The sequence below is a fragment of the Panicum virgatum genome, chromosome 4K, assembly GCF_016808335.1.
Source record: "Panicum virgatum strain AP13 chromosome 4K, P.virgatum_v5, whole genome shotgun sequence".
Lineage (NCBI taxonomy): Eukaryota > Viridiplantae > Streptophyta > Magnoliopsida > Poales > Poaceae > Panicum > Panicum virgatum.
Genome location: NC_053139.1, coordinates 37,932,591 through 38,001,927, shown reverse-complemented (window position 1 = coordinate 38,001,927; position 69,337 = coordinate 37,932,591). Strand labels below are relative to the sequence as shown.

Below are 69,337 nucleotides of genomic sequence, written 5' to 3'. Positions count from 1 at the left end.
AATCGATTTTCGTCCATCTGAGAATTGATTTTCTTCCATTTGAGAATCAATTTTTCCCATCTACGATTGAGTGCGATTCTCCCACATCTGACAATTGATTCTCCCCATCTGAGATTCAGTTTGATTTTGTTGCATCTGTAAATCGAATTTCCTTTACGATTTCCCAAACCGAGAGATTAGGGAAGGCTTTCCTATATTGATATGCTATGATGCAATAACTTAGTCCGAGATGACCGTGATTGTCATAACAGTCAAAAAACTATCTAGTCCTACGTGCTATGTAATGATCCCACATCCGTCGTGCTATGCCATCTCGTTTTTGATTACCAACTTCTCTACAGTTATTGAATGCTTGTATATCATCATTATACATATGGTCTCCATCTGGCACATCAACAATCTGGTCTGGATCAATCTCCACATTTGAATTATTTGGCCAGAACATATCTCCATTCTGTAGGCGTATGAAGTTGTGTAGAACACAGCAAGCAACAGATATGTCAACTTGTTTGTTAACTGGGTAGTGTGAGCCAGTCTTGAGTATAGGAAATCTCATTTTTAATATGCCAATCGTCCTCTCAATATGGTTTCTGAGCTGTGCATGTCGAAGATTGAACAGCTCCTTGTAATCCCGTGGCCTTTGTTTAGCTCTTCCTTGTTCTTTTAGATGATATCTTGTCCCACGATATGGTGCAAGAAACTGCGGTGTGTTTGCATAACCAGCATCTACAAGAAAATATTTACCAGGAGGCACTTGAAAACCATGGTTAAGTGCATCATGTAGAACTCTTGCATCTGAAGCTGATCCCTCCCAGCCGGCATGCACATGTACAAATTTTAAATCAAAGTCACAAGCTAGCATGACATTCTGGGATATTGTTTGCTTTCTATTCCGATATGGTTCTTGTTGATCTAATGGAAGAAACATTGGTATGTGAGTGTCATCGATGCAGCCGACACAGTCCTAGATAAATTTTAAAAAAAAGACACAATCTTTATACAGTAGTTTAACTTGGGGAAATTGAAACAATCAAATCATTCATTTGTTCATACCTCAAAGAAGGGGTCGAATTTTGGTTTTCTCAAGATCTGATGTGGGTGTAGGGAAGGTGGCCGTATGTATATGCATGTAAGTTGTGTAACTGCATCAAGCACTGCTCCGAAGTGCCGACTTATTGTTTCACCACTGTGTTGAAACTCATCCTGCAATGTCTCATTACTTGCATTTTTTGCTAGTGCATATAAGAATATAGCAACTTGCTCTTCTACTGAGACAGCTCTTGTATCAGCAAGTAGTTGCTTGTCACGCAACTTCTGTATCAAAGCATGGAAAACATGAACTTCCATACGAAAGTTCCTTTTGCAGAGACTCTCATGACCTGTTAAGATTTCATTAACACGGCAAGCCCCTGATAGTTTTGATGTATGTATGGGCTTCTTAGTAGATGATGGTTGCGATGAACTACCCTCCAGGGTAGGAAGCACAAACAACATAAACTCATCGTCATTTTGTGATCGGCGTCGATAGTTTGGGTTCATGCCAATCAGAAACTGCAGTATAGATATGCAAGGGATAAGTCTGCTTTTAGTTTGTTGTACAGGTATCTACGACCTGATATGCAGGATAGACAAAGCAGGAAATAAATTATGAATGCATGAATATGTAATAGGAGATAAGGTCAAACTGCAGTAAATAGAGACTTATGACTTACCAAATGAAATGGTTGTCAGATCTCTTGCAATGTGTTGTGATGAGCTAAATGGCTCGCAGATATCTTGCAATATAGTTGTGACGAGCAGCTGGCTAGTTCTGAAGGCTGCAGTGCAAATGAAGGCTTGGTTCACCAGTACACATATATGTACGCAGTTCCACCAACGGCTAGCTTGTTGAATTGCGTACTCATGCCAACGGCTAGTTGCTTAAATTCAAAATATCCATCCAAATTCCTTTGTGTTTCCTGTAGTGCTGCCAAAGGACTTGTTGTTACTAATCCTATATTTTTTATTCCCATAGGATAGGAGAAACATGACACCCCAATTCCTACATTTTTTCTATCCCTATGTTTTTCCTACCCTCCAATCCAAAGGGCCCCTTAATTTTGCTCAATCACACACAAAAATCAGATTGACTTCCCTCAAATTTGAGCTAGATGACAAAATGGCGAATCAAATTGGGGAAAGCCAACATGCATGCACTGGTTTATGAGATTCAGTTGAGAGCAGGAACTTCGTATGGTAATAAATAAGACAAGTACATGAACAAGATGCAAAAGGAAGGACACCATCCAACAGAAGAACATGAAAAAAAATTAGTAATCGCAAATGTGTGCCTAAATTGGCCTGGCCAGTGTAGCACCTGCCGCAACGCTTGCATGCCCACCACTTCTCCAGGTGTTTGCGCAGATGTGCATCTTCTTCTTCAACCAGGTTGCCTGCTTCCAGGAGTACCTGCGGGTGCACTCCCGCCGTTCCCTCATGCCGGTTCCTGCGCCTCGCCGGCGAAGGAGACCTTCCTCTGGCGGGCACCATGGCCACAACACCCAACCGCCGGCGAAGTGGAGGGCGAACCGGCGCCGCCTTGCCGGCCACGAGCCCTCACCGAGCTTCTGTGTGCGGCCGAAGTTGGCGGTGGCCGGCGAGGACATGCGTGCCGGAGCCACGGCGAGGAGGCCCGGCTCCCCCATCGGATCTGTCGGCGCGTTCGCAGCCGCGGCTAATGGTGCTCCCCATCATCACGTTCATCTTCTACGACGTCTCGGGAGGGCCCTTCGGCATCGAGGACTCGGTCCGCGCGGGCGGCGCGCTGCCGCTGCTCCTGCTGCTGCTCTTCCTCCTCGTCGCCGAAGGCTTTCTCGTAGCGGCGGTGGCCGGCCAGGCCACCCGTGCCAGAGCTGCGGCGCGGGCTCGGCTGCGGGAGGGGAGCGGCGGCAGCGTGGAGGCTGCACAGGCGAGGAGGCTGCAGGTCCACATCCATCTCCCCAGAAGAGCCGGAGACGACCACGCCGGAGACGTTCTTTATCATTCAGTGGGACCGTATCCCACCCGTATTTTCCTTACCGAATAAATCGTAAATCAATTACACCTGAAAATTTTAGGTCGGTTCGCGGATCACGAGGCTCCGGTCCACCAGCGCGAAGCCATGCGCGCCGTTGGTATAACCGGCGCACCCGACGCCCGCGGCTCCTCTTAATTTCCTTAGAAATCATGGAGCGTGCTCCTATGTGACCTGTCGAAATACTTGCCTTTGTTTAGTTCCCAAAAAATTTTCTATAGTAGTCCTCACATCGAATGTTCCGACATATATATGAAATATTAAATACAGTTAAAAATAATTAATTATATAGTTTAACTGATTAGCACGAGATGAATCTTTTAATCCTAATTAGTTTATAATTGGACATTATTTGTCAAATAACAATGAAATATGCTACAATACCCAAATCAATCACTTTTCATCCAAATTTGCAGTTTTGGCAAAGATTTCGGAATCCGTCGTGGTCATGGATATCTCCGGATTTCGTTTCATCGAAGCCTTGCAAATCCCGGAAGAAAAACTGCAAATTCCTTGGGTTTGGCTCGATTCCGACAACACAGGCTTTAGTTCATGAAAAAGTTTGGGTTTTGACACTGTAGCACTTTCGTTGTTATTTGCCAATTAATATCCAATCATGGATTAATTAACGTCGTTAGATTCATTTCGTGAAAATCAGTCAGACTGTATAATTAGTTATTTTTCACCTATATTTAATGCTTCATGCATGTGTCGAAAGATTCGATGTGATGACTACTGTAGCAAAAATTTTGAGAACTAAGCGGGGCCACAATTTGGAATGGGAACTGCCCCTGGCGGGAGGGACTTTGCCCATGAGCAGGCGGCCTGTCAACAGGCGGGCCGTACTGCGTCCAGCGAGCGGGACACTTGTTGGGCGGAGCATTCCGGGACACGGACGGCGACGGCGACGGCGACGGCGACGGACGGGGGGGCCCGCGCCGCGGGCTGGAGCGGGGCCATGTGATCCCCGGCCGGTGGCGCACGCCTCCGGCCCCGTCCGCTCGACCCGCCGCCGCGTTTGTCGCCGCCCGAGCCGGACGCATCCGCGCACCACACCCACCGGCCAGCGGCCACCGCCGAGCGAGCGCCCACAGCCAGGAATCCCGGCGCCTCGCTCGCCTCCACGGAAACGGAGGGAAAGCCGTACCCGACAGCAACGCCTGATGATCGTACGGCAGCCGGCCGGGGAACCCAAATCCGGCGGGGCACCTGGTCCGGGGAGAAGATCTATGATCTATCGCCAAGCTGGCACCAGTCACCAAGAAAGCTGAAAAAATTCGAAAACACAATTTGTACCCGAGTACCCCGGTACAGGTTATCCTGACCGCAAGTCTTGTACCGAGATGTTTCATGTATAACTCTGTATTTCTTTTTTTTTATTTGCACATATCTGTCCTGCTACAGAATAGGCATGCATAAAGGTGTTTTGGTCTATATGCATGTCAGATGTTGTAAATGCTCTTCAGTCTTATCCCAACGGCAATGTTGCAGGGTGTAACATGACTACTTTACAGCCACACATTCAAATTTCAAATGTTTTGATATTTAACCTTTTTTCTTCATTCGACTGTACGAGACATACCAAGTGAGTTATTCAACGAATTGATATTTCAAATGGCTACCATATATATTTCCGAGCCATTGAGTCTGAACACCTAATAAGTATTGTGTTATATATTCTCACATGTATTATGAAGAGAATCATCTACAGAACCAATTTTTTTTAAAATGTTTTAATTAATATTTAAATTATACTACTTTGTACAAGCATAAAATTCGTTACATATTCTCGTTTGTGATATATATATATACATCCTTGTATAGACAAACTCTTTAAGAATCAAGTTTATAATACTTCAATTAATATCTAAATTATTTACTATATGCATTCCTCTTATACAACCTCCTACCCAGTACACCCCAGTACCCATTCATACAACCTTGCTAATACTCCATACAACCTTCATACAACCTTGCTACCTAGTACACCCTAGTACCCCCTTCATACAACCTTGCTAATACATTCCTCTCACATTCCTCCTCCACTCCTCCAGGACCTCCACATGCTAAGAGAAGCACAATACACAAATCAGCATATGGCATACGAGTACATATTAGCATATAAACACCGAGAAAGAGTGAAGACATAAAAGGAGATGAGGTTGCTCGTGGAAGTACCTATCGACTACTGCTTGCGGAGGAAGTCGCGGATGTGGTACCGATGACCACTGCGGCACGCGCATACCGCCCAACGCTACCCCCAATTGCCGGTTGCCCCGGTGTACCTACTATAATCCAGAAATGTTTTTAAAACTCAAGTGTAAAGATAAATATAGAAGAAAGTCAGTACATGTGCACCACTTTATTTAAACATAAAGATTAGCTTGTACTAACACATGAATACACAAATGAGATTGTATAAGAAGACAGCAATAATGCAATTATTGTCAAAATAAGCTTGTTTCAGGTATTTTCTCTTGAATGATTAAGCAAAAGCAAACAATGTGCATGTACCAATATGCACAAACATTGTGAGAATTAAAAATGGGATATTCATATCAAAACTCAACTACATTCTGACCAACCTAAGGACCAAAATATTGGTATAGTTGACGAACCTGAGCATGAAGATTGTAGCTGGCTTCGATGGTGAGCGTAGTTAGCACCAGGACGTTGCGTAGGCTCAGCTTCAAGGGAAAGAAAGCGATAGTGTGGTCTCTGGTAAGGTGTCACAGCAGCAGGCTGCTGGTTGTTATTCGGATAGCAAACCCTGGTAGTACTGCCTCATCCCTCATAGCACACTTGAGCATCGATATAAACATTGAATTACTAAAAACAGCAATAAAAATTCATCTCAAATGAGCAGATTAACTAGTTAAACAACATCATGCCTTAATCATGGTACCACGTGAAGCAATGCGCACATGAAAGAGATGTTGAGTAGTTAGAGAAGTGCATTTAGGCATTATACGCAGGAAGAGATGTTGAATAGGAAGCAAAAAAACTGAATTAGCAGCTACACTTATGCAGCCAATTAACCAACCATAAATGAAGCGCATACACCTTTCACCAAAGACGCTGATGGCAGTGGCAGCAGCAGCGCCCTAGCCACCACCACCAAACACCAACCGATAGTCCTATACATTCAGACAAATGGAGAGCACTTGAACCGGACTGAAAGCAAATGGAGAGCACCAACCGATGGCCAAGCAAATGGAGAGCACCTGAACAAGACTCTGAATAAGCATGTCAAACAGATTCAGAAAATTTTATGCCAGCTCCAATTTTTTTTATGTGCCAAACAGATTCATTTGAACTGATTCTCCCAAAAAAAAGAGGCCCATTCTACTACAACAATTACTAATCTACCATGTCTGAATTTTTTGGACTATGCCAGACAGCTTCATCTGAACTGAATTTAGGGACAACTAAAGCATGAACATGCAACCATATATATGACTGAATTGATATGTGACGGAAGCATGTAGTTTACTGAATTAACAACCACACCGAAGCATATATGTGACTGAATCTAGACAAAACCGAAGCACACAGCAGCACAATCAAGAATCCTTGGATCATATATTCAGAGTTTCAAGTACTGGTACAGGTAGTAAACTTGTAATAACTTCATGCTAGTAATACAATTGTAGCCTATATTTGCTAAATTGGATACCTAGGTACTGCATGGTAGTAATAAATAGCTACTTCATCCGTAGCATAAATTGTTGTGAACCAATGGAACAGAACAGTGCTGTGAATCTCAACTCACCAAAAAAAACGTTTCTCCTCTAAAATAGTTAAGGGGTGCATTTAGGCAATATACACAGCAAAAGATGTTGAATATGAAGCAAAAAAACTGAATGAGCAGGTACACTTATGCAGCCAATTAACCAACCAAAACAGTAGGACCGGCAAGCACAAACATCATCCATAAATGAAGTGCATACCTGCTACCACCAAGTACCTGCCGGTTAGTCGTGTTCTCGATGCCGGTCGGTGCAGGCTGCTCTTTCACCTTGGACAACCCGTAGCTCAAATCAGCCTAAACAGGAACCAGATCAACAAGCAGTCCAAGAAATAATATACACAACAAATTAGTGACCTGCTATAAGAAAACAAATAAAGAAATTCCTCAGAGAGAGAGAGAGAGAGATCGGACAACGACTCACCGTGGCTGGATGCGATGGTCATGAGGTCGCCATCGGAATGGGGCAAGCTCGCGCTTTGCCATTGTGGCGGAGCTCGTAGCTTGTCAGCGGCCAAGTCCACCTGCGGATCGACGACACCGCGAGCTCGTCGCTGAAGAAGCAGCAGCAGTAGCAGGCAGAAGCTGCTGCTCTCCATCTCCCTCTGATGCTGCTGATGCTGGTGGTGCTCCACCTGATGCTGGTGCTGCTATCCATCGCCGGATGGGTTGGGCTGCGGCGGCGCCGGAGGGTGGGTGTAGGTGGGTTTTGTCCTCATGCTGCTGGTACTGGTACTGGTATTGATGCTGGTAGGGGTAGGGATACGGATAGGGGTTCGTGGCGTGGTGTGTGGCGGGAGGAGGCGGCGGCAGTGTGCCGGCGCCGGCTGGGCCTGGGGGCTGTGGCTGTGGCGGAGGCTGGGCGGGCGCTAGGGAGCTGAGGAGGAGGTGGTCGGACGCGGTGGAGCTGGGCGGGGCCGAGACGAATGTAGGGTAGTAGCACGGTGCCGCGCAGCCGCATTCGCAGCAGCAGGCGAGCGGGGGGCGGCTCGTGGTGGCTGTGGCGAGGCATCCTCGCTCAATGCGGCGGGTTCGGCGGCTCGGTGGGGTGGACGGGCCGAGCGACGCCGGCCCGACGACAATGTGGACGACGGCGCCAAGGATGGCGAGAGAAGGCGGAGGTGGTGTCCCGCGTCGTAGCAGCGACGTACCCGTGTTGGATGAGGACGACGTCGGCCCGGCCGGTAGGCGGACGCGTCGGATGTGACGGTTCCCCCGTCGCCCGCTGCCGAGGCCACGGCAAAACGCAACGTCCACCTCACGGCGGCCGCGGTGGAGCACGAGCAGCGAGCCCGGGGGCAGTCCGCGGCCGCCCGCGTTGGTCCCTGCACCCGAGGCAGAGCGCCTCCTGGAGCGGGGGGTCCACCCGGCGTGGTTTTGCAGGGTGGGGTCCGCCCCCGCGACGGCGAGCACAGAGGCCATGGAGGGGAGCTGGAGCCGGACCGCGAGCTGGAGCGCGGTGTCCCCGTCGGGGACGTCGCGTCGGTCGAGTGCCGCGGCGACGGAGGACACGAGGCGGGCCTCTCGGGTTGCGTCGGCAGCGGTGAGGCCGCGGGACGGACGCCAAGGCCCGGTGTGCACGACCGCGCGGCCGGCGTCGTCGAGGGCGCGCGCTGCATCCACATCCTCGACGCCGCGCACGGCAGCCGCCTCAGCATCTTCGGCCGTTCCACTTCACGCCGCTCCTGCTCGCCTCCGCCGCCACCCACCAGCAGGTCCCCAGCAGGAGCACCTCGACCGCTGCTCCGAGCGAGGCCGGGTCTGGAGCTTAACCAGGACGAGGCCGCCGGTGCACCACTTGTTTCGCAGGGGGCGCCGCCGCTGGCTGTGGCTGTGCCTCCCGCCCTCCCCACATCCTGGTCGACGGCCGTGGCTGCGCAGGATGAACGACCCTCGACGGCAAGGCCACCATGGGTCCCCGTCCAGCACCGCCGGCGCCGAGAGGCTGCGGGCGCCGCGCCAGATCTGGTGCTAGCCCATCGAGATCCGGACGCGTCACGCCCAGATCCGCATGGAACTGGCGCCGGCATGTCGAAGGTCCGCGGGGTCGGAGACTGGCGGCGTCGGTGGCACGCGCATGCCCCAATTGAGCCCCGCGTGGATGGCGTGCGCGAAGGGGAGGGCTGGGTCGTTGGGGCGGTACGAGAGGCGGAGCGCCGGGCCCGACGCGAAGGCGGTTGAGAGGTCGAAGCGAAGGTCCCGCGGGTCCCCGCTCGCCACGAGGCCCGACTGGAACGGCAGCCCGAGCACGCCGCCTTGGCCCGCCGGCAGGTTCTGCCCCGCCGGCGCCGGCGGCCTGCGCGGGGGCGGCGAGCACCGGAACCACGCGTCGCTGCAGGCGTCCGGCTCCGCCGCCGCCGCGTACCACTAGGCGGAGTCCCCCGCCGCCGCGGCCCCGGAGTGCGGCAGCTTCGGCTCCTCCGGGGAGGACGAGGACGAGTAGTAGCTCCACTCCCCGAACACCGGCACGCGCCGCCGCCGCCGGATCCGGACTCGCCGGCCCTGGATCTGGGCCTCGCCGGTGCGGCCAATGAAGAGGATGGAATCCCCACCGACGAAGCTGTACCGTGAGGGAGAGGAGGGGAGGGGATGGGCGACACAAGAGAGTTCAAATGATTTTGAACCACAGTAGAAGTAGAAGGTACCCGATAAAGGGAAGCGTCTGGTATAGAATCAGAACCACAGTAGAAGTAGAAGGTACACGAGAGAGTTCAAATGATTGGCCTCACGTCAGACCGTATAAAAATACGTATCTGTTCTCTGCCAGACGCTCGTGCAGACGAAGGACAGAAAAAGCTGGTTAGCCCTTGATGGTGGCACAAATCTCAAAGATTCCTTCAACGGTACAGATAACCCCTACCTGGTACTGCGGTTCTAGAAATCTTCATTCGAAAAAATTTTGAATTGCACAAAAAAAAGGGGAAGAAAAGAAATTGGGGCGAAGGGGAGGGAGGAGAAGGAAGCGAAAGATCCAATCTTTGAGCTTGGAGCTGCGAAGAATCGTTCACTGATGATCACTCGGAATGCAGAGTAGTAGTACACAGTAATCTACAAGGAAGCAGCGAATACAACAGCACCAACACACGCACGCACGGATCATCATTAGCTCCCTCGCGGCGTACGGGACGGCCACTAATTACAAAACTTCCCAACAATGGGCGAGTGAGCGATCAATCCAATCGGGGGCAATTAGCAGCTAGCGCCGGCAACACACACAGGAGAAGCTAGATTAATGGAGCGGTTAACTAGGCTTGGTTGGTTGGGGTGCAGGCGGCGGCGGGGCTAGTAGGAGCAGGCGACCCTGAGCATGGAGCGGCCGCGGAGCATGCCGCGGTACAGCGCCTCCCGGTTCGCCGGCATGGCCGCCGCGGCGCACGACGGCTCGGCCTCCCGCGCCGCCGCCGCGCGGGGGGCGGCGCCATTAGTGTCGACGACGTCGTCCGCGAAGCGCACCCGCTTCTTGCCCCCGCGCCGCGCCTTGTCCCGCTTCTTCCGCTTCTCTGCGACGCGCCGGGAACGAGCGGGTCAGCTGTCAGCGGCCAAGAAACCGGCACGGTGGTTCGGCCGCCGGCCGGTCAAGGACTCAAGGCTTGTCGAGAGCCAAGGCGGAGCTGGGCTTACCGGACGAGGAGAGGCACGGCCGGAGGCGAGGAGACGGAGCGCCGGCGGCGTCGGCGTCGGCGGAGGGGACCAGCTGCGGCTGCTTGGCGCGGCAGAGGGAGTAGAGGACGAGCGTGCCGGACAGCGCCATGGCGGTGGCGGCGATGGCGAGGCCCGCGTGGGAGCCCGCCGAGGACGAGGACGAGGACGGCGCCATCCCCCGCGCCGCGAGATCCAGCTCGCAGCAGCAGCGTCCGCGCCGACGGGAGAGGAGCAGGAGCACAGGGGTCGGGGGGGGGGGGGGGGGGGGGCGGGGGGGGGGGGCGAGGGGCGTGAGGTCGTTGGGGCGGGTGGTTGGACCGTGTGGGCGCACGCTGCTCTGCTCTGATTTTATAAATAGCGGATAGGCCGGGGCCGACCGTCCTGACCTGACTCACCTGGCCTTTGGGTCTACGGGGTCAAGTGCCTTTGTTTTAGAGCATGTATTATAACCGGCCGTAAACCGGCTGGGAACTGACGTGGCCGAGGAGAGAGACGGAGGCGGGCGACTCGCTCCGCGCCCGCTCAGGCCGGCGGAGAGGCACTCCGTGCGTTGCTATTGGCTGAGCTGGCGGGGCCCGCCACCATCGCCGCCTCCCTCCCAGCCGGCGGTCGGCGCACTTATAAAACTTGCTCTTAGGCCCTCTTTGGTTTCGTTTTCTAAAAAATTTGAAAACGGAATCTTGATATTTAGAAATACTAAATAAAGTTTATTTATAAATTTTTTTTACATGCATGGATTCTAAACCGCGAGACGAATTTAACGAGCTTAATTAATCCATCATTAGAGATTATTTACTGTAGCACGACGTTGTCCAATCATGGCCTAATTAGGCTTAAAAGATTCATCTCGAAATTACACCCGGGGTTATGGAATGGATTTTGTCAGTTATCCACACTTAAGACTCTAATTAGTGGGCAAACGTTTGAAATTACTGTAGCGCTGGAATTTTTTTGGAATTTTAAGGGGAACTAAACACGGCCTTAGGCGAAATAGTCAAAACCATCCCTCAACTATCGCTCAAGGCTCAGTTTTGTTTCTAGACTTTAAAAATATCCACTTTGATCCCTGAACTATGTTAAACGGGTCAATTTCGTCCTCCTGACGACGTGACGTGCCACAGTGGACCGCCAAGTCAACGCCCCGTCATCATATGATGGGAAATACCGTTTCTATCCTCGAGCCAGCTAAACTCAGATTCGCTCACAGCCCCAGGCCCGAAAATCCCCATTGCAATACTACATCTGTGACCCATCAAGAAAAAAATCCCCATTGAAATGAAGTCTAATTGTCAATACCTCATCATCTCCAATTTCGCGGTCAAATTCCATCATATGATGATTGGGCGCTGACTTGGCGGTCCACGATGGCACGCCACATTGTCAGGAGGACGACATTGACCTGTTTAGTATAGTTCAGGGACTAAAGTGGACGTTTTCAAAGTCCAGGGACGAAACTGAGCTTTGAGCGATAGTTGAGGGATGATTTTAGTTATTTCGCCTTTGTTTTATCATGGATTTTGTGACTTTATATTTTTTTTATTGAGTAAATTGCACCCATCATACAACAACTTGTCAGGTGGGTGCAAATTAGTTCAACAACTTGTAAAAGGCTCAATTTAATGCAATAACTTGACATGTGGGTGTAAATCGGTCCAAAAACTTGTAAAATGCCCAATTTAATGCAATAACTTGATAAATATATGCATTCATAGTCCAAACATTACACAGCAATATAACTACGCAAAGTCTCGATAAAGAATATATTCACGTTAGGACAAATTATTAAGTATTATTGAACCATTGATTTTTGTGCTGCACCTGCATGGCAATATATTTGGCCAAGATAAGAACCCTCAGTGTTTAGAAATTAATATTATGTCTTTATATAATTATTTTTGTATAGTGATTTAATTTTGATTAAAACTATTTAATTTGATATTCAACTTTGAAAAAAAATCACTTTTCGATATGTTTGATTATATACACTGTTAAGCTAAAAATCAATATATTAATATAAACTATTGATACCTTTTATGAGCTTGGTATTTATATTCTTAAAGTCTCCTATATTCGTTAGAATGGAAAATGAGCTAAATAAATTAATAAACAGAAACAAACAAAAGCATAGTTGAATACATGAGCGCAGAAGTGCAGGAGAAACCTAAAGTTTCAGGGTCTCTCTTATCGACTTCAGTGTTTCAGTGATGCTAATGGTGTAATTCTAAAATTTGATTGAATTTGAACTAAGAAAAAAATTAGAATTACACCATCAATAATTTCCACTTATTAAATTTAAGAATTATTGACGTTCATCTACTGTGTTTAATATGTTGATGTTGTAATGCGGTTAAATAATATATTATATTTAATAAAACCATAATTAATTTATTCTGAGAATAAAATTATTGGTGTCCATTGCGACATGAAAATTTATGGTCAAATAATACATTCTCATGTGAATATACTGTTTACTGTTTATTGTGACCAGACGTTAGCAAACACATTGTCCTGTAAGGTTTGGACTGTGAATGCACCAATTTACCAAGTTATTGCACTAAATTAAGTATTTTCTATGTTATTGGATCAATCTGCACCCGGTTGTCAAGTTATTGTACTAAATTGAGCATTTTACAATGTCGCGGGATTTTTAGGGTACCCACAGCCGGGTGGCGGAACGCACCCGCCTATTCCCTAGTGAGGGAGAACTCTGGGAAGTATTAGGCGGTGAGGCTAATCTAGCACTGAGGCAAGCACGCAAGAACACAAGATCTAGAGTGGTTCGGGCCGCCGGAGCGTAATACCCTACATCCACTGGGAGAAGTATTGTTCTTGGTTGTGTATGACCCTATCCTCTGCCGGGCCTTGGCCTTTTTCCAGCCTGAGTTTTCTTCTAGCGGGCGCCCCCCTTTTATAGATCAAGGGGTGCGGATACATTGGTCGTTGAGGCCCCGACAAGTGGGCCCAACGTGACTGTGTAGCATACTGCGCAGAGTACTTAAATGGCTACAGTAGTTGTGAATCTTTTCTCCAATATGCTTTCATGCCCTGCTGTCCCCTGACTCAGGGAGGTCTTCTCTTGTCCCGTCAGCAAGGTACCCGTTGGGGAAACGTAGCTTGCGGTGTGGCCTGTTAAGGCTATTATGTAGGCGTCATAATGGGTGAAGCCGAGCCATCATGTCCATCTATCATGGCAGACTGACAGACGCGGCGTGGGCGGTGCCAGCAGCTCCACTATACGTCTTGGTAATATGCGATCAATAGTGTCCCCTGGTCAAAGAGTCGTCTCGGCTTCTGCTATATCAATGCGGACGTCCACCTACCGCAATGAATGCAGTGGTAGGTGAACCTTAGTATGGAGACCAAGCGGCCTTATATACGTGTATGTGCTTGCAGACACGTGGCAGCTCCGGACCACCTCAGGGCGGGGTGTCAATTCTTTCCCTTAGTGAGGGGTCCAGTTACTATACAGGGGTCCGGGACCCCATGGGGGTCCGGACCTCCACGGGAGGTCCGGAGCCCCCGGCTGTTCGGGCTGAGCGCCTGCTTCTTTCGGAACACGTGGTGCTCCCAGACCTTTCCTAGCCGGGGGACGGGTCCGGGACCGTTATCGGATGAACAGGGCTCCGGACCACAAGGGTCCGGCTGTTTGGACGTAGTTAAGGATAACCATAAGGCTCTTGCCTTGCCTAGACACAGCAAAAGGGGGTACCTCAGTCCTGGGGTACCGACATATAAGTTATTGGACTAATTTGCACCCACCTGCCAAATTGTTGTAGGGTGAGTGCAATTTACTCTTTTTTATTTATCTATAACTTATTAATTGTAGTTTTTAGGAATTATTAATTCTAAAATGAATAATATGTTGTAGTCCAAGACTTTGCCTCAAAACGAAACAAGTACTTATATATCCGTTCCAAAATACACAATATAGCTATTTTAGAATTGCTCTGATTCAAACCACCTCAGATTTGTCCACGTTGACAACAGAAAATACTTGTGTCTGCAGCGGTAAATTAAGCAGATTACTCGGAGTCATGACTGAGTGGTGGCAAAAATTGGAGCCCGGTTTTAACAGAAAATTTTAGCACCTCACACTCCAAGGAAAAATCAGCGGTGCAAAAAACACAGGAAAGCGATACCGGTTCGTCAGGATAAGTTCAGAGCGACCATGACAGTAGTACTAGTACACTACCGTAGTAGTAGGACTAGTACGATAAGCTGCTCGTCGCATCGATTTCTTCTCAGGCAGACACCCGGTTTGATTTAGGGTAATTTTGCTACTGGACATTCTACAATGTTGATTTTTGCCACAGAATATTACTCAATCTTCTATTTGCAGTTGGACACTATTTAAATTTGCATATTTGCTCATGGACACTTTAGATAATATAATATTCATTTTTAGAAAAGAGGAGGGAGAAAAAATTCAAAATGCCCAAAACATCCCTTCCTCCTAACCGTATCTGTTCAACACAGTACCGATTCTCATGCCGTAAAAAAAATTCCTCCCATCTCCTCCCACCCGTCCGCCTCGCCAAACCCATCCCCATGCCGCCGCCGGCGGCCCTCCTGCCCGGGCTCCCTCGCCGGCCGCGGCCCTCCTCCCTGGCCTTTCTCACCGGCCGCAGCAGAGATGGCTCGCGCACGGCGGCTTCAGCAGGTGGCGCCCCTCCTCCTCCCACGCGGCACGGCGGCCATGAGCTCTGGCCATATAGGCGGCCTTGAGCTCCGGTGAAGGCCGCGCGGGGCCATTGTGGAGCAGAGTCTGCGGCACCTATCCTCCTCCCTTGTCGGCCTCAGCCCTGGCCGGCGCGCCCCTCCTGCACCGGATTCGTGAGCGGCGGCGGCCAGATTCCCCTCCATCCTCCCTGTTCCTTCCCTCGTTGTCCATGGCGGCCGCAGCACGGGGTGGAGGCGCGGCCGTGGCGCCGGATCCCCCTCCTCCTCCCTCGATTTGCGATGGCGGCGGCCGGACCCCTCTCTCTTTCCCCGGCGGGCGGCCTCGGCGGCCAAGACGGCCCCGGAGGGCGGCGAGTTCGGCTCGGTTTCGATGCGCCCCGCACCTCAATCGTCCCTCTTCCCTCCTCCTGCCGTGGCGGCGAAGACCGCGGCTCGCAAGCGCCCTGAGCATACTCGCACGCGTGGCGTGCGGGTGCTGGGCGAGCGCTGGCATGCAGGGCGGAGGAGCGCGGCGTAGTTGGTCGGTGGCCGGTCGAGCGCCCTGACTAATCAGGCTTGTGGCGCAGTGCGATGCCTAGGTTGCCGGCGAGCTCTGCTCACGGGGAGAAAGAAACAGGGGAGAGACAACGGATAGAGAAAGAGAAAGGGAAGTCAAATAGCGTTTGTCTGTTGATTTTCTTGAGTTCTGTGAGCAACCTGGTATTGCAGGGTATTTTGGTCATGTTATTTGTTCTCTCTATCCTCTAAATCAGAAAATTATTATTTTAATTACTATAATGTTTTGTAGCAAAGATACATATTTAAAAAGTGTCCAGTAGCAAAGATAAAATTGAGTAATGTCTACTAGCAAAAATCAACATTATAAAGTGTCCCAGAGCAAAATTACCCTTTGACTTACCAACCGTTCCATTTCCCTTTCCCCAACTCTACACCGCTGGCCACCCAGCCCATTGCTGCCCTGTCTCGCACGCTAGCCCAAGCTTCTCGGTTCGGCACCAACTCCTGCTAGCTTCTGCTACCTGTGCCATTAGAACAGTGAGTAGCTATTAACTAGCATTATCCAGAACATTGTCGTTAGAGCAGGTATAATAGTTTTGCGTGGTAGATGAGAGAGAGGCCCTGTTTAGTTCCCAAAAATTTTCACCCAAAAATTTTCACCTCCCATTTGAACACATGTATGAAGCACTAAATGTAATTAAATAACAAAACTAATTACACAGTTTGGATGTACACGACAAGACGAATCTTTTGAGCCTAATTAGTGCATGATTAGCCATAAGTGCTACAGTAACCCCACATGTGCTAATGATGCGGTCAAAGACCTCAAAAGATTCGTCTCGCGGTTTCCAAGTGAGTTCTGAAATTAGTTTTTTAATTAGTGTTCGAAAAACCCTCCCGATATCTGGTCAAACATTGACGTGACACCCAAAAATTTTCACCAAACGCAACTAAACGCCCCCAGAGTGTAATGGGCGGGGAACAAAATGCCAACTGAGGCTGGCGGAGACGCGCTGCGCGTCTTGTCATTGACTGAGCAGCGAGCTAGCAGCGGGGCCTACCACCATCCTGCGCGAGTCCTAGCCAGCGGCCGGCGAAATCTATTAAACTTGCTCTTAGGTGCATGCACGATCGATCGGTAGCATATTATATATATTATTAAAAAAGAATATAGAGGTAGTATAGTAATTTTACCGATCGGTAGCATATTATATATATTATTAAAAAAGAATATAGAGGTAGTATAGTAATTTTACCGTTCTGCTAAGTTATTCACTTCTCTCCTAGACGTGCAGTTAAATTGGAATGGAGGGAGTATATAATAAGAACAATAAAAACAAGTATAGCACCAATGGTGGATCGTCCGGCACACTCACACCGGAGCGGCACGCTAGGCCTGCCGCCCGCAAGCGAGCAAGCAACACGCGGCGATCCACGCGAACAGCAAGCCTGCGCGGCCAGGATGACGAGGAGGCGGTAGCAGTCTTGCGTCCGGCACGCCGAGCCCCGTGGTTGGGCGCCGTCGCCATCCGCCACCTCACCGCACGCGCGCGCGCGCCGGGTGGCACGTACGTTTCCGCCGCCGTCCCGGCCGGCAGTAAGCAGTATCCTTGCCGGAGTCGCATTACTCGCGTATGATTTGATTGCCGAACCCCTGCTCCGTCTCTGGCTGGCCTAATTAACACCGGCCGCTCGCGTCACCCGGGATGATCTTATCCGTCTCCTGACCCCTGCTCCCGCATCGTCATCATCAAGATGTAGATCAAAACCGCTACTTCTTCCCTCCAGCGGTTTGGTTGCCGTGCACCCGTGTCGCTTGCTCGCCCAGATTACTGCAAGCCAATGCCATCGCAGGTCACATGAGAAGAGAGGTGACGGCTATCCGAAAGAGGCCCGCCCCACCGGCCGCCACTGTCGCCCGCCACGCCACCGTCTCCTGTCTCCATAGTTTATGCAAGATCTGCTGACGCCTCCGCTCCGGTCGGAATATCCTAAGATTCTTTCTCATGGTGGCGACGGCGTGTGACGTGTGGAGGAGCTGCCAGTGCGCGCGCAGCTGCTCCGACCCGATTAGTTGCGGACTGAGCTGCCGTCCAATCGAAGCGGGAGACCCCGGAACGGAAATCTGCAATGACGAAGACGAACCCCGCTTTGTTTTTTCACCACGATTTGTTTGGAGCAAATGGGCCAATTTGGCGTGTACTTTGTTGATGCTAGTGTACTCTTACTTTTGGAAGATGATGATGCTGTTTACACTAGCGAAGTTAAAACTCGGTGAGCGAGCTGGCAGCACCTGAACGCAATCCAATATAGAGGCATTATTAGATTTCCACGCTGGGAAAACATTTCAGGGCGAATCATAACATGGCAATAGAGAGAAGCAGCCGGGTGGATAATCCAAGCCAAGATGCTGCCTACTCCGTTGCCGGCGAATGCGTCCTCGGTGCTTATCCACTCCGAGATCCGCCGATCATTGGCGGCCGACCGGCGGCGGCGCCCCCCGCCGTCGTGTCCGGCGGATGGGGCCGGCGGCCAGACCGGAGGGGCCGGGCGCGGCGGCGGGGCCCGGTTGGTACGGTGGTGGCCGCTGAGCGAAGCAAAGCGCGCGGGGCCCGGCCGAGCGACGACGCGAGCAAGGAAACCGACAGCCGCCTCGTGACCGATCGCTTGCTTTCGCCCTCCCTCTCTGTGCTGTGCGGGGTCACAGGCAGTGACGTGACGCGAGACGCGCCGCCGCCCGCTCGGGTGTACCAAGAGGGAGGCGTCGCTGTTGGGACACTTGTCGCCGCCGCTGCGGTGGGAGAGGAGACTCTCTGGGGTGCAAGTGTAACTAACGTGTGGCCACAGGACACTGTTTCGACGCTTCGGTCGGGGCTGGAGCGATCGATCGATCTGGATGGTGCCTCGGCTCCCACCGGATTAATTTCACAATCTGTCTTAGGTAAGCATGAATCTTCCTTCTTTGCCGTTCTCATACAATGCATGTAACATGTTCAAAGGAACGCGTCCTGTGATATATCAATCGCATACTCCCTCCTTCTGTGAAAAATACAATCCTGAGTTTGAAAAAAAATCACAAAAAATACAATTCTAGAGATTAGATCACAATTACCTGCCTAATTAAGTGGTCAGATTTGAATTGCATACCAAAATTAATCATATGTGACAAATAATTGAAGGTATGAGAGTCTTTTCACACCACCACTACTCTGAAAAAAATCTACAATTGTACTCTTTATGGGACGGAAGGAGTAAAAAATTAGATATTGCATTTCTGTAAGTCATCTATTTGACTTACGAAACAAATATTTTAACAACACGAACAAACAATTATTTTCTACGAACAAAAAATCAAACATGAGGAACAAATAATAATGCAACGAACAAAATATTACACATCGCAAACAAAAAAAATCTTGATCCGGTGATCCATATTGGAGTTTCCATACGAATTGGAGTTTCCATACGAAGGTGATTTGCATAGCATACATTGTCTTTCTACAATAATATCTTTTAATAAATTTACCATAGTATCTATTAAGTAACCTGTCCACGTGAGGAAAACTAGTGTGCATGATGCAAAATCATTGGACCCCCTGATTCATGAAGAGTTCCTCGTATTGACGCTTAATATCCTCTACATATGTGGGCTTATCATTCATTAGTACCATCTTGACATGTTTTGATAGAAACTTCTCATATCGACACACAGATGTCTTTCCCACTCCAGAAATACCAAAGAGCTTAACTCCCTCCGTAATCCTAACGTTTGAAAAGAAATCTCAAGTACCTGTCAATTAAGTAGTCATATTTAATTTGCACATCAAAACTAACTGCATATAGTCAACAAATGAGGGTATAAGAGTCATTTCACGCCACTACTAATCTATCTGAAAAAAAAAAAAACTAGAATTGTATTCTTCATAGAATGGAGAGAGAGTACACAATAAATCCAACTACTCGCAAACAGTCCACACGTCACGCTAGTTAGCAGATCTTCTTGCGCTGCTTCATTAACAGACAAACTAGTCACCTAATCGAATCGGACTACAAGCTACTTTTACGACACAATCGGACATCTGCAATCGCCTTATCTCCTTGTCACAGAAAAAAACTAATCTTCGGACCTTGACCAAAGGAAGTCCAAGGAACAAAGACATGTAAATCTGAAATCTTTGTGGATAGTGGCGGGAACGGGCGGAGCGCAAGGGCAGCACCAGACGGCGCTAATACCATCACAGGAAGCTTCTCCCCGGTTTCCTGGCTGCCTTCCTTCGCAGCACCTTTCGGTTTTCCTTCACATCTCTGCTTTCCTGACCGATGTAGCTTTCGGGTGCTTAGAAGATCAGAGCAACCTAGAAGAGGCTGGCTACAAAAACACCACAGCCAGTGGTTCCCGCATTCCTGTTTTTTCTTGACCTCGAGAGAAAAACTCCAGGTTTATCTTCTTTTTCTAGAAGCTTCTTTTGGGGGAGCACCAAACTGGTATTCCTGTCCCTGGCAACGATATCTACATCATAACAGCGGGCACATCTGATAGCATACCTTCATTTCTCTGCATAAAACATAGGCTGCCCAAATACACCATGATCTCTGCTCACGGGCTTTCTTAACGGCTTAAGGACCGGTACGTATGTGGCAAGGCTACTAGACGCATGAGGCGTCGACATGCTGCACACACTGAACTTGCTTGTTCCAAGTCAATAAGCGACCGGTATGGAGCATAAACAAGCTTTTGCACCTTGCAGACACCTCCAAACAAAACATGCAAGCACATATACACAGACACCCCTTGCAAGTCTTTTGCCGTCTTTACATAACCCCAGCTTTTGCTGATGCAGATGTATGCAACAGGGTAAATTAGCAACAATATTTTTTTTTAAAAAAAAAGAATCCATCAAAAGAAAGCTCCCCCTGCCTTCCCTTAAGAGAGGAGTGCCGAACCTGACAGGAGGTAACCAAACACAAACAGCGTGTGACTTTCGAGGTTCCAATCCAAGTGGGTGTCTCTCAAGTCTCAACTGGAGGCTCTACCAACAGAGCAAATCATAAGGATTAAGGAAGCTATGTTGGCAATAAGGGCGGATTATTACATAAAGGCATTGACTTATGCCAAGTCGCCATGGAAAATACATACATGTATAACCAGCACCCTTTCTGCAGGGCAATTTCAAGGTCAGTGAAGGTCACAGCTCCAGAAAAGTTCAGGAGCACAAGGAATTGTAAATTAAGTTAGGAGAGTTTTCCCTGTGTGTTACAGTTTCTCTAACAAAACTCACCCCAGAAATGGGGCAAAATAAGCCTTCGGGAATTCGCAATGGGCAGCTAACTTGGTGCCATTTAACTGAAACGTGAGAAATGAAGAAAATGAGTCATGGGATTAAGTTCAAACGCTGAATTCATCAAAATCAAGTGAGACATCCAAGGAAATGAATGGCAAGAAAAGAAAACTGGAGAGTTTGTCCACCAGAACAAGTGCATTATCCTGCTCAAAGGGATTTCAGATAACTGATAATAGAAAGGACCAAGGTGCGATATTCTTGAACTTTAAGTATTGCCATATTTGAATCAATCAAGCCACATAATACCCCAGAAAAAGCGCTATATGTTACAGCTATTAATTATAATATACGAAAAATGGGAAATCCCTTAAGCCAAACTAGCCCATTGATCCTGAAGTTAGACATTTTTAGCCCATGAAATGTGAAGTTAGCTCAATTATGAGAGGTCCAGCACACTCGATATGATGTAGCACACGATGTCCCACATCTGGTTGATGGTTTGGTTGATCCGGAGGAAACATGTCCTGCTTGCAATCTTCATCCAAATACCGTGCTGCATCATTATGTGACGCCGCCAACAATTAATGAGGCCTTTGAAACTAGTTCTTTGATAGTTCCAGCAGTATAGGAGCAGTTTTGTTTAGGGGAATTGGTGTTTCTACCCCAACTCTGCAAGCTAATTGTGATTTTACCCTCCTTTTTCGTAACTTTGTGATTTTGCCCCTGTTTTACCAAAATGAAGCATCCGTCTGCCCCTTCTTTCAACTCCGTCAGTGGGATCTCGGATAAACAAATTAAAAGAAAAAGAAAACCCCTTGGAAATAGGGTGGAAAGACATTGGTACCCTTTATGTTGTTTACGTGCTCCACTAGAGCCTCTCCCGAGTCATAAAAATCTCGAGCCCTCTCTCCCAGTCTCGTGGCGGCGGCGGCTGAAGGCCGGTCCAGGCGGCGGCGACGGTGGGTCCAGGCGGCGGCGTTGGCGGCTCAGGCGGGTCCAGGTGGCTGCGGATCCAGGCGGAGGCGGTTAGGGCGGCTACAGCGGACGCAGGTCCTACGGATCGAGGCGGAGAAGGCGGCGACTCAGCGGATCAGGCGGAGAAGGCGGCGGCTCAGCGGATCCAGGGGCGCGGAGGCCTGGCGAGCGCGGGCGCGGGCGCGCTGCCCAGCTAGCGCCCCCGCGGAGCTCGCGACCCAGCCTAGGGCTCCTCGCGGTGGCCTGGGGCTCGCGGTGGCCTCGGGGTCGCGGCGTCGCGCGCTGGCCTGGCGAGCACCAGCACGGGCACGGGGCTAGCACACCCGCCGAGCTCGCGACCCGGCCTGGGGCTCGCGGTGGCCGGAGCCATGGATTCGTCCAGTCTCGGAGAAAACCCTAGGTAATTTCTCTTGTTCCTGTGGCTGTGGTACTGATGTTAGATTTTGGGGCAAATCGATTTGTAGATTTGTAGGACGAATTAACCTCGACATCTAGGATGATTTAGCTAACTGTGTATGCACCACTGTGATTTGTAGGTCAAATCATAGAGAGATAAATCTTGTTGTTAGAGTACGGTCGTTTTTCAGTTTGCCTGATGGTGGTCCAAAGTCATGGATGCAGGGCAAAACATTGCCAACTCAAATTGTTGACATACATGCCTATGGTCTGCAGCAATTAGTTGATTTCATTGCCGAGCATTACATGTGGGGATCAAAGCAGTACATAACTTTTTCGCGTGAGTTGGAGACCGATTCTATTGAGATAAAATCAGATGAGGATATGCTTGAGTGGTTTGAGTGCAATCTTAACAAGGGAGTAGCCCAAATCAATGCCCAGGTAAATGAGTTTGTAGGACCACTGCAATTTTCACCAACCAAACGTAGGTGTCACCCTTCTCTTAGAAATAAAGTACATGCAAATGAGAGAGGCACTAGTGAGTCACAGACCAATGAGAGATCCCAAAATGAGAGAGTGACATCCACCACCAAGAAAAAAAGAGCCACCAAAGCCAAAAGCAAAGGTGCACATGATGATGAATGTGTAGGAGTTGATGAGGAGGGCACGCATTCTGACACTGATTCTCTTGTGACACCGAGTGATAGCAGCTATGACAGTGATTTGGCTGCATCATCTGACTCTGCTGATGGTTGCTCTGACCCAGAATTTGACCCTGATGGTGAAGTATTTGATGATGATGATGAATATGATCCTCCCCCCTTTTCATATGATGTCGATGATCCAACTATTGATGTAGGTATTGTGTTCCCTGATGTGGATCAGTGCAAATCTGCAGTAACCCATCATGCTATCTTGAATGATCATGGTTATCATATTGTGAAAAAGGATAGACGAAGGTTTAGAGCCATATGCAAGAGGGCCAAAGAAGGTTGTAATTGGAAGTTTTTTGCATCTACGAGCAAGAAGTACCTTGGCTGCAAGGTAAATTCAACATTTTGGTTCAATTTGTAGCAAGTATGAAGTAGATTTTTGTATCATTTTCAGAAATTTATTGTGCTGGTTTTGTTGCAGGTTAAGATGAGTGGACCAAAGCATACATGTGGTTCATTCAATAATTGCGGTGAAACGATGGCCTCCAACAAATGGGTAGCCGAAAGAGTAGTTGACTTGTTGCGGGACGACCCTGAAATGGGACCAAAGGAGTTGCAAGATAGGCTAAAAAAGAAGTACTCCATTGAAATTCCATATGACAGAGTTGTGAGAGGCAAGATGAGAGCAATGGACACCATATATGGGAAGTGGGCTGACAGTTATGACTTGCTACCTACCTATCAAGCTGAGCTTTTGAGAGTGGTACCTGGCAGTATTGTTGAGATAGACACTGAAGAAGATGACAATGGCTATGTGTGTTTCAGCAGGTCCTTTGTTGCTCTTAAACCATGCATTGATGGGTTTTTGCAAGGATGTAGGCCTTATATTGCCATGGATGCCACACATTTGACAGGGAGATCTAGGGGTCAGTTAGCAGCAGCTGTTGCAGTGGATGGTGAGAATAGGCTATTTCCAGTTGCTTATGGAGTGATTGAGACTGAGTCCAAGGAAAGTTGGACTTGGTTTGTCAATAACTTGAAGAAGGCTATTGGTACTCCTTCAGGCTTGGTCATTAGTACAGATGCGGGGAAAGGAATAGAGGGGGCTGTAGATGATGTGTACCCTGGAGTTGAACATAGAGAGTGCATGAGGCATTTGTGGAAGAACATGAAGAAAAATGGTTATACTGGTGAGCTTTATGGTAAGAATATGTGGGCTGCAGCTAAGAGCTTCACAATTGACAAGTTCAATTACTTTATGGGAAAGATAGAGGAGAAGGATCCTAGTGCACTTGCTTGGTTGGATGACAATCATCCATATATGTGGAGTAGAAGCAAATTCTTTGAAAATTGCAAGGTAGATTACATCAACAACAACCTCTCTGAGTCCTTCAATAGCTGGGTGTCAAAAACAAAAGATTTTCAAATTGTGGATATGCATGATAAGATAAGACAGATGATCATTGAAAAATTTGTTTTGAGAGCCAAGATTGCTAGTAACATGACAGGAACAATCATCCCATCTATCATAGCAGCCCTAAATGCTAAAGTTAAGAGTATAAAGGACCATGAGGTACTAATATGTGGTGCTGGATGTGCTGAAGTGACCGTGAACAGATTTAGACATGCAATTAACTTGGAGCATCATACATGTACTTGTAGGGCTTGGCAAGTGACTGGAAAGCCTTGCACCCATGCTTTAGCTTTCATTGCTAAGCTGAGTAGGCAGGTACAAATGGATGACTTTGTCCATGAGTACTTCTCTGTGGATAGGCTCAAAAAGACATATGAATGCACTTTCAACCCAATGACATCCAAGGATAGATGGACACATGTCAACTTAGACTACAAAATCCATAAGCCTATACTGAGAAGGAAACCAGGGAGGCCAAGAAACTCTAGAATCAAGTCCTATGATGAAGCAAGCACAAGTAAGAAAAAGAGGCCTTGTTCTGAATGTAATGAACTAGGCCACACAGCTAAGCATTGCCAAGGAGGCCTCACAGCTAGTCAAAAGAGAAAGTTTTTATCTTCACAAACTGAATTATCTTCACAAGTATCAACGTGAGTCATGCAATTACTTACTTATTTGGGCATACATAGTTACTGTATTTGTTGACTGAACCATTTTTTCCTTTTTTTTTCTTGTAAAGTGTGAGTGAAAGGGGAAGGGGAAGAGGAAGAGGAAGGGGAAGTATAAGTGTAAGTGCAAGTGCAGCAGGGACAGAAGGTGCTGAATCAGGAAGGGGAAGGGGAAGTGCAAGTGCAAGTGCTGGTGAAACAGAAACAGAAGATGCTGGATCCGGAAGGGGAAGGGGAAGGGGAAGGGGAAGGGGAAGGGGAAGAGGCAGGGGCAGGGGAAGGGCCAATACAAGTGAAACAGGAACAAGAGATGCTGGAAGAGGTGGAACAATAGGAAGAGGGAGATCCAGAAGCTTAGCTGCATTGTTAGGAATAGATGCATAAATTTATTCTCAATGGGCATGTAATACCTCTCTAGTAGTTGATGCTTCGGTCCCTTGATGCTTTTGGTGCATATGCACGTGGATGCCATCTGGTGTTGTACTTCTGCACCTATGATGTTGCTTTTGCTGAACCTATGATGTTGCTTTTGCTGCACCTATGATGGATCTTATTGCACTTTGCATGTGATCCAGACTTTATAAATGCAACTTATGTTATGATGCTGTCAAAATTATTGCTCAGTTTTAATCTTGTTGATTTATGTTGATAAAATTATGGGAAAATTATTGTGGTGTCTGATATAATGTTGTCCATGGAGTCAAATTATTTACAGCTATATGGTTTATGTCAAAATGGGGGTAAAATCACAAACTGTTCATAACAATAGGGGAAAAAATGCAAGGGTATAGTTGTATTTTACATGTCCATTTAACACCGTTACGTCCCGTTAACATAGTAGGGGTAAAGTCTATCTTCGTTTTCAAAAACCAAGGGTAAAATCACAAAGCTGCGTAAAGTAGGGGTAAAATCACAATTCGCGACCAAAGAAGGGGTAAGAACGCAAATTCCCCTTTTGTTTACTAGCATTCATTTACGGGAAAAGGATCATTTAATCTTAAACATCCCATGCTATACATTTTCAAATCTCCAGAATAATTAGGATAAATAGCATTTTCTAATAATCAAATACATATCTACCACACAATTAAATTAGCCATGGAGTTCGATGTTATGGGTAGAAAGTACTGTTCACGCCGTGAACAGTAATGAATCTAGGATATTAGGAAAGATTAGATTATATTAGTTTGTTATTTCCTTAAATTTAGAGATTGGTTTCTTAAGGGTCAAGTCAGCCCATCTATATAAGGATGGGATTGTATCTCTTTTAATTAAGCAATGAAACAATAAACAAGAATCAATTCCCAAGTCCCCCAAAAGTCTAGTCTCCCTCCACGCCGACTTTGCCCGGCCATCTTCCTGGCAATGGTTATCCTCCCTATCCCCAAATGAACTAAGGTTCATAGCATTCGAGGAATCCGAGGATGGATGGGACATGTGCGGCAAACCGCATGATTTTGGTGGTACAAAGCAGCCATTCAAATCGCATTTCCAAAACCTTTTTTTTACCGAAGTCAGCAGGGGAGGCCCCTACCTATTTTTTTATATTATAAAACAGGGGTTTATGTACAATATAAGCTGCTCATAGCAAGAACGAAATCCCCACTACGTTCAAAAAGGATGATTATGTACAGAAAAATAACTATGATTGAAGAGAAAAATGCATATCAAGTGTAATGGCAGCAGTATAAATCAACAAGTAGGATTGTTACCAGTATGCTGGGCAAAGTGCCTCGATAAGTCAATATCTCAAGATTATAACTTCATCTCTGCTGAACTAAAATTAGGAGGAAAATGCCACCAAGCTTCCAGTTCTATACTGAAGGCGCCATCTTTGACTTCAAAAAGGAACTATTGAACCATGTGTCGTCATTATCTCTACACAGTCAGCCATGTCAATAATGATGGCTGATTTTTGCAGAACTCCTGAATTTAATCAAGAGAGAGATTTTTCTTCATCGCCTCATAGACAAGATAGGTAATACTTGCAGCAGGCACCACTTTAAGGAGATTTGGCAGAATTCCTTTGTAGAAACCAGAAATGCCCTCATGTTGTAGGGTTCTCCAGAAGACATCAGACATTCCTCTATAGGCTGATTCTGAATTGGCTTGTTGTGCTTGCAGTCTACATATATTTAGAAATAAGGTTGAGAGAGACAAGATTTTCAAGATGTACAATTACAAATTCTTACCTTGTTCTGATAACCTGCAAAGGGTAAACACATGTTGCTCCTAGAGCTCCAGAAACAGTTCCACAGCCCAATTGTACCAGAGGACCAGGATCTACAAGATATCATAGGAAACAAGCAAAAATCAAGAAACACACGGTTGAAGTAAAGGTAGGATACGAAACACAAACAAATACTGAGAGGGGGCATACCACTGTCCTTCAGTATATATGTCTTTGACACATCTTTCAGAGTCTCATATACAGCAAGATCAATTCCGGCATAAGGTATAATACCAAGCAATGATGGAACAAGACCTCTATAAAATGCCCGAGGTCCTTCATGCATCCAAATATCCCTTGACAGTGCACCAATTCTAGGGACTTTACCACCCTCACATGAATAAGTCTGCAGACGTGTCTTTACTAAATCTATAGGATAAATTGCTGTTTGGGACACTGCACCAGCTAAACCACCAGCAACCAGACGTTCAGAAGCACCAACTTCACTCTTATTTTCTCCTTTGCTCTTCATGATATATTCTTTTAACATTTCATAGGTATAAAATCTTATTGCACTTTCTGGAGCAACCTTTACAACATTCAATCCATTCCCTCTAAAAAATCCCAGCATACCACCCTTATCCCAAATATCTTTAATTGCATGCATGACAGTAGTACGTGTTGTTTGTACTTGCATAATCACTTTAAGGCGATCCAGAGGTGCAGTTGCAGTGCGTGATGCTGCACCAGCAATCCCTCCAGCAATCAGATATTTGCTTGCGTTGACATGCTTACTTATGCCTTCTGGTATAGCAGCCTGTTCACCTATATCAACAAGGCAGACTCTTTCCCAGTGGTGATAAATGTTCTCGATGGTTGCCTCATTAGGGTAAAGCAAAAGAAAGTCTCTCCATTCTTCAAAAGTAATAATCCCATTGTTGTCTTTGTCCACATGCTCAACAAATCTTGCCAGCTCCTCATCATTAATCTCTATACCTGCAAACAGCAAACTGACATTGCTTGTAAGATAAATTACAGATACTACAAATGTGACTGAAACCTCAAACAACCTGGTAATAAACATATACAAGAGTATATGAAAAGCACTAGTAGGAGAAGTAAACAATGCAAGGTGATTCCCAGATGTAGACACTGTAGGAAATCAAACCTTGACCTTATGTAACTCCATGAAATATGAACTGTAGGTAGAATGAAGTTAGTACTCTAATTAGGGAACATGCAGTCTTGATAAAAAAGGGTCTAATTAGCTGATCTCTAACTTGTTGGAAACTAGTCAGATTAACTAGATATTCAGGGCATAGCCATAACTTTCCCAGACCAAAGGACAGAGACTACCACTGCCATTTTGAAATGAAAGAAATACTCAATTACTCATGTTTATCACAATTAGTTCCTCATCAGTGTGACACATCAGCCACAACTCTGAATCCCTAAGAATCACACTAGCAGTTAAAAGAGGAATGTGGAATTCAGAAAGATAAAAAATCACATGTCATGGGGTGTTCTACCAAGGGAGGAGGGCCCATGTACTACCAACTATGGCATATTAAGGTGCCAAGCGTGTTCTGCCCTGTCTTGGCCCCAATGGTCTTCATTCTTAAGTAAGGAATGCTGTCTACTTTTTATTTGGTTGCTATCTGCTTTGGATTTGTTAAGCTAAATATTATATTGATCTGATAGGACCAGCATACATCAAGAGGCTAGGCTCATTCAATTGATTCAAAAAGGAATAGGAGAAATCCCTCTGCGATCCTTCTCCCTCTCTTACCGCACAGCACCTGTGCATAGGGATCCATTGACTCATGCCTCCCTCTCTCAGATGTGGCAAGGCAACTTCACTATGTGCTTGGTTTGGGACCCCCAGCCTCCAACCTCTCATAACTACATTCCATCTGAGTCTCTGGAACACAAAACTGTATTTCTTGAAACACATTGAAACCAGCATCCAAGCACAAATTGAACATCAACTATTCTCCCTGTTCCGCTAGGTGCTAGGCGGAATCTAGGCGGTGACCCACAGCCTAGAGCCTAGTCGGGAGTAAGCGGAGCCTAGGCGCTCCTAGGCACTTCCTAGGCGTTTTAAATCCATTCATATTTTACAATAAAAGTGTATAAGAAAAAGAAAAACAGGACACATGTAGGCCAATAGTTGTATAGAAAGGCCCATAAACAGCCCAAGCCCATATCCTAACCTCATCCCCTGCTCACGTGCTCCAGCCGCCCGCTGCTCCCGCGCCGCCCGCCTCAACTCGCCCCCTGCTTCCGCGCCGCCCGACGCCCGCCACTCCTCGCCCCTGCTCCCGTGTTGCCCGCCGCCCGCCTCTCCTCGCCCTCTGCTCGCGCGCCATCCGCCGCCCGCCGCCATCTCTTTCTCTAGCCCGCCTGCTGCCGCCTGCTCCTCCCTCGCCGGTGACCCAGCCCGCCTAGGGTTCCGCCTCCCCCCATAGGCGAGGCGGGGACCCTCCGCCTCGCGCTTAAGCGCGCCTAGGCGCCGCCTGGGCGCCGCCTAGCGGAACAGGGACTATTCTTGATACATGTTAGAACATGCTCAACCAGGCAAGGGTACACACCATCGGAAACATTTTAACATTCATAATACAACACTGTTCAATCACATAAAGGTATTTCATTGGACCATATGTTTCTGCCAGCCACCAGAGTCAGAAAGGACCTCTATTGTAGGTTTGGCCAGCACTTGTCATTGCAAGCACCAAGCCGCTCCACCAACTTATCATCTCGTACAGAGAAAGAACATAAAATAGAACGGTTTTGGTTTCGGTTCAGGTGACTGAGGCGAGGGCTTCTTTGGAATCAGGTTATGCTCGGTCAGCATGTCATGTGGACACCACATCAGTACTCCTGTCTCGAGCAGTGTGATTACGACATTAATTGGCTGGTTTAATCAATTTACCTGAGGCTGCAACTTAGGAGTTTGGAGACATATGTGACGCGACAACTTTAGGGATCCAAAGCACATTTTACACTTAGGTAAATAGAATGGGGCAGTAGCATGAGGGAGAGCATGCCACATGAATGGCAATGTCAGCTGTGTTAAGGACAGTTTTCATGACCATGCGAGAATGTTGGGTAAGAGAGCGCTTATCATCTTCATCAAGAACACTTGGTGGATCAGCACCTTCATTACTGAAGTCCATTGAGGCTGAGAGCGCTAGGACATATAATGTATTGCCAATCCATAGAAATTAATTATGCCACATGCCAATTTCAACTCAATTAGAAGGATCGAAGATAAATGCAAGAAACTTCAGCTCAGTTGTATGCCCACAATGAAATAGTAAGCATATGGACACAACAATGCTCAAGATCTAGTGAAATATGTGTGATCGTTTGGGAGATCGAAGCAGTAGAAGCATTCTCACTGGTTTTAAACTAGCCTGTTTGTCAGTGTCATGCATGGGCTATATATCCTAGTAACATATTAAAAGATGACTTGAAGACTGCAAACATTTAGTTATTTACGCCCAAGATGACTATAATAATATGGTGCACCATTGTCCTACATATTAGCTTTGTACAGCTTTATTTAAAAAGATGCCTTAAAATATGGATGACTCTACAAAATAATACCTACGATCATAGCAATATAATATTGGCTCTAATTTTGCACCAGATATGTCAGGTGCAGATGATTTATGGACCGACACGACAAGTTTCCATGCTGATTTACGCCAGCATTATGAAGAAAAAAATAGTAGTTTGCTAGCATATTTTAAAGAAGCAGCATAGTAAAATCTTCACAATGCTAGCCTTCAACTTTTAAATCAATATAGGTTAACCAATCTGGAAATCTATAGAGGAATAAAAATATAAAACTACTTCCAAATCCTATAACCATGTTTTGTTGACATGTTAGTTCCCTTTTCCCCTTTCTCCACTTGTTTTATGAAGTACGTAATTGTGCAATTTTGGAACAGCAATGCTAAGTTCAGGCATAGTTTACTAACTGCGTTTCAAACATGAGCATTATATACCACAAAAAGTGATCATAGTATTGCAAGTTATACAGCTTGGTCGCTTTCATCATTTCCAGGGAAACATAGCTTAGTCTGCACTCTTGTTTCAGTAGCACTAGTAATGGTTAAAGTCCTACAGGCAATAGATAATGTGACAGCCAATTAACTGTACATGGTCTTACTCCAACCAGGGTAGAAATGAGAGAATCATTTTTACAATGAATTTTTCATATTCAGAAATTAGCTTAGAGCTCAAACTACCTGCTACTCACAGAGACTGCTGAATACTTGCAGCAGATGTCCATCAGGACCAGCGAGTTCCTGTATCGTTATCTGTATTAAGTCTAATTGCAGAGAATGCTTTCCATCTCAACACTCGCATCCAGACAACACTCGCATCCATCTAACACTAGCCCGGTAAACCAAATAAGGCAAATATAAAACTAACAAACCCCAACGGTTAAGTACTAATTCGTCTCGAGCCTCCAACAACCACCAAGAGTACCCCACAGCAGGTACATTACGCACAGCGCGTCAGAATCCGGCCACCGCGCGCGCGTCGTGTGGCAGAGCAGCACCTAGGCCCACAAAATCACCGACGCGGCGGCACGGGTACTGGGGGCTGGGGGAGGCGAGAGCCGGGGAGGCCGAGGGTTTGGCCTAGGAAGCACATACCAGCCTTGACGAGCGCGTCCCAGAGCTCCTCGGGGAGGATGCAGCCGTTGTGCTCGACGTCGATGGCCTGGAAGATGCGGTAGAGCTCGAGCTCCTTGTCGTCCATGTAGCGCCGGAAGTCGTCGTAGCCGACGCGGCCGTCGCGGTCGCGGTCGCAGGCGCGGAGCAGCTCGCGGGCGTACTTGCACTCGGCGGGCACCTGCAACGCGGCGAGGCCCGCCTCGATCTGCGCGTAGTCGAGCTGCCCGCGCCCCGCGGCGTCGAAGAAGGCGAACATGTCCCGGATCCGCGCCTCCCGCTCGGCCTCCGTCTCGTGGAGCGCGAGGAGGACGTGCTCCATGGTCACGGGCGCCGCCTTCCGCGCCGGCTCGCGGCCGCCCGACCCCTTGGCCGCCGCCGCCGCCGCGGCCGCGGTCGCTGCGGCTGGGGACTGGGGCGCGGAGGCGCCGCCGCGGGGCTCCACCGCGTGGGCCGCGGCGCCGGTCATGGCGCCGGCGGCGAGGCGGAGGCGGAGGCGGTGGTGGGGGTGGGGTCGGGGGTGGTCTGGGTTGGTTTCGGGGAATGGAATAGAGCAGAGCGGAGGGGGGAAAAGGAGAAGAGGAAGAAGGGAAGGGAATATTCGTGGATGTGTGGCTTGACGCCTACGGGCTACGGCGACGTATACCAGTAATTGCCGTATTGAATGCCCTAATAAACCCGGAATTTTGTAGTAATTGCGTGTGTTTGGTACTTCAACCACGTTTGAATTTGTAGGTACGTGACGGTGACACGTTTGAGTATAAAGTAGCCCCTCGCATATGGATGCATATTTATCACATCATATGCATACAGGTTGTACTTACAAACACATTCGCGAAATTAAATCAAATAGAGGTACTAAAATCACCTTAAAAACGTAAACACATATTAGTCAACTGAGCCCACGAAGGCCTACGGCCTCCTTCCAATCTGGAAGAAAGGAAATGACTCAAAGAAACCCAGCACGCGGCCCATCCGCACCCCCCGCGGACGTGCGGGGTGATCTCCGTCTCGCTCGAGGGCTCCCATCGAGACCCTCGACCGCGCCCCGCGTCTCCGCCTCGCTCGAGGGTAGCGAGCCTACTCTCGGGGAGGCGAATCGTCTCTGTCTCGTTCGAGGCCACCCCTCGACGAAAAGGACAAACGGCCCTTCCGCTCACCCGCCCATCGTACGGAGGCATTAAATGCCAACCACTCCTCCACAGCGCCCAGGTCAGACGGCGTCAGGCTGCCATTCCCCACAGTGGCTGTGACCGGAGTCCCGTCCGCCAACTCCGGTCACTGCTCCGCCATCCCGGACGCTGTGCCAACACTGTGGGAACCTGCGACGCGGTACGAGACGTGCTCGGCACAGCTCCCGTTACTATTCTGCCAACTCCTGCTGTCCGGACTCCACCTCACCACACCAACGGCCCCGGACCCGTCCCCTGCTCGGGAAGGGATCCGGCGTCGCCACGTGTCCCCCAAGGAGGGATGCTCAGCACTAGCAGCCGGAGGCCCGGACCTCCCCCCTCGAGGGGTCCGGGACCTCCACGTGACTCCCAGACCCCCTTAGCGCACGCGCTAGCACTCCACCCGGGGGGCCCGGGACCGCCACGTGCCCCACTACCACTGGCGCACATATATATGCAAGACCCTGGCCTGCAGGGCCCACGGAACGCCGCCACGCCACACCTGGAAGACGGTACACCCTACAGCGACGACCACGCCACCTGCTGGGGCTGTCAGGACGCCGGCGCGATCTCTGCAAGGCCGAGGACGATGCCCAGGACGACTGCCACGCTCGACGCCATGCCCCACAGTGCTCGACCACTGCACCCCCGCGATTCGGGGAAAAGACTTCGACTTCCACGATCCCCTGCGCATGTACACCGTCCCTCCTTGTGTCTATAAAAGGAGGAGGCGGGCTTCCTTTAAGGGGGTCGCGGTCGGCCCATTCAGTAGGACACAACGTTTCGTGTTACTAGCAGAGCACACACGCTCCTCTGAAACCCGATTTTGGCACTCGCCTCAATCAACTCCTTCTCTAGCAGAGATTTGGGAGCTTCCCTCCCTCTCTCGCCTCGCATGTACCCCCTACTATAGGCACCTCCGGTGCAAGATAGTACAATGCTCTCGCACACTCCTTTGCTGGACGTACGGCCCCACGCCGGAACCAAGATAAACCCGTGTGTTACTGTATTGCCTCTTGCATCAACATCTGTGACAAGGAACACGCAGCATCATCACTGGTTGGGTCCAAACCGTCGGGTCAGGGCACCGACAATAAGCATGGTGCTATTAACAGACACACTACCTATCTATCACTAAATAAGGTTGGCTTAAAACATGACTTTGTGAGCATACTACTAACATACTACTGAGTTAGGAACCTGAGGCATCTTAAAGCATCTTTCAGAGTCTTTCTAAATTTCGCTCTCTAAATCATCATTTGAAGAGTCATCTACATAAAAATCGTTTTCTATACATGTTCACTCTCCAACAGCTTTTCTATATCTTATTTACAGAGAGCCATTTTGGCTAGCTATTTTTGGCTAGCGAGAAATCTGAAATAGATAAGGGCTATATTTGGATAACCATTTAGAAAAGCTCTTCGAGAGTATTTTTCTATCAAAATCTATATTTCTAATAATTGGGATGGATATAGAGTCTCTTGGAGTTGCTCTTAGCAACACCCTACCAACTCTTTTTTTTTTCACGACGCTCATTCAACCTCTTACCTAGCTAGGAGGTATAAATCCTTATTTCATCAGGTAGATTTGAGTGGCGATCCATGGCGCAACTGCACAAGTTTGATTAAAAAATCTATCAATCTACTCCCATACTCTCATATGAGGTCTACAGGCAAGGAGTGTGGACCGGACAAACTACACACAAAACCAAACGAAGTAATTGCCAATGGTAACATAACGAGTCATCAACCAATGCCATCTCAATTTTCAATTTGAGCATGCTCCATTTCTGCAATAGGGTTAGCGAGACTTGGCATGGAAGGTCGTCTATATAGGGCATCTGGTTTTACTGCAAATCTCTTGGTTAGTCGAACGAATAAGATTTTCCGTAGCTAAAAAAACCAGTTTCACCTAGCTTCTACTTCATTTTATCATAAGCTCATAAAACGAACTTCACGCTACAGTATCTTAATTTGCGTGAGAACAGATGAAGCAGAATCCAGTATAAACCCTCCAAACGCTACAAACAGACCCAACAAATTTACACACGCGCGCAATCCGCTCCTCCGGGCCCTACACGATTCTTCTGCCTGAGGGCATTGGCCGCCGCTCCAACTTGCTGCGAATTGGACAGGGACGGGATCGGTGCAACGACATGAATGCTGGGGTTTACCAGCACAGCACCACTCGTGTTACTGATTGGGGGTAGGGCCCGGTGCCGTGACCGCGACCCCGATCGAACGGTGCGTGTGATCCACGAGGAGGTTTCCTGCTCGTCGGATCGATCCTCTGTTGTGACAGGACGGCAGCGTTGGGCCGGCCACGTATCCCCTGGCCAACCACCACGGCGCGGACGCCCCTGGAGATGATGAGCTGCGTGTCGTGATGGTGTGTGGGTACTGGTTCGTGCCTGGGAGAACCCTGCTGCGTGGCGCCAGGATCATGTCCAGGTTTAGCAATTGTGCAGACATGGCCGGGCCATTGTTCAGTCTATGTTCGTATAGTTTTAGAATGCGTTGGGGGCCTCTGGAACGGAGGAATTCGACATGGAATCTTCACTCTTTTCGTGTTCGACGAGCAAACGAAATTTTTGTTCCATGGAGAAACAGACTAATGCTGTGATGCAAGAATTTGAAAAAGAACTCAGGGCTTGAGAATTGAGAAGCACACGAATTGGGTCGTCAGGCGCATGGATCGTGAACTGCCCCGTGTCTTCCGATGTTCGAAAAAAATGCAGAGAATACCCATAGGAGCAGTCCTTCTGTTTTGTTTGTCTGCTTTCGGCTTGTTTCAACTTATTCTCTCTCACATAACACTATTGAATTAACCGAGCAGACCGAATCTCACTGCTTTTCCTTATTATGTCTAAACGTGCCTTGAAACGTCGGGGAAATGGACCGATACGGAGAAGAGAAGAGAACGGGGGAATAAGCTGGACAGGAACGGGCTTGATGCAGAAGAAAGGGAAAGGAGGGGAGCGGGAAAGCTGAAAGGATCAGCTGGTCCAAACAAGGTCACTACTGATCAGTGACCGCCATTTCCTCTGAACATTTCCAACTCAGACCAGACCACACCCCCCAAAAGACCACTAAACTGGACGGCACTGAGACGTGACACGAATATTCCTCCGTTTTGGACCTGTGAACATGATAACTAGCTTTGGAAATGATTCTCCTGCTATCTTGTATCTTCTCTAGCTATTCGGCGATACCTACCAGTTCTTTAGGACAGAGCAGAAATGTTCTGAATTCTGGAGTTGTGAAAGAGGACTGAAGACTACAAGTTATTTCTGAATGCCCGCCCTATGCTCACAGAATATTTTCCAGACTCAAGCCACACTTTCTTGCGGTATGCAAAAATTACTGACCACAACTTAGGAAAGCTTATGGCAGGAACATCTGCGTCCGACTAGTAATACGAGTGCTAAGAAAACTTTTTACTCAGTGCCAAGAAAAGTTTGGCATGGCACAGGTGTGACTATGTCAACCAGCATGTTTTTAACTTAGTCAAACTCCCCGGTTCATGCGCAGATGAATTGATTACCATTGTGCAATTGACAAGACCTTCCAGAAGGACCAGAATGAAGTCAAAACCTAGCCAACCAAGTCTGAAATCAGAGCAGATAATGCGTCAACTCATGTCGCATTCCTGATCCTTCAGAATTTCAGCACTCTAGAACGCATCATGCAAGGACCAAGAAATGTTCAGACTTCAGATGAGCTGAACAGCCAATTCAGCATTCCACCCAATAAACTTATCACACGGCAACAGAATCTGAATACCTAGCGCTGCTGGAACTATGTCCAGGAGGCAGCAGTGAACAGTTCAGAAGATAGCAATCTTGCACCTCCTAAAGAAAAAGAAAACATTTCTCTAAGTAGTGAGAATAGGAGGCAGGTTCTTAGATTTCATCCCGAGCACTGTCGCCGTTGTGTCGGGGAAGTATTTTGCTCCAGGGAGCTCTGTAACTGCGCCTTCCTTTGTGACGTTAACCGGGTACCTGAGCAGGTGCCCAGGGAGGTCGGCGTCGAGGTTGTCACTGGCGTAGAGGTCCCAGTACTTGTCAGCCATCTCGTTCACCCTCTGAACGCACTTCAGGCTGCCTGGGTTGAGGAAATCATCATGCAGCATGCCAAGGTGCTCATACCACAGAGACATCCGGAAGCCATGGACCTGCCCTCGGGCGACCTGACCTTTGGTGTTCAGGTGGCATGGCTGGTATGCGCCCATGGCGATCTCAGAGTCCCTACCCCCATCCATTGAGCGCTGGTTGATGTTAGCAGATCCAACGATGATGTATTCGTCATCAACTGAAATAGACAAAGGGTGGATTACACATTAGAGACATTGAAACTTGAACCACATGAAACATGTGCTCACTTTGTATTTGTAGCAACTGAAATGAAGACTAGGTGACAATATCAGCAGTCATGTTTCTAATAGCAAGAATGGAACACGGCAGATATGTTTGGTTCTGAACCTCAATTTCTAATAACGAATTCTATAGCTCAAATTTAAGCTGACTTATGCAAGCCCTTTCATTACAGGAGGGTGTTATATGTTAGACAGATTTAACTTGAACCACATGAGAGATGAAACATGTTTTGACAGCGTAGGAAACAAGGCTAGGTCACAATATCAGCAGTCATATTTCTGCCAGCAAGATATACCTGAATTTGAGGTTTTCCAGAAAAATCCCTGTCATAACATGGCACGAGGTGTTCTAAATTGGATAGGCAATTATAAGATACTTCAAATAATGGAACATAAAAATCTGAAACTGCAGATGTTCAAAGAATGCCTGAAGATGTTCAACAGCCGCAAACAATTTCAAGCAACCGAATGAACTTGCAGCAACCTATGAGTAAAATTTCTGTTCTAGATTAAGAATTTATGATCATGCAGTGTGTTTGTGGCATACCTATCATCATCTTGGAGTGAACATAGATCATGAAGCGCCGTGCATTCTGCGCCCCAGCATAATCTGTCCCATCCAATGGACGGCCTGCAGGTTCATACTCGCCACTCAGTTTCACCTCCCTGTTCCCCAAGCAGAAGAATGTAAGGTAATCCCTTGGATTTGCGTAGATCCTCTTCGCCTCAAGCGCAACAGAAATGTCATAGTACATCATCTCCATCGTCCGCCTCTGCCAGTCAAGTATTGCCTGCACGGATCCACCAGCAGGGGGACCTTCTGGCCACATTGGCAGCACAACATAGACCGCAAAATGCTCACCAGCTTCAATCTTGCTCACAATCTTCAGTGAAAGCTCTTTGGGGATCAGATGAAGTGCTTCAATCTCCTCTGGCTTTATGCCGTCGGCTTTCCACCCGAATGAGCTGCCGAGGAAGTACTGGTTCTCGATATAGATGAAGTGCTTGGCCCGGCGTATGGCATGGATGTAGGCATCCTGGATGCTCCTGTCAAGGACATTGTTCTTGCCAGTGACAAGACCAGATTGAGCTGCGCCCTCTGGGGTGTTAGGGAAACCAAAGCACGCGCCGCCATCAATGGACCGGAAGAGTTGCACGTTCCATGTCTCCTGGTCTTCGGGGAACATCACTGGCGATGGCGGTATGATCAGGTCTGCCATAGCTTTGAGGTCGACGAGGAGATCAATGCCACCTCCTTGCTTCCTCCACCGCTGCTCAAAGTTGTAGAGCACATCCCACGCGGCAGGGCCTTCGATCTTGGAGTGGATGTCGTGCCATGGCTCCCTTGGCCCGCCATTTTCAATGGACGCGCCGGCGAGGTTGGGCTGGTGGAAATCCTTGTGGTGCGCCGTGTCCAGAGTCCGGAACAGGGAGTGAAACTGTGTGTCGTAGCGGCCGTCACAGAGGTCGAGGCCACCGACGAAGCTGACGATGCGGCGGCGGTCGCTGCGCTTCGCCGGCATTTCGTGGTCGACGACCACGATCTTCTGGTGGTGGGTGATCATGTAGGCGATCTGCGCGCCCATGACGGCGCTGCTGCCAGCGTCGGGGTTGCGGGGGCAGAGGACGCAGCGCACGTCGGTGCCGCGGAAGTACTCGGCCGTCTCGGCGTCGTGCGTGCTCATGAACCCCCACTTCATGCCGAGGGACTCGACGGAGGTGCGGTCGTCCCACACGAGCATGAGCACGCGCACGCCCTCGCTGGCCTTGCGCTTGAGGAGCTCGCCGAGGGTGGCGTCGCCGCCGGGGCGCGGGCGCGCGCCGTCGCGCAGCAGCGTGATCTCGGTGTACACGGACCACCCGGTGATGTAGATGAGGTGGCGCGCGTTGCTGATGGCGTCGAACACGTCCTCCCAGCACCGGCCAGGCTGGTAGAGGCGGCCGCCGGCGAGGGGGATCCTGGGCGCGAACGCGTCGGGTACGTGCGCGTCCTGGTACAGCGTGACCCTGCACCCGGGCCGCTGCGAGAAGAAGGTGTAGGGCACGCCGGGGTTGCGCGCGCCACCGACGCCGCGGCCCCACCCGCGGGGGTCGGCGGCGACGTCCTGGAACCGGAGGCGCACCCGTATCTTGGGCCCGTGGCGGATCGGCTTCCGGGCGGCGTCGAGGATGTCGAGCCAGCGGTCGACCTCCCGGCCGGCGAGGAGGTCCCGGACGGGGAGGTAGGCGCGGCCGATGAGCGTGGCGCCGATGGGCTGCGCCGCCTTGACGGAGAAGACGACGTCGGCGGCGAAGTGCGCGCAGTAGATGTGGAACGCCTCGTACCAGCGCGGGTTCGCGGGGTCCCCGGCGATGACCCGCGTCCGGCCCACGCGGGCCCGGCCGATGTCCACCGTCGCGTACAGCCGCGTCGCGCCCTGCCCGAGCCCGAGCGAGTCCTCGAACCCCTCCACGAACTGCAAGCAACCGCCTCTACTATGTCGTACCCCGCGGATTGGAAGGAGAAGCAAAGATTCGATTTGGGGCCGATTTTTTTTTACCTTGCGGAAGATGCCGGGGGCGCCGCCGGTGGCGCGGGTGGGGTTGGTGAGGTGGTCGGCCTCGAGGATGGTGGCGTCGAGGGTGCCGTGCAGCAGCAGGTGCGCCATGGCCGCACCTCGGCGCTCCGCCTCCCAGTCTCCCACTCGGCTCGCTTGCGCAGGACAACTTCGCCTTCCACCTTCCAGCAGGACGGAGGAAACCAAGCGCCAATAGGTGGTGAGTGGTGACTGGTGAGAGACAGGGGTGCCTTGTCAGCTCTCGTCAAAAGTGGATGCGCTGGTCCGCGGCCAACCAAAAAAAATCACCGGAAGCGTGGCAAGAAATTAAGGCGGGCGGATTTGGATATGAATCAGAGCAAGAGAATGTGGGGAGAAATTAAGAGAGGAAATTAATTCGGGACGGAGCAGAGGAAGAAAATATTGGAACAAATTAATTTGGACCGTGTTTGGTTGGCAACCCTCAAATTTTTTTCAAAAAAAATAAATATATGTATGGAGTACTAAACGAAGTTTATTTGCGAAATCTTTTTACGGATAGGTGTAACTTTTCGAAACAAATCTAACGAGCCAAATTCCACCATGATTGACTACAGTGATGCTACAGTAACCACGTCTAATTATCCCCTAGTCGAATGGTCAAATGTCTAATTAGCTACAATAACTGCTACAGTACCATGATTGTGGAGTTGGTTTTATAATTAAACTTTATTTAATATCTTTAATTAGTAGTCAAATCACCGAAAGAATTTCAAAATTTTTCGAGAGCCATCCAAACACGGCCTTATGATGATCCGATGAGGAAGAAAGCAATGAGACTGCAACTGCCTGCAGCAGGCAGGGGATGGTCATTGGTCAGGACAGGAAAGGCCAATAGATCCTTTTTTTAGAAAAAAAACAAAGAAAGGGCCGTGTTTGGTTACTGAGAAAATTTTTCGCGCACGTTTTTCGAAAAGAGAATCTCGCATCCATGAAGTACTAAATGAAGTCTATTTGCAAAACCTTTTTCAGAGATGGGTGTAATTTTTCGAGACGAATCTAATGGCGGTAATTAATTCATGATTTGCTACAGTGATGCTACAATGACCTCTACCGCTCTGGACCACTTGCTGGCGTTGCCTGTTTGTGCGATGAAGCCAGAGACCGGGTTTACAAGGGCTGACCTTTACCGCTCCGGACCACACATAGGCGCCATGTTATTACAAGGATGTACTCTCTTAGTCCTATCTAGAGGTAACCTACGGCCGCCTTTTGTAAGGCATGCACATTCCCAACCAGAGTGGAATCGCCACCTTTGAGTTCTCCGCAGTCGTCGGAGTCGAAGGCATCCTGGACGTGCCTGAACTGCATCATCCAGCATCACCTCGGGAGCTCGGGGGCCCTTCCTAGCCTAAGAACTGTCATATGCCTTGGTAGCATGGAGACGAATTCTTTGGCCTTGAATTGGAGTGGCCCAGCCGCCGCCGTCTGCCGCCGGAAGCCAGCCCGATGATTGCTCATCACGAGCTGGGTGCTCATTTGGATGAGCATGGAGCGTAGAGAAGGGCGGTCGTTCGCCGGCTCGACCTTGGTGCTGGCGTTAGGCCCCCGCGCCTGGCGGCGGGATCCTGTCTGCAGCAGCACCAAGAGAGTCTCGGTCCTGGCGAGGGAGGAGACGACGGTAGACTTCCCCCGGGCCACAGCGGTCGGCTCCAGGCTTCATATTGAGGGAAAGCCTTGAGCCGATGCCATGTCGCCGCAGGGGAGTCCTGGTGGTTGCTTGAGAGAAAACCTTGAGCCGACGCGGAGGTGTTGTAGGGTGACGCACAGCGGGCGTCTTCGTTGCGCGCCACTGCGCCGGCTCTGGGGTGTCGCAGTGGCGACGCACAGCAGGCGCCGCTGCCGTGCGCTGCCGCACCGAGGGCACCGCTGCCCCGGCACTATGATATGCGGTGTAGATGCCGCCATGCCTCTCTTCATCTTCTCGTCGCCGTTGCAGAGGATGAGGTCAGCCTCAGAAGTCTGGAGATCTAGCCAACGCTCGAGCCTTCCCCACGGACAGTGCCAAATGTCGTGGGTTTTTAGGGTACCCACAGCCGGGTGGCGGAATGCACCCGCCTAAGCCCCGAGGGGGAGTACTCGGGAAAGCACTAAGCGATTAGGCCGATCTAGCTTGGGGGCAAGAATGCAAGAACACTCGGCTTTAGAGTGGTTCGGGCCGCCGGAGCGTAATACCCTACATCCACTGTGTGATGTATTGCTCTTAGTATGAATGAGTATATCCTCTGCCCAGCCGGGCTTGAGTCCTTCTCTAGCGGGCGTCTCCCTTTTATAGAGCAAGGAGGACGCGTACACAGGCGTTGGACCCCGACAGGTGGGCCCAATCAATGATGTATATTATACTAGATAGATACTAATGGTGGTATAGTGATGGAGAATCTCTTGCCGGATACTCTTCATCGTCTTGTAGACTCTCTGACCGAGGGGGGTCTGCTCCTGTACCATCGGTGAGGCGCCCGTTGAGGTAGTGTAGCTTGCGGCGTAGTCTGTCGAGGCTACCGTGCAGGCGTCATAATGGGCGAAACCGAGCCGTCGTGTCCAACTGGCATTGTAGACTGACATACGCGGCGTGAGCGGCGCCAGCGACTGCACTATGCGGCTTGGTAACACGCGACCAATAGTGCAACCGAGCAAAAACCGCCTCGGGCTCTGCTCCGCCTACCGTATTGAATGCGGCTGGTAGACGAGTCTTCCAGGGGAAGCCTCGCGCTCGCGCGTGTGGCCGCACCCACTGACACATGGCGGCTCCAGACCTGCCTCAGGCAGGGTGTCGGTTCCTCCCTGCTGAGGGGTCCGGATAGTATACGGGGTCCGGGACCCGGCGGGGTCCGGAACTCCCTGGGAGGTCCGGGGCACCCAGCTGTTTTGGCTGAGGGCTATCTCCTCCGGGACATGTGGCGTCACCGGACCCTCCTCAAGCGGGGAGCGGGTCCGAGGCCGTTTGCCGGGAGAGCAGGGCTCCGGACCACAGGGGTCCGGCTGCTCGGCCGTCAGGACGTAGTTAAGGATAACTAAGAGACTCTTGTCCAGACACAGCAAGAGGGGGTATCCCATTCCTGGGGTACCGACAACTTTCATTATCGCTTATGCAGGTAGCAAGCTGCATCAAGAAAGGTCGTTCCAAGATTTTTGCTAGAGAACTTTTTAAAGCTATATCATAATCATTAGGGGATCTATCCCTCCTGTTTCATCAAAAAAAATTAAAGTTAGAGATGTCAGTACTTTGAATATATTTGGTCGACCAATTCTATTATCAAATATATTTAAACTATTTGTCACATATATATTTAAACCACTAAACTTTATCCTACTAATTATGTATCCTGCATAGATTTTAGATCTTCATCTGTATTGCATAGATTTTAGATCTTCATCTGTATTGGACAAACCTTAACACGGCTACTATACAAATGTCATTTAGACTTTAGAGCGCGTTTGGTTGCCGCACCCTGTCAGCACAGCCAAATTGTGGGCTGGCCAAATTTTGGCGCACAGATTGGCCGCCCAAGATTGGCCGGAGAAGGACAGCAAAAATGAACTACTTCCAAAGGGCGCGTTTGCCCATGGCCAATGGCCGATATTGGCCTGGCCGGTGTCGGTGTGGGCTCTGATCCAAACACGCCCCTAGTAGTTGATATCCCTCGCCACTACACTTCATCCAAAGACACCCATCATAGGACAAACTAAATTGCCATACAAAGTAAATATGTCGTAGTCTCGTGAATAATTTCCCGGTAAAGCAAAATTTTGAGCCATATGACAAGGTATGAGCCAACTTAAAATATGAGCCACCATATTTGTTGTACGTTAAGTTGATTTAAGGTTGTGTTGAGGTTATAAGACGTTAATATCGCAAGACCGAACGATGCACTACGGTAATGGAGAGGTCCAGGACCAGGGGAGGCCACTAGAAATCGAAATGGCCACAATGTCACATAATAAGGGCTTGTTCGGTTAATCCCCTCCACAAGAGGATTGGGGGATTGGAGCATATTGAGGGGGATTTTGATTTGTTGTGAATTTAATCCCTTCCAACCCCCTTCAATCCTTTTCAAACTGAACAAACCCTAAAATAACATATAAGCAAGCTTGCATGTTTCAGTCCTTTCTAAAATATTCTTTTGACATAGCACCTTTTGGAGATAATTTATAAGGCTATCCATTGGGAGCCTGTATTGCTTCTTCCGGTACCGATTTAGCGGATGGAGAGCCGCACCGGGTACGCTATCCATCACGCTTAACAAGCGGATGGTTCCGCTCTCCTCTGGCCCTGTTTGTTATGTTCTAAAATTCTAGAATGCATGTTTTTTGAAAAAAAATTCGCATGCATGGAATATTAAATGAAGTATATTTGCAAAATCTTTCCAGGGATGAGTGTAATTTTTCGCGACAAATCTAATGACGGTAATTGATCGACGATTTACTACAGTGATGCTACAATAACCATTTTCTAATCACGCGGGCAAATATCTCATTAAATTCGTCATGGTTCCTAGCGCAGGGGTTCTGAAATTAGTTTTGAAAACTGACTTTGTTTGACACCGTAATTAGTAGTCTAAATGTTGAGTTCTTAGCATTCTAAAAAACCAAACAGGCCTCTGTCTCCAGCGGAGATATAGAGCGTACGATATCCGCCTCCAGCGTCAATGCCGCGCGCGCCCCAACGACCCCTCGCTCGCGCCCGTCCACGCCCTTGCTCCTCCACCGTCGGCATTGCCCACCGCTGTTGCCTCTGTCCCTGCTCTTCCGCCGACGCGCCGAGCCCCGCGTGAAGTCGGACTCCGGATCGTCGTCTGGGCGTCGTCGCTGCCCCTGCCTCGTGCCCAAATCGACCCGCCGCCTGCCCGACCTGCCCGCTGGGGCTCTCTAGCCTGGCCGTCTGGGTCCTGGGGCCGCGCCTCACGTGCCTGGTCTGGTTGGTTGGATCGAGCCCCACCAGTTCCAAATTAATGCGCAGCTTGCCGGATTGAGGTCAACGAGCCCCCAAGTCAATGTGAAGCCCAGCAGATCAAGTGCAAAATTGATGCCAATTCAACACGCGAAGCAACCGTATCGAGCTCCAGATCGATGCGCAAGCGCAACTCGTCCTTTTTTTAAAAAAGGAGATTACTCTGCTTTTCTTGAAAACGAATATAGGTTCAGTACAGAACATGGGGATACCCATTATCAGAGAAAACTACTAGAGACAGCAAACATAAAGATGACACTTAAAACTACACAATATCTGAGACCTCTACATTATCTGGCACAAAGTTATGTAGCCAGGACTTCAGCTTCTCCCCCAGGCTCGCGATCGCCACCTGATCAGCTCCTCCCAGCAACGGCCGCCATTTCTGCATGAAGGCAAAACCAGAGTGGATCACTTCCAAAGGGTTACCAGGAAAGCACCGCTCAATCGCCATTTTGTTCCTAGATCGCCATATGGCCCAAGCGAATCCAGCAAAGATAAACGTTGTCAGATGATTAGTTAATCTAGGGCCACTAGCGACGCTAACGCCCATTAGGTCGCTGAGGTCAGTAGGACATCTTGCCCAGCCAAAGGCGTCCCTGAGGCAGCACCATGCAAACCTCGAAATCGAACATCCAAAGAAAACATGGTTATTAGTCTCTACCTTGCCGCACAGGCAACAATAGGCGCTCCCTTTCCAACCTCTCCTCTTAAGCGAGGTAGCAACCTGCAGCTTGTTGTGCTTTAGTTGCCACAGGAAGATTTTGATCTTTAGTGGTAGCTTAGCCTTCCAAACATTCTCAGCCTCAGGGATGGACACACCCCGGTTTGTTACGAACCTGTATAGAGATTTGGTGGTGAAGGATTTTGAACTGTCCAACACCCAGTAGACCTCATCCCTAGAGTTTTGATCCAGGGCCACGTTCTCCAAGCTGGTCATCAGCTCACCCCAGCTTTCGTGCTCCCTTTGAGATAAACTTCGCCTAAAATTTACACAGCATCCATCCTCGTCCAAGCAGTCCGCAACTAGTATTGTAGGATCATCACAGATTCTAAACAAATCGGGAAATTGAGTCTTTAGTGGAGCCTGTCCCAGCCAAGTGTCCCCCCGGAAAGAGGTGAGAGACCCATCGCACACCTTGTGTATGGCTCCCCATTTAAAGAGATGCTTAACTTTGTGTAGCCCTTGCCAAAACTGCGAGGTGCCTTTGCATATGGAGTTGAAGAAGTTTCCATCAAACATGTATTTAGCTTCCAGAAGCTTGTACCAGGTCTCGTTTCCCCCCTTGGCAATCCTCCATATCCATTTCACCAGTAGGCACTCATTCACTATCTGTGTATTGATAAAGCCAAGACCGCCTTGGTCTATTGGCCTGCTGAGGGTGTCCCATTTAGCCATGTGATATTTGAATTCTTCCTTCGCTCCTTGCTAGAAAAATCTGCCTCTCACCGAGTCCATCCCACTATGAGAGCTTTTCGGGAGGAGGTAGAAACCCATAGTGTAAATACGAAGGCTGGACAGGCAAGCATTAGTTAGGATTAACTTCCCTCCGCGCAACTCGTCCTCTCAACTCTTCTCTCTTTGCATCTCAATCTCTTTCTGTCTCTTGTCTCTGTTTCCCTGCCTGAAATATGGGTCTTGCCAAATTGCAAGCAAACAAAGCAAACGCTATAAGGTTTCTTGCTTTGCTTTGCCAGTCCAGGCAAGATGCGCAGGCTGCGCTCCCGCCACCGCGCACAGGCCGCGCGCGGAGGGAGCAGTGGAGGGGACAGCACGGGGTGGGAGATGGAAGAGAAAGAGGATAGAGAAAGCGGGGGAGGGATTGAGGAAAAATAGAGTATGACTCGTGGACCCCACAAGCTGGTAGTTGGTATAAGACTGTCCGCGGCAGGTTCTTTAACCCACACAGAACTCCGGCCTCCAGTACTGCTATAGTGGAAAAACCTCCGCAGCGGGGGACGGCAAGCACCGCGCTATCGTCCCGGATGGATTCAGGTTCGTTACTTCTAGCGCTCGTAGAGGACGTCCAGCATCCACCGACGTGGCGCGGGCCCGTGTGCCCATTCGTCCACCAGCAGTCCGAGGCGCGAGGAGGTGCAGGTGGCCGCAACGAACCCTGCTCCATCCGCTGGCCAGCAGAATCGCTGCCACCACGCTTGGAGGCGGGGATCCCGCCGCGCACACATCCGTGCTCCTGGCCCGCTCCGCCGGCATCCGCTTGGAGAGGAGGGGCGGGGCTCGTCGGAGAGGAGGGGCACGTGCCGCCGAATCGAATCGAGCCAGGGGGAGACGGGCCACCGTGCCGCCTCCGCCCCGACGAGCTTGAGGCGCTCTGAGCTCGAAGGATGGGGGAGGAGGAGGGAGGACCCGCGCTCGAGGCCACTCCGAGCTCGGGGTGCCGCGGCCAGCGCGCTCGAGGCCACGGCGAGCTCAGGTGGGATGGCCCCGGTCCGCGTCGCCACGAGGCCCACCGCCGTCGGGGGCGGGGCCCACCACGCGCACCATCAACAATGCAGAACTCGTTGGGCTTTGATTATAGGGTAGCTTTTTTTGCGGAAAATTATCTGGTAGGTTAGGATCTTATCATAATTTTTTAATCGTGGAGTTGCTTAACCACTAAGAAACTCGTGTGATTTCAAGTCTGAATTGGGAGCATGCGCCTCTTAATCTCAATCTACCTACACTGTATATTTGATGATTTTGCATCACTCGGGATATATGGGCTGTTGCCTGTTGTATCACTCCTTATTCACCACACCACATCACACGAAATGTGTTTAGATTGACATACATGAATTGGCTAAGAAATGAATTCCGACATATACTTCAATGGAAAAGAGTACTACTGGAAAAAGAAACCCACTTATAGGCAACTCTTGAAGTGTTTGAGGAAAATTCCTCCCAAGCCATTAAATAAGATTGAAACTAGAACTATAGGCACGGCGTTGCCGCGCCATGCTAGATCTGGCCAGCATATATTTTGTAGCCTGTGCCGTTTTCAGTAGCTATTTGGAGTATCAAAGAATTTGTAGCTATCTGGAGCATCAAAGAATTTGAGTGTTGTTTCTTGAGAAGATTATATATATGGATATGCAAGGAAAAGCAGAAGAGGATATAATTAAGGCCCTATTTGGGAGAGCTTTTCTGAAACTTGCTTATAAGCTGAGCAAGCTTATCTGATAAGCCGCGGTATAGAGAATCTGCTGTCCAGAATAAGCAAGGTGTTTGGCCGTCCTGATTATTCCTGGTAGATTATTTGAGCAATTTTTGCGTTTTTTTGAAGTAGTGCTACAAAATACTGAAAATTACAACAATTAATCAACCTTTGAATTTCCACTGCACAAAGTAGTAACAAGATTTCAACTGCACTAATTTCTACAAAGTAGGAAGCGCTGCTTGCTCGCTTGAGGGAGGCGTCGGGGCTTCTCGGGGTCCTCGATGTAGGGAGGAAAGAAGGAGAAGGTGGCGCTGCCTGCTCACTTGAGGGAGGCGCTTGGGCTTCTTCGGGTCCTCGATGCAGGGAGGGCAAAGATGCTTCCTGGCCGCCGGCGCAGCAGGGAGGAGGGCCGGGCGCAGGCGCGCAGCAGAGTGGGGAGGGCGGGCGGGCGTTGCAGGGAGGAGGGGCGGCGTAGGCACGAAAACAGGGAGGATAGGGCGGCCGGCGGCAAGAAGGCATGGCTAGGCCGGTGGCCGGCGCTAGGGAGGAGGGGAGCTAGATGGCCAGATCCGGTCGGGGGTGGGGGAGGGGAGGAACGAGCTGCATTTCGATAAGCAGTGTTGACGAGGATTATTTCGCGGTGGCGTTCCAAATAAGCGACTTGAGAAGCAAGGTGTTTGGCGGGATTTTTTTTGCTTATTCTGCTCATAATCTAAACATAAGCGTTCCCAAACAGGGCCTAAGACAAATGTCTATGGTTGTTGTTCATTACATAAACTTGATTCGTACTGGATGTGCAAAGGGCCATTGGTAAGATACATGTTGCACTTTAATTTTGGTTAAGCATGTGGCAAAACATCTACAGTGCACGAGCATTGAACTTGGTGATAAGTTTCCAGAGCAGCTCTGTAAACTAAGTCAAATTGCACAATGGCTTTGTAAGGATGATATTCCAGTTTCAAAAGTTATCCCTATTCTAATCCTATAAACAATGACACATTTTTTATGGGTTAGACAAATTACGACTAAAGGGCACACTAAAAATTGGAAGAATATTTTCTTATCGGAATTTCCACAAACACCTCTGGTGCATGACTTCTGAACATCCTACAGCTAGAACTCATTGTGAATTTCAAAAGCTAATCGTTTGGGGCATCAACTCTAAACTGGGAAAGGAAAGTAGACTCAAGCCTAGCCTTGTCTGCAAATAAAACTACCTTTGCTTCCTGCAATCAGCAATCGTTCTTGGGGTGTAAAGTGCAGCATGAATCCAATGTCGCAGGCTCGCAGCATTACGCATCAGCATGGATTGCTTGGATAAGTGCAGCATGAATCCAATGTCGCAGGCTCGCAGCATTACGCATCAGCATGGATTGCTTGGATAACCTTTACTCGCAGGTGAGTGGCAGCGAAGGCCCTTTACTCGCATGGATTGCCTGTCAAGAGGAGCAAAGAGAGGAATAGGCAGCGCCAGAAGGTGTGCATGAGGGAGAGGTTGGCCGTGGAGAGCGGGACCGCCTCGACGAGCACTGACCGGCCGGCCGCAATGGCGATTGGTGAGGCGAGGGGCAGCCGGGTAGGCGTCAGCACCCGGCGGTAGGGAGAGGCATCTTGTTCCGTGTGCCGTTGGAGTTTGGGGAGGCCTGTTAAATTCTCTGGAAAGAGGACGGAGAGTGGCTTGTGCGAGTGAACGGTGCGAGATGGAGAAACATTACGATCCAATGGCTAATAATTTGAGATGACGTGGATGAATCAGATGCTAGATTGTGTGGTGCTGATTTCATTCTTTAGAGATTCCATACCTACCGGAAACACTTGTGGCATCTACTCAGCCATAGAATCAATCTTCTTTTATCTTACTTCCACTATCGTGATGTAAGTTTGGTTGAATCGCCGTTCGGATCCACCTGCAGAAAAACTCACTCGAAACTGACAATTTTGCCCTTGTGGAAATGCTAACCAATGTTGACTTCTCTTGACCTTAACCCAAGCTGACCATACCCTATTCCCCACTCGTTGTCACTCTCTCACACTCTCCCCTAGTCCTAGCCGAAACCCTAGATCGGGCAGTGGCGGCGGCCAAATGAATCAAGAAATCCACACGCACTAAAAGGGGAGGTGTAGAACAGGGAAGCAAGCAAGGTGGATTCGCTCGATCTACATCACGCGGACGGCTTGCTTGTTTGAGGAATTGTTAGGCAGCTGATTTGCTTGCGGAATCACAATGGCGGGGCCAGACGGACAAGCTTCGTGGCTTCCAAATGGGTGAGTGTTTCCTTTCCCTTTTCTTCCTCATATGGCAAGAGATTCGAAAGGGTAGATGTTAGGATTCTATAGTTGGTAGAGATTAAATCCATAGAGATGCCTTAATAATAGTTTCGTGTTCATATGTAGGATGGTTCGAAAACAAGAAACAACCTAGAAATGAGGATTATTGGTACAAATACTCGATCTTGCTGGTACAGTTGTAGCATGATTGTAGACTCCGGCACGACAAATTTCAAAGATCTAGTTGCTGAAATTGTGGACAAGTACCCATGTGGCTATGGTGAGGTAGTGAAATTGTTTTACTATTGTGCTCACACCAAATCCAACATCCAAGTCAATTCTAATCAAGACTTAGTTGACATGTTTGCTAAGCATGTCAGTAGCAAGACCTGTTGTGTATCCATTGCTTATCATCTTCCTACTTCTAAGGTTCCGAACATACCACTTTGGGATGCAAAATGTGGTGAATCAGTTGAGAAGAAGAAAGGAGGACAAAAGAAGAAAGTGGCCAAAAAGAAGAAAAATGTGGGAACTCCACATAACCTTGGAGCTCCTGCTATGAATACAAGAAGCAAGGTTCTCGCTTCCTCTTCTGGTCCTGCAATGGGAACTAGGAGCAAGAGAAAGCTTAATGTGTTTTGATCCCTTCAATCGTGCTTATTATTTCGCTATTTTATAATATGGAGATGCTGGGGTTTTGTTGACAAGAACTGTAATATGGTCTAGTTGACAAGTGTTTCATGGCATTGCTTGACTTTGTGTGGATCTTTTAGCCTAGTGAAGTGAACTTATTCAGCTTCTACTTGTGTGTAGGGTGAACTTGATTTGTTACTAATGTTAGCTTGTAGAATGAACCTAAGCTGCTGCATGTGTTTTATTGGTGCTTGTCATATGTTTTCACTGCTGACATTACAAAATGTCGGGCACTACAGTTGAGTGTAACAGAATAGTTAGTGTCTACTCCCTCCATTCTAAATTATTAGTCGTTTTGGCTTTTCTAGATAAATAAATTTTGCTACGAGCCTAGATATAATATGTATCAAGATGCATAGCAAAAACTATGCACCTAGAAAAGCTAAAATGACTAATATTTTGGAACGGAGTGAGTAGTAACATATATAGTGGCACTCTGCCCCTCCCATATTTCTCATGATGTTTGAATATGTTCCATGTACAAGAGGTAAAATGTTTCGCTCAACCTCAAATCTCGCATCGCTTTAGCCGCCTTTGGCAATACCACATGTTGTTTGAATACCAGTTGCAACAATGGTTCCCTAGGACAGAGATTCTACCTACAACTTGCAGCTGCCATACAAGTACGGCTTGCATTGTTAGTGAGTTAGAGCTCCACAACTGTATAACTACCATAGTGCCATTTTTCTCGTGATGTCGTCATCGTACTGGTTGCAACTACAGAGGACTAAGCATGTATCTGGATGGTGGATCAAAGTGGATCGAGACGGTCTCGATCCACTTCGACCCATGTTTGATTACAATACTATATGCCAGACAAGAATATTCTCCGTGGATGTGGCGGACCATCTCAGGCCTCGTTCGGCTGGGCGGAAAAGCCCAGACTGAGATTGGCTGGGCTGGGAATGCCGCACTTACCAGCATGGAACAGTGTCTCTTAGCTGAAACAGTACCTCCCAGCCACCCGCCCATCCATCCATAGTTTCGAACATGCCCTGAACCCACTTTGACCAGCGTCACCCTCTGTCTCTCTTTGTCCTGCACGCAAGGGGCGAGCGGCGGGGCAGAGACCAGCAGTGGCCGACAGCGCAGCAAGGGCGACCAACGCCCGGGACAACGAAGGCCAGCAGTGTCGTAGGAGCCGAGCCACGACCGACAACACGGCACTAGCGAGCTGTGTGGCCGCCTGGCCGAGGCGGCCGACAGTGCGGTAGGTGGTTAGCTGCGGCCAGCGGCTTGGCTTGGCTAGGGGAGTGGCGTGGGCGGGCAGGGCGAGCTCAGGCGGCTAGAGCGATGCGGGGCTGCCCGAGCAGAGGCATGGGGAGTGCGAGCGGAGGAGCGGTGTGAGCTAGGGTTTAACTTACCGAACGGTCCAGCCAAACCGGCGGGGTCCGGTTCCGGTATACCGGTCCGGTTTGGCCGGAAACTAGTCGGAACCGGTTGAATTCAAATTTGAATTCAAAAGCCGTCGTGCAATTGGTTCGGACCGGTTTACCGGTCGGTTGGACGGTTTACCGGCCGGTTTGGCCGGTATACCGGTAGTTTAAAGTAATTTTCCGGCAGTTAAAAAATGGATCCCCTGTGTGAAATAAAAGAAAATTTTGGCATGAGCTATGCACATATTAATGTAAATGATCACACTAAAGCAAGAATTTATAATCATGCATACAAATACAATAGTAATAAGTGTGCATACGAATACCGAGTCATACACTTATACACATCAAATAAGAGTTCAACGTAGGAATGGGAAGACCCCCATTTGGGACGCGGTTTGGTATTCGGCGGTGGACATCAAAGCGATACCTCTCACTCTAAGCAGCTCAGTCTGGTAGTGTTGCCAAGTTTGGCCCGTCCATGCCGATGTTGTCTGCCATTCCTGAACTAACATAGTATAAAAATGGGGGTCTTCCCATTCGTACACCCATCTCGTCGGTGGCTGCATGCTGATGTCAGGAATGGAGTAGTGAAAAGAGTGCCTGAAATCGCTGTAGGAGGAAGAAGAGTACTGTGGAGTGTCGTTGTCCGTCGGTCCACCTGTTCTCCTCTGCGAGTACGGTGCTCCATGGTCAGTGTCCTGAGTAGCATGTGTGAACTGAGTCTCCCCTGCAATTAACCATATATCATAATTAGTAGTTAATATTCATAGTCAGGAATATGTGTGTATTTGTATGTGCAATGTATACCTGTGAAACGAACACCACTACCACCAGCACCACCACCAGCACCACCACCACTACCACCAGCACCACCACCAGCATCAGCACCGTCACTATCATCACTATCATCGGCCGAGGTGCTATCCTTGGACTCCTGATACGGAAGACTACGCTCACCTTCGCCATCATCAATCTCGGTGTCGCTGCTTACTGGTTTTGCTGTTCCTTTGCCTTTTCGACACTTCATGTCACCCTTCGTAGGCCCCTTCTGCAACTTCCTCTTCCCTAGGTGAGTGTCACCCACATTTTTACGTGCCCAATCGCTGATGGAATCATCCCCCGTAGCCTCACGTAGATCTGACACGTTTATTTGATCTCTGACAAGATGGGACTGGAGAGGGATGTCGCCGTCATCATCGTCCTCGTCCAGAACTGGAGCCCGGTTAGATCTACCATATTCTATCCATTCCTGCACCGGATTATTCTCATCATAGAAAGAAAGATGGGCTAGCTGGTCAATGAAATCACCTTCTTCACGCATCGGTGGGCCGGAGACCTCCTCAAGTCGGAGACGAAGGTTGTAGTTGACATAGACAAGCTTGTTAAGTTTCTTGTGCGACAACCGATTGCGAACCTTTGTATGCAGCAAGGCAAAAGTACTCCAGTTCCGCTCGCATCCACTGGACGAACAACATTGTGAAACAAGCCTCATGGTAAGGTACTGCATCCTTGGAGTGCTTGATCCGAACATCATCCACCAGGACGCTGCATGTGCAACCGAATATGTAAGCAATATATTCGAATAGAGAAAACAATAATGTCGTACGGAGTAACTCTTACATGGGAATGTCTTTGGGTCCATCGCCATCCGCATTGCCATTTCACTGCCATACCCGCCAACCTTCTGCGAAACACGTCAAACTCCTGCAATGCCTGCACGGCGCTCTGGAGATCCGTCATGCGTTGAAATGTATCCTTGAGTCCACAAAACATTTGCTGAGTTGGATCCATCGTATATGCATACCTCAGATTTAGGACAGCAGCTGCAAAATATAAATCACTTCAAATAAGCATCAGGTCAATAGAGGTTAAAAATAGATGACTCGTGTGTGCTTACCTGGACCCACATACGTGCCTATGAACACGTCACCTAACCTCTCGTCCACCACCTGAATGTACTCCTTCAGTGTGGAAACATTTGTTCCAAAGAAAGACCGTAGCTCCTGTTTCATAGTCTGGTAGGCCATCACGACTTCGCAAATGTTCGGCTTCTTGTCCTGATCAGCGAAGCGGAGGAACTTGTATATTGGTTGAACCGTGTCGATGATATATTTCAAGGCATCCCACCACTCCATACTTGCAAAACTTGCATGAGTAAATCTACCATCTTCGGTATTCGCCCATTTGCTGTGTTGGAACTCAGTAGATGCCATCCACTGCATGAAACGATCACATTTCCGATAGATGCTCTCTAGGAACATGTAGTTGGTTCCAAATCGAGTGGCATTCCACTTGACCAACTCACCACCGATTGTGTCCCTCATCATTGTATTCAACTGACCATGACTGTGTAACCAATTTAAAATTCGCTTGCACTGCTTGATCATAACACCATGTTCAGGCCTTCGAGCTATATCCTTCAACATCAAATTGACGGTGTGTGCTAGACAAGGTGTCCAAGCTATGTGTTCATACACCTCACTTAGTAGTTCCTTGCATGCTTTCTTGTAGTTCGAGCCGTTGTCGGTGACTACGTGCACGACATTCTCCGGTTCAATCTCTTCCACCACCTTTTGAATCTCCTGCAAACAAAGACATATTGTTTAGTAACATATCAAAACATAGTCAATGTGAATGGAACATGTTTAGGGACTACCTTGAACAAATATGCAGCATCTTGAGTTCTTCCACTCGCATCAATAGACTTATGGAACCACATGACCCCATTGCAATATATCAAAAAATTGATGACACTCATCCTCGTCGGGCCAGTCCATGAATCACACATCAACGTGACGCCAAATAAAGGCCAGTCTTTCTGAAACTTTACGTACCTCGTCTTCAAGTCTTGCTCGTTCTGATCAAGGTACTTGCCATCAATATACCGTCCAGTGGGTGATGCGATACCTTCACCTGCAACCATATGAAAATCATGAGATACAAGAATGTAAGCTCATAGGTGTCATTCCAATGAAAGAAAACTTACCCCACTTGTGTCTCCCTGACCGTGCTGATAAAGTATGGACTGTCAGCCTGTCTTCAAGGTACTCCTGCAATATGTAAAAACTTTGACGAAGCTTTACCAATAGCTTCCTTTGCATTCTTACCCTTCTGAGTCCAGGAGCCTATATCAATTCTTGGTTGCGTCATTCCTCTTCTCCCACCAGCTGCCAAGTTATAGTCCTAAACCACAGGACTCTCCCTCTATGAAGTGGCCCTTCGAAACATCCTCTGCATAACATTCCCTCTCGTCGAACCACTACCCCCTCTGTAAGGATCACCGGGGTGTCCGACCCTAGAGGGGGAGGGGGTGAATAGGGTCGCTAATTCGCTTTCTAACCTAGGGCTCAAACTACTTGCATAAGATAAACCTAACACGTCCTACACATGCTAGTTATGACTAAGATTTATCTATACTACTCTCTACTTACCCCATAAGACTTGCAACCTATAGCCAATCCTAATCAAACTAACTAGGAAAGCGAAGGCACGCAAGATAGAGTAAATGCGGAAACATAATACGGTAAGTAAAGAGGTAAGGGAGAGAATATGCAAACTCCCGTGAAGACACCAAGACACACGATTTAACGTGGTTCGGTTAGGACACCAAGTCCCTCCCTACGTCCACGGTCACTTGTCCAACAAGAACAAGTGTGATGCCGAGTCTCTTCGCTTGATCACGTCTTGCGTTCGCCACCAAGGCTTCCGACAAGCAAAGGCTAAGTGACGCCAAGTCATCAAGACAAGGTCACCGCCACCATCTCTCTCGAAGCGTCACCAACGGCACCGTCTTCACTATTGGAGCTTCTCACCAAGAGGGGTCTCCTTCCCCGCACAAAGTATCGTTGCCGCTCCACACCAAGTCGGAGGGTCACACGACGATTACAATGATTGCTTGCCGCAGCAAGGCTTCTCTCAAGCTTGCTCTCTCAAGAGCTAAGCCTAATCAAGCAATAAGCACTCTCACAAATGTGCTTAAGCTTATATGATGTACAATGAAGCTTTATGGTGGTTGGAGGTGTTCTTCAAGTGTAGTAGACTGCTCTATCTCTTCAGCAACTCCAGCACTCACCAAATGAGGCGTGGGGTGGGATATATACAGCCCAACCCTCCAAAACTAGCCGTTAAGAAAAGCTGACAGATTTCCTTAGCACTGGTTAATCTGACGCTCAGGAAAATCGTCATCGCTGGTTTAACCGGTGAGTGCATTTTCCCAGCCGACTAGTCGTTATTGCTCCAACGGCTACTTGATCAATTGCACCGACGCTCTTGAATTCATCGTCGGTTTAACCGGTGTATGTAAGCTCAGAAACCCCAAAAAATGGAGTCTCTGGACAACTACACCGACACTTGTCTTCAGGCATCGTCGGTTCAACCGACGCAAAACCCTATCCTCAGCTTCTGGGTTTATTGCACTAACGCCTTCACTCTGCTCCTCGTCGGTTCATCCGGTGCACTCTGCTAACTGAGTCTTCTCTGAGCCCATTGCACCGGTGAGTGTAATTTGCCTGACGCCGGTTTAACCAGTGAGAGCAAATTACCTCTGTCTTGGTCCTTTCGACCTGATTTCTTCGGGGTTTTGTATCTTTTCATCCCTTGGACCTGTAAGCCTGATAATGATCATCTTAACACATATATTAGTCCAAGTGTTGTGTGTGTCATCAATCGCCAAAACATTATATTGAAATATGGCATGAGAGGCCATTTTCGCTACAATCTCCCCCTTTTTGGTGATTGATGACAACACAACCAAAGCAAGTAAGATGAATTGCAAGAATAAGAAATTTGTACCAAATTGAAAAGTTAGAAACTACTTAGCTTGCTTGGATGACATTTCATTGCTCATTTAAAAGCCACCGGCATTTGATTAGTCCATAGGACGAAATGCTTCCGGCTTGATAACAATTGTGAAACAATGGCTTGTGGCCAATGTAAGACAATTGTGTGGTTTGAACCATATGAGCAATGAAAATTTTTGTACCTTAGTCCATGGGATCATCAAATTGCACTTCTCCCCCATATTGACTAAGTACCTCCCTCTATCACCATGCATCCTTTTGCATTGCATTTTTCATTCCTCCCCCTTGCTAATGGCATCATTTACTCCAAACTATTTGCTTGCTTTTAGAACCGGTGAGTGCAAATTACCTCTGTCTTGGTCCTTTCGACCTGATTTCTTCGGGGTTTTGTATCTTTTCATCCCTTGGACCTATAAGCCTGATAATGATCATCTTAATACATATATTAGTCCAAGTGTTGTGTGTGTCATCAATCGCCAAAACATTATATTGAAATATGGCATGAGAGGCCATTTTCGCTACAATCTCCCCCTTTTGGTGATTGATGACAACACAACCAAAGCAAGCAAGATGAATTGCAAGAATAAGAAATTGGTACCAAATTGTAAAGTTAGAAACTACTTAGTTTGCTCGGATGACATTTCAATGCTCATTTAAAAGCCACCGGCATTTGATTAGTCCATAGCACGAAATGCTTCCGGCTTGATAGCAATTGTGAAACAATGGCTTGTGGCCAATGTAAGACAATTGTGTGGTTTGAACTATATGAGCAATGAAAATTTTTGTACCTTAGTCCATGGGATCATCAAATTGCACTTCTCCCCCATATTGACTAAGTACCTCTCCCTATCACCAAGCATCCTTTTGCATTGCATTTTTCATTCCTCCGCCTTGCTAATGGCATCATTTACTCCAAACTATTTGCTTGCTTTTAGGGTACATTTCTCCCCCTTTGTCATCAAACACCTAAAAGCTTCATAACCACTAACAGCAAGGAGCATTAGTAGCAAAAGGAATTTACTAGTGATAGAGTGTTATACCCACTAAATTTGGCATATCTCCCTTTGTTTGAACAAACTCCCCCTTTTTCAAAGCTTGTGGCACTTCTCATGTGATGCCAATTGTGACTTGTAGGGGTAGTGTTCAAAAGAAATTTGAACTCATGGAGATAGATCTAGGTGACTACAACAAATAGCATTTGTAAAGCATATTAGTCACACAAACGTAAGTTATAGAGTTAGCTCCCCCTAAATGTGTGCATTAGTGTTTGAATCACTTTAAACAAATGTATGCACTTGTAATTCACATAATGGGGATTTAACTTCATAACTTGCTAATCAAGGCATCATAAGCAAGCAATTGATATCAAAAGCATTTTTACCACGATTACGAGAGATATCAAATTGCAAGATATGCTATGAAAGACATATGCCATGTGAGAGAATCAATTAAGCTCATGTAGGTTACACCAAGATATGAATAAGGCATGGATAACCTATCATGTGAAATTTCTAGGAAGGCATATCAAATGAAAGATACCAATAGTAAAGATAAGATCATACAATCCTAGAGAGGCATTGAGCTACAATGATGCATGAAGGATATCAAATGAATTGAGATCATCATTTTACCGTGCTCATTACCTCATATGTAGGGGAGGGGAATTTGGGTCACTAATCTTTAATCTATAACTTGGCTTTAATTCAACTTTGCATGATGCATCACTACTCATGCATCCCAAACCTTGCCAAGCCTCCAAATTCCCCGTAGTGCTTGTTTGGCGCCTAAGTTTTAGGGATCCAAACCTTTTGAGAGCCATCCATGGTATGAATAATATCATTGGGCACCCAAATAGGCCGGTTCCATCCATATGTTCTCCACCCCATGACATGAGCTAACACCTTGCCATTCTTCTTCTTTTCAAGTATGTAGTGGTTGCTCTTTTGCTTGTTCTTGTGGGTGGGCTTGGTATACATGTATGACGCCTTCAAGTTTGGAGATGTGTTTTTCTTGATCTCCTTAGCCTTCTTGTGTCCCTTCTTGCTCTTGTTCAAGTTCTTGGGCTTGCCGTTTTCTTTGCCCTTTGCTTCACCCTCTTTCTCCTTGCATTGGTAGGACTTGTGTCCTTCTTTGCAACACTTGAAGCAAGTCACGGTTTCTCCCTTCTCAAGCTTCTTCACGCCCGTGAGGGGGTTATCTTGAGAAGGTTGGTCTTACTCTTGAGTGTACTTTCCTTTGAGCCGCCTCAAGTCCGCCATTAGCCTTTCTACCTCTTGTTTGAGCTTATCATTTTCCTTAGCAATGAGATCATCACATGTTTCTACAATCACATTCTCATTGCAAGGGGTTAGATCACAAGAGGTAGACGCATCTACCTTGACAATGGGAATAGCACAAGGAATATTGCAAGGAAATGATTTATCCGATGATGATTCACTTTTAGATTCAAAGCTCTCATATTTTATTTTAAGTTCTTTATGCTCATTCTCTAACAAATTGAATTTGTTTAGCAAGTTCTCATATCTTGAGACAAATGAAGCATGAAGTTTTTCTTTAGCCTTGAGAGCTTTGATTTCTTTATTTTGTTTAGTGAGATGTTCTTGTTGATTATAAAGAAGTGTCATCATCTCACTAGTTTCATCAGTTTCAACATCGGATTCATCATTGGAGGAGGAGTCATCACTTACATCGTTATTACCTAGTGCCATAAGACACATGGGTGGTGGTGATGTCCTTCGTGGGCGATGAGTGGTGGAGCTCTTGGAATTTTTGTTGTTCTTTTTACTTGAGATTTCACCACCTATCTTGGGCTTGTAGATGGCGGAGAGAGCTTGGGGTCTTGACTTGTTCTTTTTCTTCGCCATCTTCTCCATCACAACCGCACTCCCTCTAATGAGTGTTTTGTACCCAAGCTCATAGAGCTCATGTACATGCTCGGTAATCTTGCGGTGGTGGTATAGCACGGCCCTTGGATATTCTTCATCACTTGAACTTGATTCATCATCACTATCTTCCTCATCCTCTTCTTCTTGTTCACTTGAGGTTGATGAGTCTTGTCGCCTTGGTTGGTGCTTGCATGAGTGCTTGGCGGCGAGACTCTTGTGGCTTGAAGAAGAGGTGGACTATTGCTCCTTCTTCTTTGTCATCCCCATACTATATTCATGGGCGATGATTTGATTGATAACTTGGTTTAGTGTAAGCTTGACCAAGTCTTCTTTTTGCAAGAGTGAGTTGATGATGTCGTAGTCGGGCTTGCGAAGACTTCGGAGGATTTTTCGGTTAATCTCCCAATCCTCAACTTGATTGAGACCTAAGGCATTAATTTCATTGACAAGAATATTTAATCGTGAGTACATGTCATGAGCATTTTCATTTGGAAGTTGTTTAAAGCTACTAAGCTCCTCGCCGAGAATATGATATTTTTGATTTGCAACATCCTTTGTGCCCTCATGATTCTCGACGATTTGCGTCCATAGCTTATGAGCATCTTCACAAGCATAAACACGATTAAACACACTATCACATAAAGTGGACCATAGAGAAGATTTTGCAATAGCATCATATTGTCGCTCGGCTTTAGTCTCATTTTTCTTGCCAACCTCGGTGACACGCCAAACATCAAGCCCCCGGGCTTGAAGGTGTGCTTGCATAAGCACTTTTCATCGTGGAAAACCCGTGCCATCAAAAAACGGAGCCCTATCGGTACTCATCCCTTCCCCGGACATGATACTCACTCGACGGTGAAGTCGACGGGTCTCCTACAAGCTTTCTCACAAATTTACCAATGGAGTTGGCTAATCCTCGTAAGAGGTGTGAGACCATGCTCTGATACCAATTGTAAGGATCACCGGGGTGTCCGACCCTAGAGGGGGAGGGGGTGAATAGGGTCGCTAATTCGCTTTCTAACCTAGGGCTCAAACTACTTGCATAAGATAAACCTAACACGTCCTACACATGCTAGTTATGACTAAGATTTATCTATACTACTCTCTACTTACCCCATAAGACTTGCAACCTATAGCCAATCCTAATCAAACTAACTAGGAAAGCGAAGGCACGCAAGATAGAGTAAATGCGGAAACGTAATACGGTAAGTAAAGAGGTAAGGGAGAGAATATGCAAACTCCCGTGAAGACACCAAGACACACGATTTAACGTGGTTCGGTTAGGACACCAAGTCCCTCCCTACGTCCACGGTCACTTGTCCAACAAGAACAAGTGTGATGCCGAGTCTCTTCGCTTGATCACGTCTTGCGTTCGCCACCAAGGCTTCCGACAAGCAAAGGCTAAGTGACGCCAAGTCATCAAGACAAGGTCACCGCCACCATCTCTCTTGAAGCGTCACCAACGGCACCGTCTTCACTATTGGAGCTTCTCACCAAGAGGGGTCTCCTTCCCCGCACAAAGTATCGTTGCCGCTCCACACCAAGTCGGAGGGTCACACGACGATTACAATGATTGCTTGCCGCAGCAAGGCTTCTCTCAAGCTTGCTCTCTCAAGAGCTAAGCCTAATCAAGCAATAAGCACTCTCACAAATGTGCTTAAGCTTATATGATGTACAATGAAACTTTATGGTGGTTGGAGGTGTTCTTCAAGTGTAGTAGACTGCTCTATCTCTTCAGCAACTCCAGCACTCACCAAATGAGGCGTGGGGTGGGATATATATAGCCCAACCCTCCAAAACTAGCCGTTAAGAAAAGCTGACAGATTTCCTTAGCACTGGTTAATCCGACGCTCAGGAAAATCGTCATCGCTGGTTTAACCGGTGAGTGCATTTTCCCAGCCGACTAGCCGTTACTGCTCCAACGGCTACTTGATCAATTGCACCGACGCTCTTGAATTCATCGTCGGTTTAACCGGTGTATGTAAGCTCAGAAACCCCAAAAAATGGAGTCTCTGGACAACTACACCGACACTTGTCTTCAGGCATCGTCGGTTCAACCGACGCAAAACCCTAGCCTCAGCTTCTGGGTTTATTGCACTAACGCCTTCACTCTGCTCCTCGTCGGTTCATCCGGTGCACTCTTCTAACTGAGTCTTCTCTGAGCCCATTGCACCGGTGAGTGTAATTTGCCTGACGCCGGTTTAACTAGTGAGAGCAAATTACCTCTGTCTTGGTCCTTTCGACCTGATTTCTTCGGGGTTTTGTATCTTTTCATCCCTTGGACCTGTAAGCCTGATAATGATCATCTTAACACATATATTAGTCCAAGTGTTGTGTGTGTCATCAATCGCCAAAACATTATATTGAAATATGGCATGAGAGGCCATTTTCTCTACACTCTCCACGCTGATAAGCACCTCCTCTCTGTTCCACCCCCGTCGAAACTCTACTTCCGCTCTCGATAGATCTATGGCACGCTGCACCTGAGCCTCCTCATCTTCTTCATCACCGGGATAGTTCCCTCTGCTGCAGACTTCTCCCGTCTCAATCTCTCTCGGGCCCGGTCAGCAGTTGCCTTCTTTGCCCTATCAATCTCACGCTGAAAGAAGTCCCGCACATCAGGTGGCACATTCCTGCAATGTACCACCTCTGCCCCGCGCCCAGCCAAATGTTGTTTCAATCTAGTCGCACCACCTCATCCTTTCTACGTATGACAATAGTTGCATCGCCATCCGGGATAAAGATTTTCACCGTGTTCCCATACAACATCTCTGCCTACCATTGTCTATCTGCATACATGGACAACAAAAACATATCAATCATATAAATAAAATCCTAAATCCTACACCTAAATCTTACCTACATCCTAATTCCTACACCTAAATCTTACCTAAAACCTAAAACATATCAGCCATACACCTAACTCTAACCTAAATCCTAAAATAAATCATCTAATATTCTAAATCGTACACCTAACCAATCATTCTATTAAAAAAATTTCACTTCTTACCTTCTCTCCCGGTCGCACCGGCTTACCGGCTATACCGGCCGGCTAGCCGCTCGTACCGGCCGGCTAACCGCCCCTGCGCGCCGGTCGGAGAGCAGATCCGAGGCCGGGCCGGCTTACCGGACTAACCGGCCGGCTAGCCGGGCTCGGCGGGCGGCTTCCCGGCTGCGGGCGCCGGTCGCCTCCTAGGAGCGGCGGACAGGGAGCGGGTGGGGGGCGGAAGGGTTCTAGGGGTCGCGCGACCCCTCCCATCTCTGTCCAGAACCCTATCTACCTCGCCAGAGCGCCGTGGGCCTTAATGGGCCGTCGGTTTTTTTTTTTATTTAACTTCAAAATTCCGCAAATTATACTAAATGAACGAATTTTTGAGAAAATTTGACACCATTGGATTCATCGCGCCTTGAAGTATTTTTAGAAATTTTTTTATTTTTTTGAATTAAAATTTGAATTTTGAATTTGGATCGTCCAAACCGGAATCGGGCCGGACCGGTTTGACCGGTAATCGGTCAAACCGGACCGGTTCCCACCGGTTTTGTAAACTCGATCGAGCCCTGTACACGGCGGCACGGGGAGCTTGGGAGGTGCGGGCATGCGGCAGGGAGCTCAGGTGGCCTGCGGTCTGAGGAAGGTGACGAGGTCTGTATAAAAAAAGAGGATGACAAATGAGACCTGTTGATGACTGTTGCTAACAGTGTTAAAAAGGCAGCCATTCCATCGTGTAATAAAAAGGAGGTTGAACTTAGGGTGCAAGTGGATAACTCTTAGGTGCACATCCAATTCTATTTAGTTCAAAATATTGTATTAGTTTTTCAAAATAATATTACATTTACAATATTTTGAATTAAAGATGATTGGAGGTGCTCCTAAGATCACTCATTGGCACCCTAGTTGAACCTAACCCTCAACCCAATACTAGATGGGTTGGACCCAATCCAAAAAAAATAAGGATGCTCACCAGGCCAGCGGTGCGATGCTCAATGTTGTAACTCAGGTGCAAGGTGTTCCCAGTGCCTTCAACTAGCAACATGACGACAGCATGAAGAAAATGGTGATACTACTATGCTGTACAGCAGAACCAGTAGTGCAGCAACCATGACGCTGGATCTAGCTCATGAAGACAGTTGTACTGCCTTTTACCATTTTAGAGGCTTGATTTAGAAATTGCAAGTTCACACAAGAATTGCACCCCTGCAAGTTGATTGGAAGATAATAGAAGGCAACATCACGAGCTTGCAACCTAGTTCAGCTTTTGGAGTTCTGAATTTAGCAATGTTGATTTATCCGGCAGAATCCTATATGTTTTACGACCTTCCATTTTACAATAAAATTGCGAAGGAGAAAAGCAGCTTAATGAACCACATAATTGTGCATCTTATACTGAAACAATGTTTAACGGGCAGGATCAGGTGTTTTCATGACCTTCGTATTTCAATAAAATTGTGAAGGAGAAAAGCAGCTTATTGAGCTACATAGCCGTGCATCTTGTATGTTGATTTTTCCTTTGGGAAACGGGATGTTCTTAGGACCTTCCATTTTTCAATAAAACTGTGAAAGGGAAAAGCAGCTTACTAAACCAATAACTATGCATCTCATACTAAAACCATATTGATTTATCCGGCAGGATCACATGTTTTTAGGATCTTCCATTTTTCAATAAAATTGCAAAAGAATAGCATACCAAAGCACATAACTGTGCAGCTTATACTGAAGAATGCAAGTTTTTTTCTGACTTCTAAGGACTCTGAAAAACTAAAGCACACACAACTGAGCTTTGTTAGCTTCCTGAGATCATCAAGAGACCCCTTTCCTTTTGTGATCATGCACACATACAAACATTGCATTACAAGCTGCAATTCCGGCCAGCCTGATCGGTAAATCAAAAGCTGGTAAGCCACAGCAGCCATGACGTGCCCTTCTATAGTCACACGATGCATGCCACAAGATGCAGCTCACATGTGTCATTCATGCAACGGTGGCACAAAGCTAGCTTTGCCCTTCTGCAATGGAAGACTAGAGCTGAACACTTCGGTGCACTTCAACCTAGAACAAGATGAGTCTCGGGCCGATCTTCGTTTAAAATTTTCACCACTAACTCATGATAGGTACATCTCATAAAAAAAAATCTTATGATAGGTACAATAAGAGACCAGGATTTATTTCGGGTCGAGAACTAATTGCAATAAAATATACTCATGATATGTACAATAAGATACTGAGAATCAATCTATGAGTCGAGGGGTGTGGAATCAATTCTAGTCTCTTGTTGTACCTATTATGAGTCTAATTTGTTACAATTTCCAGTCCGGAATAAATTTTGATCTTTTATTGTATCTATCATGAGTCTCTTGTTATACCTATTATTCCCGACCCGGAATAGATCACATATAACTGAACAAGACCCGAATGGGTTCGTATGTGGCAGCTCATGATTGTCTGCACTACTAATCTATCTGGCACCGGCAGGATAAGAATAAGATGTTTTTTAACTCCTGTAATTTTCCAGCAACAGAGCAGCACTATTTATAAAACCAAAACAGCCAAGAAAATATTCAGACTTGGTGCTCGTCACTCTGCATTGAGCCGAGATCAACGGAGATACCACAAGTATTGGGTGGGGGCACGAATGGCAATGCGCTTGATAACCGGGCATAGCAGTAGAACCTGCAGTAGCGGGTGTATGCGTATTCTGTCTGTATTTTTCTGAATGCAATGGACTGGAACATGGCAAGACAACTTCCTCGCCGGACATCATCGGATGCAAGGATGACTTCCACAGTCAGCTCATGGTTTCTCCCTCCCATCCACTTTTCACCCGCGCTATGCAACCGCAGGCCCATCTTGTGCCATGTTCGGCTGTTCGCACTGCCTCTAACACACTAACAAGGCAAGCCAATGAATTTGACAGTTACAGCGAGACCCAGAGAAGTTTGAATACTGCTGGCAGACCAATTTGACAGTTCAAAGTTCAGACATGCAGAATGCCTGAACATTTCTTCCTTTACTTGAGAAAAATGCAGAAGAGAAGAGCCCAATCAGCACAATTACTAGATGCTGAAATGGTAGATCAATTCCATTGGACGCATCAGGTTCACAGAATCACAGTTGGGATGTTGCAGCTCGTTCTCCAGGAGGGAAAAAAAGAGAGGAAATCTTAAGAGCAATCTGCTGTTGTCCATTGGTAAATCTGTTTTCAGTTTCCTCCAAAATCTCAGCTGATCAGTCGGCAAACACACAGATAATTTCTTTTGAGGAAATAATTTATCACTCTCCTGATACATGCAGATTCTTCATCATACACTGAATAAGTCATACTTACGGGAATTACGAAGCAAACAATAATCCTACTCAACCACATTTCTATGCATCCTATACTGAATAATCTTCTCTGACAGACCAACCGACAATGACGCATAGATACGAAGAACTGGGACGCGGCACGAATTCTCGGTTGTTTGGAGCAGATGCATCTCCATCCCTTTCGCGCAAGGAAGGCGCATCCAACATCTGATGGATTCGCCATGGATGGAGAAACAGACGGTTTCAGGAGGTCCAAACCGCGGAGAAGAAAGACATCAATTTGGCGCCGCAAAAAGGAGATGAAGGCATGAAGCTCGCGTCGGGCCCATTCGAACCAACACATGCGCATCCAAGAGACCAAGACCAGGAACTCGCCGGAGAGCGGCCGTGGCGGCGAGACGGCAGAGCAGCGCGGATTACATGGCGGAGAAAGTGTGTTCGGGCCCATTTCAAGTCAACTGTACATGAGCTAAAGCCCACTAGTTTCAGGCACGGCCTAACTTTCCAAGAAACTAACTGGGCCTAAACAACATCGTGACTCAAAAGTTAGAAACGGATTCAGGGCTTGGGCCCTACTCCAGAAATGAGAAATCCGCAGGCTCCAAGAATAGTAATATAAAAAAAAAATCTTCTCTTGGCAGCTCAGTGACTTCGTGTGGATGAAGTATCGTGTATTCTTGCGGATGAAATATCCAATCCAAGTATAAACACCCGTCAAAATAATATTCGAGGTACTGTACATATATCTAACCTCTCTCGGCAGATGATCGTTAGACCGCTCGTTACAGGTTGAAATGAGCGTAGCTCAGCTGATAATGTTTTCTTAGCCACCAGCCCTTAGACTCGGCAATGGTGCTCGTATTTTTTAAAATTTATTCCAATATACAATCAGTGTTATTCACGAGCATCAGTGATGACTTTGTCAATCTCGAGAATCTACTGGCTCGTCTTTCGGAGGAGTTTATAGAGATAAAGTTTGTATGCGTGTATTCACACTCTATTCTGTTGGCAACAAGCAACAGTATTTTTTCTCACACCAAATCAGAAACAGCCACCAACTACCAACCAGCCAGCTTTATTTTTTCTCACAGCAAATCAGCACCAGCCATCAGTCGCAGCCAGCTCAACAAAGCGATATAAGTTAGCATCTGCCTGTGTTGTATTTTTTTAGAAAAAAATAATAATGAAGAAGTTGAGTGCAAGGAACGTGTTCTCTAGCCACGGTGGGGCGGCCAGACAACGAGGAGGACCCGGCGTGGACGACGGCCGGGCCGACCCAGGCCAGAATCATCAGCGTCGCGCCGCACAGGAGCGGGAGAAAAAGTACACGCGCCTGGGAACCTGCCATGTTCTGTGGAGGAGACGACAGTGCTGAACAAGCCACACCACATTTCCTTTAATTTTATCGTCACCGCTACCTTTCCGCGCAGCATGTCATGTTCCCGTGTCGACGCAGCAGCTAGCGGCGGCGGCGGCGACGCCCGTGCGGGCATGGCAGGCGTGGCCGGCCGACGGCGGGCCGCCCGCTATAGCTGTAGTGTAGAGAGGCCGGCCCGGTCGCCGGCCGCCGCCGCCGCCGTTGCACACGCTACCAGAGTAGCCAGGCAGCTCGGCTTGTTGCCAGGCAGCCATACCCATAGAGCCAGGGCGCCAGGCCGAGCAGCTACTAGTCTACCACAGCAGGCGCGCCCTCGCTCGTCGTGGTCGTAACCACCACGCGACAGCCGACGTGGAGCCTCCTCCTCCTGACCTCCTCCCACGCCACCACTCCTCCTGACCTCCTCCTCCCGCGCAACCAACCCTGTGCCCCCCCCCCCCCCCCCCCCCCGCGAGGTGGTCTCGCGTAGAATCAGAGGCGCTTGGACTTCCGGCCGGTCTTCGACGACGTGCCCGGTGCACGGCCCGCTCTGCTGCTGCTTATCATTCGCCCGTGAAACCTCAGAGCGAGACCTCCGCCGTGCCGACGCCGCCGTCCTTTTTTCCTCGACCAGGAAATAAGTGCCCTGAGGCTGACGACTCACCAAGAAAACTGGCTACGTGCGTGTGCGTTCGTGCCTGGGTCGGGTCGGGTCGGGTGGGGATGATCTGATTATCTCATCTCACCCGGCTCGTGACGTACACTAGTAGTGGTAACTGGTAAAGGGTATTGGAATATGATCTAGAGAATTTAAGAGCTGGGTCTTATAAGAACCGACCTCTAATACTATATAAATTTGAGCTAAAAAAATTTAAGAACTATATTAAGCTATGAAGAGATCATTAAGGTCATAGTCCATTACCACCCCGACGTACACCTCGCATGACATCGATGGCGGCGGGGGACTTGGAGCGGATCTCGCAACAGCGCGCACGAACGAGGGTAAGCCCATTTTGGTTTTTTTAGTTTCAGTCATAAGTCTCATCACATCACATATTTATAGAAAGTAATTAGGAGCACTAAATATAAATTTATTACAAATCTGATTTCATAAGTCGTAACTTAATCACGAGATAAATCTATTAAGTCTAATTAGTCCATAATTTGATCACTAATTGTTACAGTAATCATGCATTAATTATACTTAAAAGATTCGTCAAGAACTCTAATCGCAGCTTATGCAATTATTTTTAAATAAAGTTAATATCAAACATTCAAATTGATATGATATTGATGTGATAACTATTTAAAAACCAGACCTAACTAAACAGACCCAAGCCAACGTCGCCGCCGTGTGCGATCGGCTCCGTTATATCTGCAGGCATATTTATATCACTGCTACACATCAGCATAGCTTAGCTTAATTAATGGACAGGTTGAGTGAGGCCCTGTTTAGTTCTTTAAATGTAAACGCAAAAACGCCGTAAACACATTATTTTGCAACGGAATCTTACTAATTTCAAGTACTAAATAAAGTCTATTTATAAATTTTTTTGCA

General features: G+C 48.0%; 7 protein-coding genes across 10 annotated transcripts; 1 reads left to right on the top strand and 6 right to left on the bottom strand.

Annotated features, from left to right (window-relative positions):
• Positions 1–147: 147 nt before the first annotated feature.
• LOC120703862 (protein ALP1-like) lies at positions 148–2,076 on the bottom strand. 2 transcript variants are annotated; one of them, XM_039988055.1, is made up of 3 exons: positions 1,713–2,076; positions 1,054–1,612; positions 148–964 (listed from the first exon to the last, which is right to left on the bottom strand). In XM_039988055.1, exons 2-3 carry the CDS (start codon positions 1,537–1,539, stop codon positions 260–262), a joined length of 1,191 nt encoding a protein of 396 aa, XP_039843989.1. In that variant the 5' UTR covers positions 1,540–1,612; positions 1,713–2,076; the 3' UTR covers positions 148–259. The 2 variants fall into 2 exon arrangements, with proteins under 2 accessions (XP_039843989.1, XP_039843990.1); XM_039988056.1 differs by having other exon boundaries at positions 1,054–1,551.
• Positions 2,077–4,853: 2,777 nt separating this feature from the next.
• LOC120703861 (WAS/WASL-interacting protein family member 2-like) lies at positions 4,854–8,389 on the bottom strand. The gene is made up of 4 exons (XM_039988054.1): positions 7,225–8,389; positions 5,671–7,097; positions 5,231–5,340; positions 4,854–5,118 (listed from the first exon to the last, which is right to left on the bottom strand). The coding sequence occupies exon 1, from the start codon at positions 8,220–8,222 to the stop codon at positions 7,308–7,310; it is 915 nt and encodes a 304-aa protein (XP_039843988.1). The 5' UTR covers positions 8,223–8,389; the 3' UTR covers positions 4,854–5,118; positions 5,231–5,340; positions 5,671–7,097; positions 7,225–7,307.
• Positions 8,390–8,450: 61 nt separating this feature from the next.
• LOC120702189 lies at positions 8,451–9,688 on the bottom strand. The gene is made up of 2 exons (XM_039985929.1): positions 9,668–9,688; positions 8,451–9,167 (listed from the first exon to the last, which is right to left on the bottom strand). Exons 1-2 carry the CDS (start codon positions 9,686–9,688, stop codon positions 8,796–8,798), a joined length of 393 nt encoding a protein of 130 aa, XP_039841863.1. The 3' UTR covers positions 8,451–8,795.
• An 89-nt stretch (positions 9,689–9,777) lies between these two features.
• Positions 9,778–10,748, bottom strand: LOC120703860. Of its 2 annotated transcripts, XM_039988053.1 has the most exons (3): positions 10,422–10,708; positions 10,207–10,300; positions 9,778–10,170 (listed from the first exon to the last, which is right to left on the bottom strand). In XM_039988053.1, exons 1-3 carry the CDS (start codon positions 10,615–10,617, stop codon positions 10,083–10,085), a joined length of 378 nt encoding a protein of 125 aa, XP_039843987.1. In that variant the 5' UTR covers positions 10,618–10,708; the 3' UTR covers positions 9,778–10,082. The 2 variants fall into 2 exon arrangements, with proteins under 2 accessions (XP_039843987.1, XP_039843986.1); XM_039988052.1 differs by having other exon boundaries at positions 9,778–10,300; positions 10,422–10,748.
• Positions 10,749–20,642: 9,894 nt separating this feature from the next.
• Positions 20,643–32,335, bottom strand: LOC120703859 (calcium-dependent mitochondrial ATP-magnesium/phosphate carrier protein 2-like). The gene is made up of 5 exons (XM_039988051.1): positions 31,849–32,335; positions 27,389–28,174; positions 27,201–27,291; positions 26,721–27,133; positions 20,643–20,964 (listed from the first exon to the last, which is right to left on the bottom strand). Exons 1-4 carry the CDS (start codon positions 32,333–32,335, stop codon positions 26,941–26,943), a joined length of 1,557 nt encoding a protein of 518 aa, XP_039843985.1. The 3' UTR covers positions 20,643–20,964; positions 26,721–26,940.
• Positions 21,865–25,621, top strand: LOC120703858. Its single transcript, XM_039988050.1, has 4 exons — positions 21,865–22,277; positions 22,414–23,317; positions 23,408–24,990; positions 25,080–25,621. Exons 1-4 carry the CDS (start codon positions 22,246–22,248, stop codon positions 25,390–25,392), a joined length of 2,832 nt encoding a protein of 943 aa, XP_039843984.1. The 5' UTR covers positions 21,865–22,245; the 3' UTR covers positions 25,393–25,621.
• Positions 32,336–36,661: 4,326 nt separating the features above from the next.
• On the bottom strand, positions 36,662–40,184 carry LOC120703857 (phospholipase D alpha 2). 2 transcript variants are annotated; one of them, XM_039988048.1, is made up of 3 exons: positions 39,953–40,184; positions 37,960–39,868; positions 36,694–37,348 (listed from the first exon to the last, which is right to left on the bottom strand). In XM_039988048.1, exons 1-3 carry the CDS (start codon positions 40,058–40,060, stop codon positions 36,912–36,914), a joined length of 2,454 nt encoding a protein of 817 aa, XP_039843982.1. In that variant the 5' UTR covers positions 40,061–40,184; the 3' UTR covers positions 36,694–36,911. The 2 variants fall into 2 exon arrangements, with proteins under 2 accessions (XP_039843981.1, XP_039843982.1); XM_039988047.1 differs by having other exon boundaries at positions 36,662–37,348; positions 37,960–40,179.
• Between the last annotated feature and the right edge of the window lie 29,153 nt (positions 40,185–69,337).

Bases quoted from the DNA above. Each gene is read 5' to 3' on its own strand.
- LOC120703862 (XM_039988055.1), bottom strand. From the start codon at position 1,539: ATGAACCCAAACTATCGACGCCGATCACAAAATGACGATGAGTTTATG. The intron at 965-1,053 runs GTATGAACAAAT...AAATTTATCTAG, and splicing joins AATTCGACCCCTTCTTTGAG to GACTGTGTCGGCTGCATCGA.
- LOC120703861 (XM_039988054.1), bottom strand. From the start codon at position 8,222: ATGGCCTCTGTGCTCGCCGTCGCGGGGGCGGACCCCACCCTGCAAAAC.
- LOC120702189 (XM_039985929.1), bottom strand. From the start codon at position 9,688: ATGAAGATTTCTAGAACCGCA. The intron at 9,168-9,667 runs GTACCAGGTAGG...GACTCCGCCTAG, and splicing joins TGAAGATTTCTAGAACCGCA to TGGTACGCGGCGGCGGCGGA.
- LOC120703860 (XM_039988052.1), bottom strand. From the start codon at position 10,617: ATGGCGCCGTCCTCGTCCTCGTCCTCGGCGGGCTCCCACGCGGGCCTC. The intron at 10,301-10,421 runs GTAAGCCCAGCT...GGCGCGTCGCAG, and splicing joins GCCGTGCCTCTCCTCGTCCG to AGAAGCGGAAGAAGCGGGAC.
- LOC120703858 (XM_039988050.1), top strand. From the start codon at position 22,246: ATGGATTCGTCCAGTCTCGGAGAAAACCCTAG. The intron at 23,318-23,407 runs GTAAATTCAACA...GTTTTGTTGCAG, and splicing joins AGAAGTACCTTGGCTGCAAG to GTTAAGATGAGTGGACCAAA. The intron at 24,991-25,079 runs GTGAGTCATGCA...TTTCTTGTAAAG, and splicing joins TTATCTTCACAAGTATCAAC to TGTGAGTGAAAGGGGAAGGG.
- LOC120703859 (XM_039988051.1), bottom strand. From the start codon at position 32,335: ATGACCGGCGCCGCGGCCCACGCGGTGGAGCCCCGCGGCGGCGCCTCC. The intron at 28,175-31,848 runs GTATGTGCTTCC...TGCTGTTTGCAG, and splicing joins GGACGCGCTCGTCAAGGCTG to GTATAGAGATTAATGATGAG. The intron at 27,134-27,200 runs GTAAGAATTTGT...AAATATATGTAG, and splicing joins TTGCAGGTTATCAGAACAAG to ACTGCAAGCACAACAAGCCA.
- LOC120703857 (XM_039988047.1), bottom strand. From the start codon at position 40,060: ATGGCGCACCTGCTGCTGCACGGCACCCTCGACGCCACCATCCTCGAG. The intron at 37,349-37,959 runs GTATGCCACAAA...TGTCTATTTCAG, and splicing joins TCACTCCAAGATGATGATAG to TTGATGACGAATACATCATC.